This window comes from Oncorhynchus keta, chromosome 37 (assembly GCF_023373465.1).
Source record: "Oncorhynchus keta strain PuntledgeMale-10-30-2019 chromosome 37, Oket_V2, whole genome shotgun sequence".
Classification (NCBI taxonomy): Eukaryota; Metazoa; Chordata; class Actinopteri; order Salmoniformes; family Salmonidae; genus Oncorhynchus; species Oncorhynchus keta.
In genome coordinates this window covers 5,341,762-5,413,850 of record NC_068457.1, presented here as the reverse complement: position 1 = coordinate 5,413,850, position 72,089 = coordinate 5,341,762, and the positions used below count along the sequence as shown (strand labels likewise).

The 72,089-nt window shown below is 42.9% G+C and overlaps 2 protein-coding genes across 3 annotated transcripts; one reads left to right on the top strand and one right to left on the bottom strand.

The window, feature by feature from the left end:
- The first annotated feature begins 27,459 nt into the window (after nucleotides 1-27,459).
- On the top strand, nucleotides 27,460-59,316 carry LOC118369967 (integrin alpha-4-like). Of its 2 annotated transcripts, XM_052498969.1 has the most exons (29): nucleotides 27,472-27,529; nucleotides 27,682-27,769; nucleotides 27,912-28,027; nucleotides 29,081-29,184; nucleotides 31,727-31,856; nucleotides 32,105-32,172; nucleotides 32,288-32,414; nucleotides 32,690-32,775; nucleotides 33,454-33,516; nucleotides 35,575-35,712; nucleotides 35,958-36,066; nucleotides 36,286-36,380; nucleotides 36,894-36,984; nucleotides 37,193-37,238; nucleotides 37,406-37,560; nucleotides 37,858-38,018; nucleotides 39,063-39,215; nucleotides 40,162-40,238; nucleotides 40,838-40,988; nucleotides 41,262-41,360; nucleotides 42,471-42,547; nucleotides 42,845-42,934; nucleotides 43,043-43,124; nucleotides 43,307-43,414; nucleotides 51,335-51,667; nucleotides 51,870-51,995; nucleotides 52,086-52,181; nucleotides 54,304-54,423; nucleotides 54,784-59,316. In XM_052498969.1, exons 1-29 carry the CDS (start codon nucleotides 27,487-27,489, stop codon nucleotides 54,844-54,846), a joined length of 3,195 nt encoding a protein of 1,064 aa, XP_052354929.1. In that variant the 5' UTR covers nucleotides 27,472-27,486; the 3' UTR covers nucleotides 54,847-59,316. The 2 variants fall into 2 exon arrangements, with proteins under 2 accessions (XP_052354928.1, XP_052354929.1); XM_052498968.1 differs by having other exon boundaries at nucleotides 27,460-27,769.
- A 3,662-nt stretch (nucleotides 59,317-62,978) lies between these two features.
- LOC118370317 (neurogenic differentiation factor 1-like) lies at nucleotides 62,979-64,776 on the bottom strand. The gene has a single exon (XM_035755273.2). The coding sequence runs from the start codon at nucleotides 64,257-64,259 to the stop codon at nucleotides 63,264-63,266; it is 996 nt and encodes a 331-aa protein (XP_035611166.1). The 5' UTR covers nucleotides 64,260-64,776; the 3' UTR covers nucleotides 62,979-63,263.
- Nucleotides 64,777-72,089: the final 7,313 nt, after the last annotated feature.

The window sequence follows — 72,089 nt, the reverse complement described above, 5'->3', positions numbered from 1 at the left end:
CAATTCATAAAAATTCTGCAGTTTCCAGCTACAATAGTCATTTACAACATTAACAATGTCTACACTGTATTCCTGATCAATTTGATGTTATTTTAATGGACAAAATGTTTACTTTTCTTTCAAAAACAAGGACATTTCTAAGTGACCCCAACATTTTGAACGGTAGTGTATATATCACAGGAGGCTGCTGAGGGGAGAACAGCTGATAATGATGTCCGGAACGGCGCAAATGGAATGGCATCAAAGGCCTGGAAACCATGTGCAAATACCATTCCATAAAATTTGCTCCAGTCATAACCATGAGCCCGTTCTCCCCAATTGAGGTGCCAACAACCTCCGTTGAGATAAACCAGCACTGCTTACCATGGGGAAACAGAGAGAACTTTGAGAACAGGAGTTTCCTGATGCAGAATACACAGGGTTTAATTTGGGGTAAAATGTGTATAATTATGTTTTATTTATACAGGGCGCGTTTGTAAAAGACACCTACAGTTGAAGTCGGAGGTTTACATACACTTAGGTTGGAGTCATTAAAACTTGTTTTTCAACCACTCCACAAATTTCTTGTTAACTAACTATAGTTTTGGCAAGTTGGATAGGACATATACTTTGTGAATGATACAAGTAATTTTTCCAACAATTATTTACAGACAGATTATTTCACTGTATCACAATTCCTGGGTCAGAAGTTACATACACTGCTTTAAAACAGCTTGGAAAATTCCAGAAAATTATGTCATGGCTTTAGAAGCTTCTGATAGGCTAATTGACATAATTTGAGTAAATTGGAGGTGTACCCATGGATGTATTTCAAGGCCTACCTTCAAACTCAGTGCCTCTTTGCTTGACATCATGGGAAAATCAAAAGAAATCAGCCAAGACCTCAGAAAAAAAGGTGTAGACCTACACAAGTCTGGTTCATCCTTGAGAGAAATTTACAAACGCCTGAAGGCACTACTGTCATCTGTACAAACAATAGTACTCAATTATAAACACCATGGGACCACGCAGCAATCATACCGCTCAGGAAGGAGACTCGTTCTGTCCCTTAGAGATGAACGTACTTTGGTGCGAAAAGTGCAAATCAATCCCAGAACGATAGCAAAGGACCTTGTGAAGTTGCTGGAGGAAACAGGTACAAAAGTATCTATATCCACAGTAAAATGAGTCCTATATCGAGATAACTTGAAAGGCTGCTCAGCAAAGAAGAAGTCACTGCTCCAAAACCGCCACCAAAAAATCCAGACTACGGTTTTCAACTGCACATGGGGACAAAGATCACACTTTTTGGAGAAATGTCCTCTGGTCTGATGAAACCAAAATACAACTGTTAGGCCATAATGACCATTGTAATGTTTGGAGGAAAAAAATGGGGGAGGCATGCAAGCCGAAGAACACCATCCCAACCGTGAAACACAGGGGTGGCAGCATCATGCAGTTGGGGTGCTTTGCTGCAGGAGGGACTGGGGCACTCACAATATATATGGCATCATGAGGCGGGACAATGATGTAGCTATACTGAAGAAACATCTCAAGACATGAGTCAGGAAGTCAAAGCTTGGTCGCAAATGGGTCTTCCAAATGGACAATGACCCCAAGCGTACTTCCAAAGTTGTGGTAAAATGGCATAAGGACAACAAAGTCAAGGTATTGGAGTGGCCATCACAGCGCTCTGACCTCTATCCTGTAGAAAATCTGTGGACAGAATTGAAAGAGTGTGCGCGAGCAAGGAGGCCAACAAACCTCACTCAGTTACACCAGCTCTGTCAGGAGGAATGGGACAAAATTCACCCAACTTATTGTGGGAAGCTTGTGGAAGGCTACCCGAAACGTTTGACTCAAGTTAAACAATTTAAAGGCAATGCTACCAAATACTATTTGAGTGTATGTAAACTACTGATCCACTGGGAATGTGATGAAATAAATTACATCTGAAATATATCATTCTCTCTACCATTATTCTGACATTTCACATTCTTAAAATGAAGTGGTGATCCTAACTGACATAAGACAGGGAATTTTTACTAGGATTAAATGTCAGGAATTGTGAAAAACAGAGTTTAAATGTGTTGGCTAAGGTGTATGTAAACTTCCAAATTGTCTTAATTAACATGTCTTAATGTAAAGGTTAAAAAATAAAGTACATTCTTTTGTAAAACAAAATGCAAGCTAAGTGCAAATTGAATGATATCAGTCAATATGGGGAGGGAGAAACCCTGTGTAATCCTCACCAGGATTACACTCCTGTTCTCACAGTTCTCTCTGCTTTCGCACAGCAAGCGGTACTGGTGCATGAAGTCTGGCACTAACAGGCTCCTGAACAGGAGCCATAAAACTGCTTAATAGCTAACTAAATATCTAACAAATTGGATACACAGACTATTTGAGTCTCTATACACAGTCACAGGGCCCTACACACTCACACACACTGACACTCCAAAACCCATACCCACACACACACTTCATTATTTGCTCACACACATAATATGAACATACATTTACACCAACTCTAGACACACAGACACACACCCAATCACATACAATCATCATATACTTTGCTGCTGCTCTTTTTATCATATATCTTGGTGCTTAGTCACCATACAACCTATACAGGTCTACCTTCATCACTCCAGTATCCCTGCACATTGTAAATATGGTACTGGAACTGACTTACCCTGTATATGGTATGCTTACTTACCTTCTCATGTTCTTCTTATTTGTATTTCTTGTGTTTTTTTGTTCTACCTTATGTTATTTTTTGTATTACATTGCTATTTATTACTGCATTGTTGGGTTTAAAGCTTGCAAGAAAGACATTTCACTATACTTTTGCACGTGACATTAAAACTTTATACTTGACCACTCTGACATGTTTGCCAAGGTAGCCCCATTATCACCAGATAAAATGGCAATAGGCACATTATCTTTATTGGCTGGGAATGACAATGAAAGGTGAAAGGTGCACATTGTCATAGAAGCAGAACACTGCCTCTATGCTATTATGTAAAGAGTTGATTATTCTACATGGACCTGAAAATACATTTAAAAAAATCCAAAACACTTAGATGACAATATCTACATAAATTCATATTACTCTGTAGGCTACTGCTCTATTCAACGCTTTCTCTGGCATCTCACCATTTATCTGCCTGTAGTGATTGAGTGGGGGGAAACAGCTGTTGGCAAGGTTCTGAAAGATTATCCTAATTTGAAGCTGAAGAAGTTTCACTTCTCATAGGCTGGTAACTGTTTGACAAAGACAGCCCCTAAAAAGCAACGTCTTGTTTTGAAAATAGCTTATTCCAAGTCATCATATCATCTATATAGAGCTGCTGCTTCTACTTTCTGACAAAATCACTATTTTAGTAGTTCTGAAAAGTAAATAAGTCATAGTTTTATGACTGCTGAATACCAACTATCAATCACTTAGATCATGTATTTTCAGGTGAAGGTACCTCATAAAGAAACTGCTCTCTATGCTTCCTCTCTTGATCACGCATTATTTAGTCTCTTATGTAGCAGGAGTAAAAGAAACACAGACCTGAGAAGTTTAGCAGCACAATGGATTATGGTCATTGTAGTTAGTTTACCGCATAAAACATGATAATAAGGTAGAACATTGGCCTGTTGGAAACTACAACACCCTATTACTTCGCACTGTTGCGGCATATGAACTGATTTATCTCTAGAGAAACTGCAGAGCAATGTGAGCAAAAAATAAATATTGAGCAAAAAATAAATAATTGGATTTCAAATAGTTTAACCTTTAGTGGATTAATGGCGCTGAAAGATAGGGCAGCCGTGCTTTGTTTCGTTTTTTTTATGTGTCATTTGTTACATTATTAGCCCAGATTTTGGGGGTGTTATTAGATGCAACTGGAAAGAACATTTGGATATCAGAGCGGTGGTAACTCATCAGCATTACCAGCATTACGACCAGGAATACGACTTTCCTGAATTTGATCCTGAACCAAGGAGGAAAGGTATTCCTAGTCCACCACTTCTGAGTATATTACTCACTAATGTTCAGTCTCAGGATAAAGTTGATGAGCTCAGGGCTAGGATCTCCTTCCAGAGAGACATCAGGGATTGCAACATAACCATGTTTCCCTGAAACAAGAGTATCTCTGGAAATACTGTCTGAATCCGTACAACCAGTGGGGTTCTCAATTCATTAAACAGACAGGAATAAAGACCCCCGGAAAGAAGACGGGTGGGATGTATGTTTCATGATAACATACAGAAACTCAAGTTCTTTTGTTCACCCGACCTAGAATACCTCACAATCAAATGCCGACCATATTACCCCCCAAGAGAATTCTCTTTGGTTATAGTCACATCCATGTATATTCCCCCTCAAGACGATACTACGACGGCACTCAAAGAACTACACTGGACTTTATGCAAACTGGAAATCACATATCCTGAGGCCGCATTTATTGCAGCAGGGGATTTAAAAAAAGCTAATCTGAGGAAAACGCTACCGACGTTCTATCAACACATTGACTGTAGCACTCGCTCTGAGAAAACATTGGACTACTGCTACTCAACTCTTCGAAATGCCTACTAGGCCCTCTCCTGTCCTCCTTTCGGCAAGTCACGACTCCATTTTGGTCCCCTCTTCCTATAGGCAGAAACTCAAACAGGAAGTACCCATGCTAAGGACTATTCAACGCTGGTCTGACCAATTGGAATGCATGCCTCAATATTGTTTTGATTATGTGGACTGGGAAATGTTCTGGGTAGCCTCTGAGAATAATATTGATGAATGCACAGATATGGTGACTCAGTTTTTCAGGAAATGTATAGGAGATGTTGTACCCACTGTGACTATTAAAACCTACCCAAACTAGAAACCATAGATGGCTGCATTCGGGCAAAACTGAAAGCGCCAACCACCGCAAGGTGACTGGGAATATGGCTGAATACAAACAGTGTAGTTATTCCCTCTGTAATGACAAAAGACAAGCAAAACATCAGTACAGAGACAAAGTGGAGTCACAATTCAACGGCTCAGACACAAGACGTGTCATGTTCTGACCTTTATTTCCTTTGTTTTGTCGTTATTTAGTATGGTCAGGGCGTGAGTTGGGGTGGACAGTCTATGTTTGTTTTTCTATGATTTTGGGATTTCTATGTTTCGGCCAAGTATGGTTCTCAATCAGAGGCCGGTGTCATTAGTTGTAACTGATTGAGAATCATACTTAGGTAGCCTGGGTTTCACTGTTTGTTTCCGTGTCTGTGTTTTTCACCACTACTGTTTCGGTTTTGTCATTTCACGTATTTGTTTATTGTTTTTGTATTTCATAGTGTTCAGTGTTTTTGTTATTAAAAATGATATGGACACTTACCATGCCGCATCTTGGTCCGATCCATGCTACATCTTCAGACGAAGAGGAGGAAAACCATTACAAGACGCATCTGTCAGGGTCTACTAGCCACGTCGCGGACACTGACATCTTGCTTCCAGGTAAGCTAAACACCTTTCTCGCCTGCTTTGAGGATAACACAGTGCCACCGATGCTGCCAGCTATCAGGGAATGTGACCTCTCCTTCTCGGTGGCCAATGTGAGTAAGACATTTAAGCATGTTATCCCTCGCAGGGCTGCCGGCCCAAATGGCATCCCTAGCCTGTGCAGACCAGCTGGCTAGATTGTTTACGGACATATTCCATCTCCCTATCACAATCTGCTGTCCCCACATGCTTCCTTTACCCAAGAAACAAGGGTAACTGAACTAAATCACTCTCGCCCTGTAGCACTCACTTCTGTCATCATGAAGTGCTTTGAGAGACTAGTCAAGGATCATATAACTTCTACCTTACCTGACACCCTAGACCCACTTCAATTTATTTACCGCCCCAATAGATCCACAGATGATGCCATCGCCATCGCACCACACACTGCCCTATCCCGTCTGGACAATGAGGAGTGCCTAATGAAAGAATGCTGTTCTTTGACTATAGCTCAGCATTCAACACCCTTAGTACCCTCCAAGCTCAAAATTAAGGTTGGGGCCCTGGGTCTGAACCTCGCCCTGTGCAACTGGGTCCTGGACTTCCTGACGGGCCGCCCCCCAGGTGGGGAAGGTAGGAAACAACACCACCACTTTGCTGATCCTCAGCACAGGGGCCCCACAAGGGTGCGTGCTCAGCCCCCTCCTGTACTTCCTATTCACCCATGACTGCGTGGCCACGCACACCTCCAGCTCAATCATTAAGTTTGCAGACGACACAACAGTAGTAGGCCTGATTACCAACAACGACAAGACAGCCTACTGGGAGGTGGTGAGGGCCCTGGGAGTGTGGTGTCAACAAAACAAAGGAGCTGATCGTCGACTTCAGGCAACAACAGAGGGAGCACCCCCCTATTCCAATTGATGGGACCGCAGTGGAGAAGGTGGAAAGCTTCTAGTTCATCGGTGTACACATCACTGACAAACTGAAATTATCCACCCACACAAACATTGCGTGTGGAGGCTGAAGAAAATCTGATTGGCACCTAAAATCCTCACGAACTTTTACAGATGCAGAACTGAGAGCATCCTGTTGGGCTCTATCACTGCCTGGTATGGCAACTGCACCACACGCAACCCTGGGGCTTTCCAGAGGGTGGTGGTCTTCCCAATGCATCACGGGCAGACTACCTGCCCTCCAGGACACCTACATCACCCGACGTCACAAGAAGGTCTAGTCACTTTAATTATGTTTACATATTTTGCATTTCTCATATGTTTAAACTGTTATTTTTTTACTGTATTTTAGTCTATGCCACTCCGACATTGTTTGTCCAAATATTTATTTACCCTTAATTCAATTCCTTTACTTTAAATTTGTGTTTGTTGTGAATTGTTAGATATTACTGCACTGTTGGAGCTAGAAACACAAGCATTTCACGACACCGCAATAACATCTGCTAAACATGTGTATGTGACCAATAAAATGTACTTTGATTTCATTTAGATGTTTAAAAAAATGAAAAAAATGACAAACTTTGGTTTATCGCTGAGCACTACAGAATTGAAAGTTTAAATAGGATCATTTTGGTTATAAAGTCTGTCTCGTCCAAAACTAATATTTGTGAGATGATAGAAAAGAAGTGTCACGGAATGAATTGTACACTAACAGTTTTTGTTGGGTTTATTTCAATCATGCCCACATGCCCAAAGCTGACAGCACCCAAGTAATCATCAATGCCCATGGTCAATTTGGTTTGACATTTTGAAATCCCTATGAGGAGAGTTAGGGACCAAATTTCAATGACTTAAAAACCTCACACCAACTGTAAATTGTAGAATTCATATACAAATATTGAAGCATTTAAAGATGAGCAACATGAAAATATTGTCCAATTTACATTGTGTAATTTGACGGTCCCTAACTAGCCCCAGAGAAAGGCTATCCAATGTCAAACTAACGTGGCCACGGTCACATACCACCTGGCTTAAGCTAAATGGCGAAAGAAGTTGGCTAGCCTTGGCAACTTCAAGACACATGACCTGGTTAGACTGTTCGAAGTTATTTAGAAGAGTGACTGTTCAATGTTTTGGCAGAGTGAGTGTACAAACGCATGCCATGTGCGAACACAAAAGAGACACCCACATTAAATCATCCCCCCCAAGACAACTAATTTCACTTCAGTCATGGCTTTTGTCTGAACTTGGATATGAACAGACTTATTCCACAGTTCCTCCATACCAGTGGAGGCTGCCGAGGGGAGGACGGCTCATAATAATGGCTGGAATGGAGTCAATTAAATGGTATCAAAACACATCAAATGGGGTTTCAAAGTGGTGGATGCTATTCATTGACTGATTCCAGCCAATATTATGAGTCATCCTCCATTCATCAGCCTCCACTGCAGCATACATATTCCAAGGAAACTTAGAATCCCTCCACCACCCTCTCCCATCCTGTGACTTTAGACTAGAGTCTCCTCTTCCAGTGCTCCAGGCTTGTCATCATCCCTGGCCTGTGTCTCAGGCTGGGGTTGGCCCTTGCCTCTGGACAAGACAATTGTTGGAACCGAAGATTCTGCATACCCAGGATCAGGGTACTGCTGCCGATGGGGAGCACAGAGCATCATGCAAAATAAAATATGACAAAATCATAGCATTTGTGCTGTCCATTGGCCCCTGCTTTGTCTGAGTGAGGTCACAGTTCTCGTTCAACAGGAAACAGGATGAAGGGTGCATCCCATGTAAGGAACTGTCACACCACAGCCATGAAAGATTGTCTTGCCATTTCAAATAAAATCGTTCTGAGGCTGTTATAGTAAAAATATTGACACAACTTTAAAATTATCTTTTTCTTGTGTTCTCCTAAAATGACATACCCAAATCTAACTGCCTGTAGCTCAGGACCTGAAGCAAGGCTATGCATATTCCTGATACCATTTGAAAGGAAACACTTTGAAGTTTGTGGAAATGTGAAATTAATGTAGGATAATTTAACACATTAGATCTGGTAAAAGATAATACAAATAATTTTTTTTCCCATCTTTGAAATGCAAGATAAAGGCCATCGTATTATTCCAGGTTAGGTACAATTTAGATATCGACCATTAGATGGCAGCAGTCTATGTGCAACGTTTTAGACAAATGCAATGCTTCAAATCAAATTTTATTTGTCACATACGCATGGTGAGCAGATGTTAATGCGAGTGTAGCGAAATGCTTGTGCTTCTAGTTCCGACAATGCAGTAATAACCAACGAGTAATCTAACCTAACAATTCCACAACTACTACCTTATACACACAGGTATAAAGGGATAAAGAATATGTACATAAAGATATGAATGAATGACAGAACGGCATAGGCAAGATGCAGTAGATGGTATCGAGTACAGTATATACATGAGATGAGTAATGTAGGGTATGTAAACAAAGTCGCATAGTTTAAAGTGGCTAGTGGTACATGTATTTGTCAGGAGGATTCTACTACTCCTGTTCATATACCAATTCAATTAACTTATTGCGTCAAGCCAACCCGGATCCGGGATCATGACTACAGCCTCAAGCCCATTACCATAACGCAACGTTAACTATTCATGAAAATCGCAAATGAAATTAAATCAGTATGCTAGCGCTCATGCTTAGCCTTTTGTTAACAACACTGTCATCTCAGATTTTCAAAAATATGCTTCTCTACCATAGCAAAACTAGTATTTAGCATTTAGCGTTAGCATTTAGCATTAGCATTTAGCGTTAGCATCACCAGGCAACATTTTCACAAAAACCAGCAAAAACATTCAATAAATAATTTACCTTTGAAGAACTTTGGATGTTTTCAATGAGGAGACTCAGTTAGATAGCAAATGTTCAGTTTTCCTGAAAGATTATTTGTGCAGGAGAAATCGATCCGTTTTCTGCGTCATGTTTGGCTACCAAAAAAAAACAAATTCAGTTATTAAAAACGCCAAACTTTTTCCAAAATAACTCCATAATATTGACTGAAACATGGCAAACGTTGTTTAGAATCGATCCTCAAGGTGTTTTTCTACATATCTCTTCAATGATGTATCGTTCCTGGAAGTGTGCTTCTCCTTCTGTATCACATGGTAAAATGAGTGCCACTTACAATTGCGCACCAATTTAGACAAAGGACACCGGGCGGACACCTGGCAAATGTAGTCTCTTATGGCCAATCTTCCAATGATATGTCTACAAATATGTCACAATGCTGCAGACATCTTGGACGAACGGCAGAGAGCATAAGATCGTTCACAGCACATTCACAGCCATATAAGGAGACGATAGTAAAACAGAGCTTCAAAAATTCAGCTCATTTCCTGTTTGAGGTTACATCTTGGTTTCGCCTGTAGCATCATTTCTGGGGCACTCGCAGATAATATCTTTGCAGTTTTGGAAACGTCAGTGTTTTCTTTCCAAAGCTGCCAATTATAAGCATAGTCGAGCATCTTTTCATGACAAAATATTGCACTTAAAACGGGCACGTTTTTTTATCCAATAATGACATAGCGCCCCCATAGGTTGAAGAGGTTTTAAGTTACCCTTAGTCTGTTATATCAGGATTTGTAAGATACTGATAGAAAGGAGAACAGACTTGAGGCCCAGTCTACCAAAGTTAAATGTTTATTCACGGAACGTTCCCTTGTATACAGTACAGGACCTTCAATTTATAGTGACACACATACGTCCACACCAACCATCAAATCAGCCCGCCAATAGAACCTAGGGGAGTACGTGAGAATAGTGTCTTCCTACCCTCCCCTAAGATAGGGAGAGACCTGGGACCGGGAAATTCTCAGTGTCCCAGCCATAGTCTCCCTGGATCTGACTCAGACAGATAGTCTGTTCTCAAAACACTAGACACATTGTTTCCAAAACGTTGATTCTGACTGAAGCCACACACAGTATTATCAAATGAGTCTAAAACTTACACACGTTGTTACGGTTTTCTTCCGTCAAAGGAGAGTAGGACAAATGCAGCGTGGTTATTATTAAACATCTTTAATAAAGATGATAAAACCAATAACCGTAACGGTGAAAAACCGAAACAACCTTATCTTTTTTTTTTTAAATAAAAAATAATTTATTACCTTCAATACCATTCATTCATTACAACTCATAATTTTCATACATACTCCAATAATGGTATTTTAATTTAACTAAACAAAAACTCCAAACAAAACCTCAGGGGAGCATCTTCCCTACCCGTCACCCTACAAACTACCTTTCCCTATCTCCCCGTCCCTAATCTATCCCCTTAAATCATCTAAATTAACCCCAGCCCTAAACCCCCCTTCCACCTCCCCCGAGCAGCATGCTGCCCCCACTTCCTCTCCTCTTCATCCTCCCACTCAAATCTCCTTCCACCCTCCTCACTATCCCTTCCACCCCCCAATCTCTCCCTGTCTTCACCATGTTCTGCCTGGCTTCCCACAGCCCCCGTTTAAAGAGACTCATGAGAAGCCAGAGCAGAAACCTGTCCCTATCCGTCCCTCTTGCTCTCCCTACACCTCTCTCTAACCTGGCCCACGTCAATACAAAATCCCCCTTACCAAACCTAACAACACCTGTGCCCTAGCCCATACTACTCTGGCAAAGGCACAGTCCCAAAAGACATGGCGCACAGTCTCCTCCCTGCCACAAGAGGCTCTTGGACAGGTGGGGGATTGCAAACTATACCGGTACATGATGGAACGTACCGGCAAGCACTTATGGAGGCTCAACCAATTCAGATCCTTGAGCCTGTTGTCCAGACCCCGCGCCTGCACTCCCTCCCAGACCACTACAGGCGCCGGACTCCCTGCCTTTCTGACCTCCTCGTACAGGTGCCTGTGATCTAAACCTACTCGGGCAACTTCAATCTCAGGGTGCGCATGCAGCCACTTGGCCGCATGACCAAAGTGCCACGGCAGCTGTTCCGCCCGAGGACCCGTGTTAGACCACACCATTACGCTTCTCGCCTGATACGAGAAGAATACCCGCAGGAGGTAACCGGACGGGTGTATCACTGGATGAGCAAGCTCCGTTAACAAGAAACAAACAAAAATTGCATCCAGCTTGAGGGGGAAATGTGGTACCTCCCTCCCCGATGGGACAGAGCATGCGTGCCCTGGCGACCCACTCGCACCTGCCACTCCACATGAACTGAAACACAAGCCTCACTAGAGACAAGCCGGCAATGGGTAGATGTACGCCAAATACAAAAGAGATGGCAACACATCCACCTTTAGGACCAGGACTTTGCCCATAAAAGACATACCTAGCCTTCCACATTGCTAGCTTCCTCTGTACCACTGCGATACGCATGTTCCAGTTTAGCGTCGCTGAGCCGGAGGTATCAAAATGGACCCCGAGAATCCTCAGGGCCCCCTCACAGAGAGAGAGAACCCCCCGGGCACATCCGTTCTACCGCGCCATCTTCCGAAAAACTTGACGGAAGACTTTGCATGGTTCAGAACCGCTCCCGGCGCTCGGGTGAAATCCCCAAAGATGGCAAGGGACCTTGTCAGGCATGAGTCCTTGCACAGCAGCAAGGAAGTGTTGTCGGCGTACTGCATCATCTTAACACGCAGCCCACCACTTCCAGGGATCAACAAGCCTTCCACCGCTGTGTCTGCCCTAATGGCAACCCCCAGAGGCTCCATGTACAGAACGAAGAGGAGAGCCGAGAGTGGGCACCCCTGCCTGACCCCAGACGAGAGGTCAAAAACATCACCCAAGTGACTATTTACACTAACTCGGCACCCCGCTCCGACATATAATGTACGAATCCATCCTATGAACTTCTCCCCAAATCCTAATCGACCAAACACTCTGAATAAAAAGGATCTATTCACGCGATCAAAGGCTTTCACCTGATCTAGCGCTGCTACCATTAAAGGCAGTCCTCTATCTTCAACCCAAGCGATGGAGTCCCTGATCAACTGTAGGTTCCATCTAATAGAGCGGCCCTCTACCCCGCACGTCTGAACCTCATGGACGACGTAGGGAAGGGCTGTGCGCAACCGGTCTGCTAAAACCTTTGCAAGTAGCTTGTAATCTACACACAGCATGGTCAACGGCCTCCAGTTGCCAAGGTCTGTTGCTTCTCCTTTCTTACATAAATGTGACAGCACACCAACAGCCATTGATCCCCCCGGGACCCCCGTCTCAAGGATGGCCTTCAAGACTTCGAGGACCACTGGTCCAAGTACACCCCAAAACTTGAGATAAAACTCAGCCGGCAGCCCATCCATCCCAGGCACCTTCCCTTTTCCCATCCTCCTAAGAGCGCTCTCAACCTCTTCTAGTGAGATCTGGGCCTCCATCACTTCTAATGGCCTCCATCACTTCTAATGTCCTCCGGCAACCGCCTGGACAAGTGTTCAAAAAACACATTTCCCTGCTCTACATCTATTTCCCTTTCCTTAAATAAACCTTGGACATGATCAGTTGTCACCCTGACCATATCCTCTGGTTCTCTAACTATACTACCATTTTCTTCCCTAACGCCATGCATTACCTTCCTACTCTGTCTGGCCCTAACCGACTTAAAGAACATAGCAGAACAAGTCTCATTATGTTCTAGAAAGCCACTATGCGCACGCCCCAGGAAAGCTTGAGCCTTCCGCTCCTGCAACTCCCTGAGCAGCGCCTTTAGGGTTGCGGATCTCTCCCAGTCAAACGACCCGCCGAGGTTGCCTGCCTCGTATTCGAGTTCAATTAACCTTTGGATACGATCCACCTCCCTCCTCTCCTCCCTTTTTTCCTCTTGCAATACCCTATTATAAAAGCCCTAATCCTCACCTTAACTAATTCCCACCACTCTAACACCCCCTCGGACATGGACCGGAGGACTTCAAGCCTCCAAAAGAAACCATAAAACCCATCAACAAAAGCCTGCTCCTCCAGCACATCCCGATCTAACTTCCAGTACCCCCTACCAAAGAGGCAGTCTGGCGACCCCACCTACAGGAGCACCCCGTCGTGATCCGAAAAGAAAACAGGCAACAGCCGCCCAGACAACTTACCCAAAGACCTGGGTACAAAAATAGAGTCGAGCCTCCGCTCAACCCCCCTGGAGTTGCGCCATGTAGGACTGGCCATTGTCGGAGTAGTGTGCAGACCACCATCTACCAGACCATGGCAAGCCATTAGCCCGACAATGGCGCCTGCACTGCTATCCCCCCCTATTCCTAAATCTGTATTAAAATCCCCCCTATCACTAATTTCCTATTTGTGACACACAGGGGCGTCACACAGTCCACCATCTCCCTCCTGTCTGCCACCACCTGTGGCCCATACACCACCACTAATCTAAATTTACAATCCCTTATCGTGACATCCACCCCTATAACCCTCACCTGCATTACCACAAAAGAATCCTCCACTTTTACCTCCCTGTACCCACACAAAATCCCTACCCCCGATGAGTGCACCCCCCCAATACCCCAAACCGACTCCCCCTTGTCCCACTCCCTCTTAAACCTACTAACATCCCCTCCATCCCTCAGGTGAACCTCCTGTAAAAAACAAAAATCAAACCCCACACCCTCCAAATAACTAAAAACCGCCCTCCTCTTAACAAAATCCCTTAAACCCCTTACATTTAAACAAACAAAAGTAAAATTAGACCCCATTAAAAAAATAAATGGCATATATTATTATTATTATTATTATTATAAAAACATGTAATACACTCAAATTCTACACCCAGACAGAAAAAAAACCCCAGGAGACTGACCCGTTGCTCCCCTGCTCCATATCTACCGGTGAGAACACCATCCGTACTCCCTACATCCCCCCCCTCTTCCTCCATCTCACCAACCCAGGATGCAGGAATAGTGTTTGGCTCCGGAGTGCCCTGCACCCTGGGTCTACCCCCACACTCCTCCCCCTCCCCAGTGCTGCAGCTGGTTTGGAAAAAAATCGGGGAGGCTGAGTTCCCAAAAAAAAACTCCCCACCTCCTCCTGTACCCAGTCCTGAGTCTTGTTAGGTGTGTCCCCACTCAACAGAAGTTGAGGGCCTGGGGAAACCAGCAGCAACCCAGAGGTTTCTCCCACCCCCATCACTCTCTTGGCCATCCCCTCCCTCTCACTGTCGGCCAATCGCACCCTCCTCTTCATTCTCTTCTTTGGTGATGGCGGCAGTGGAGAGATACCACCCCCCCCCGCCAGCTCCTCCACCATACCCCTCATCTCTTCCACCAGGACACTTTCCCCCCAGTCCACTTGCTCTTCCACCGTCTCCTTCTCCACCACTCCTCCCTTGCTTTCTTCTCTCTCATGCTCCTCCACTCGGTTGCCTTCTTCCGCCGCTTTTCCTGGTTCTCCTACTCCCGTGCCGTCCGTTTCCTTCCCTCTGCCATCCGCCGCTTCTTGCTCCTCCTCCTTCCTTGCAGCCTTCCCCTCTGGACCTGTACTCTGGTCATGAGGCGTGCTTCCTTCCCCTCTGCTTCCCCATCCCCCGCTCCTGCCCCCCCCCGCCGCATACGCATATGACCTCTGACGGGCCGGGCACCCCCGCCACAGGTGTGCTGACGAGCCACACCCATGGCACGTCTTAGGCTTGTCACAATCCCTCGCCTCGTGTTCCTCAGATCCACAAAATCTGCATTTTCTTGTGCTGCACGAGGCGAATATGTGTCCGTAGGCCATACAGCGCCTGCAAAATGGGGTCTGACGTGCATAAAACAACGTCCCCCTGTCAGCCCCTAGGGAGAACATAGCAGGAGGATGGAGGTAGCCACCATGTCCCTTTGGGTCCTCTCTGAGGAGGGCCTGGAAGCCTCTCCTCCCATTCCAAAACCCAAGGGAGTCTTTGAGGTGCCTTGCTGAGGAGACGTTATCCATGTATCTCCCCAGAAAAGCCCTCACCTCTTCGTCCTTAACGTAAGGGTTGTAAATGTTGACAGTTACAACCCTAAAGTTATTCTTCGCCAGGCTTGTTATTTCATAGTGGCATAGTGGCTCATCGGCCTCTCACCTCCCACTGCTCTTGCCCTTCTCGTGTTTCTCCTCTGTATATAGTGCCACGTCGTATGCTCCCTCCAACGAGTTGTCTTGGAAACAAAACACGTCCTTCACCGTCAGCTTTAGAATCCCCATCAATATTATCCTTCCAAAAGTTTCCCGTCCTAAAGGCTCCAACTCCTTTTCCTTCCAAGCAAACCGAATCGTGTTGGCCAGCCCAATCCCAGGGACCGACCGTGTTGATGTATTTAGCACCATCTCCGCAAGGAGAATGGCGCTCGTTCTCTTCTCTTCCAAAACAAGGAAAAAATAAAAACCAAAGTGACTGAGCCTATCTGGTGCAAACTAACACAGAGACAGGAACAATCACCCACGACACACTCAAAGAATATGGCTGCCTAAATATGGTTCCCAATCCGAGACAACGATAAACACCTGCCTCTGATTGAGAACCACTCCAGGCAACCATAGACTTCTAGACAACCCCACTAACCACAATCCCATAACCTACAAAAACCCCTAGACAAAACACACCACAATAAATAACCACACCTGGCCTGACCAAAATAATAAAGAAAACACAAAATACTAAGACCAGGGCGTGACACATGTATTATAATACTCCAGTGGTGGGCCATCAGGGCCAGCAAGGCCTTCTCTGCTGGCCTAAACATCATCAGAATATAAAAATAAATACAAAATATTTTCCCACAAATATGTATTAAATTATTCCCCAGAGTAAGAGTTATACTCTTCATTTAGTTGGCTTTCCTCTTGGTTGCACTGCTTCCAGCCCCAGGTTGAGATTTGGAGGGCTGGTCTTTATGTTAGATCTTTTATCCAATCATATTTGCCATCATGTGTTGCCAGGGGTCTAAAATCTGCCTTCAGAATCAACAGTGCGGGCGCTTGTAGCTTAAAGTGAATGGAAATTAAAATTTAGTGTCAACCAATCAGCTTTAGAGTTGGCTATTGTACGCCTGCTGGCTGGCTCCAGTTTTACACAGGAGCCAGCTAGCAGGCGTAGTGCGTGCATGTCTTTTGATTGGATTACCAATATTGAGAGGCAGGTCCTATATGGGCAGGTCTATGCAAACCTCAGAACTAGGAAACTGAATTTGATAAACTAATTAATTTGCGTACTACTAAGCTGTTTTTTTTAACCCACAATGACGGAAGGAGGAGAAGATATCGATTTGGTCGAGGATGTAATTATAACGGCATTCTCAAGACAAACTTTTCAAGAAAAGTTAGACATTGTCAGGAGAGGTCGCCCGACGCCGACGCTACAAAGCCTTTCACAGGTGGGAAAGGGGTTCGTTTGCCACTTTCAAAGTTCCAACTACGAGCGCTATCAATGGCTCACAGGCTCCGAGAAGCACTGCAAACTGTACTGCTGGGAATGCCTATTATTTGCAAGTGATAGATTTGGTATTTGGAGCAAAACTGGCTTTGCAAACTTGAGTTGTTTAACCAAGGCAGCAATGAGACACGGCTGGGCACTTACAAGCAATGGTGCTTTTGATAAATTTTGGGGACACCCGAGTGGATCTACAGCTCAACGAACAAGCGCGCAGGGCAACGGGAGCTGCATAATGAAAAGGTATTGTACTCTTCCCCTGCAATTCTATGAATAAAAATGTCAATTTCAAGGTGACGCAACACCTGGTTTTATACTGTGTTTCTGTCTAAATGTTTAGTGTCTAGAGCCATGGCATCACAATGATGGTAATAAGAGGTGGATTAATTTGGGTGGGACTGTGTAGGACCTCACTGAAGGCCCAGCCCCAAGGCCCACGGCACGCTACTGTAATACTCGCATGATTCAAATTAATTTGATACAATGACATGGCATCAGACCTATGGTTTCAGGACTGTAACATTCTAATAATTTATTAAAACACATTTCCTTATCAGTATTACATAAAGATGCAGTAGATGATAGAGATGACAGAGTACAGTACATATACATATGAGATGAGTAATGTAAGGTATGTAAACATTATATTAAGTGTCATTGTTAAAAGTGGCAAGTGAAACATTATTTACACCAATTTCCATTATTAAAGTGAGTTGGAGTTGAGTCAGTATGTTGGCAGCAGCCACTCAATGTTAGTGGTGGCTGTTTAACAGTCTGATGGCCTTGAGATAGAATATGTTTTTCAGTCTCTCGGTCCCAGCTTTGATACACCAGTACTGACCTCGCCTTCTGGATGATAGCGGGGCGAACAGGCAGTGGCTCGGGTGGTTGTTGTCCTTGATGATCTTTATGGCCTTCCTGTGACATCGGGTGGTGTAGGTGTCCTGGAGGGCAGGTAGTTTGCCCTCAGTGATGCATTGTGCAGACCTCACCACCCTCTGGAGAGCCTTATGGTTGCTGAATCTATCTCTGTGTGTGTGTGTGTGTGTGTGTGTGTGTGTGTGTGTGTGTGTGTGTGTGTGTGTGTGTGTGTGTGTGTGTGTGTGTGTGTGTGTGTGTGTGTGTGTGTGTGTGTGTGTGTGTGTGTGTGTGTGTGTGTGTGTGTACAGAAAATCACAGAGCTCTGAAACCCGCCTTAAAGGATTCGCCTTAACACGCCGCAACTGGGTCTATAACTTTTTGGGGAGAAAAAAACACATGTATTTAACCATCACCAAATGGACGTTGTACGATACCTCATAAATTACAATAGATAAATGGCTGGTTCTATGACATGAAGCAGTTGAATTCGTGCTGTATTACCGTTGTTGACCTTTATCCCAGAAAATGGCCATTAAAATGGGCATTAACTCACGTTGAGGCCTCAATGCCATCTTGTTTCTGGGCTAAAAGTACATTTGGCCAAACCTGTGCACATCACATTTTGTCTTCGAAGTCTTTTCCATTCACGAGAAATGTCCATGTCCGTTTGTTGATGTTTTGTCCATTTGCAATAAGCAGCCAGACTCCATCTTGTGGAATTGTTCAAAATGTCCACAATTGTAACGCGGATACCAAATGTCAGAGATACTTTATTTGATGACTTCCCTGAAGACAGAGCCCTGGAGGACGACCTAAGGTCATCGGCCTATTTTAATAACAACGTCTAGTAAGTAGTTTCCAAGTCTTAGTTAGTGTGCTCCGACTGGCCGTTGGACTGGGAGTGGAACACAGAGGACAGGCTGGCTGATGAACAAATGAGTGTGCAGAACGCCTTCCAGAAGGAGAACTGAGGACCCCGGTCAGAGACCATGTCCATCGGGAGTTCATGGATCCGGAAAACGTGCAGTACCATGAACTGGGCCGTCTCTTTGGCAGAGGGTAGCTTAGGGAGAGGAATGAAGTGGGTGGCTTTGGAAAACCGGTCCACTACAGTCAGGATGGCTGTAGTGTTGCCATCAGACGGTGGAAGACCCGTGACGACGCTTAGGGATATGTGAGACCAGGCACAGAGAGGGACAAGCAGTGGTTGAAGAACACCAGCCGGAGCTTGGCCGGGGGTCTTGTTCTGCGTACAGACCGTGCAGGCTGCGACAAACGTGGAGACATCCGGGACCATGGTACGCCACCATAAGGGTTGTCGCACAAAAGCCAGGGTCGAACAGTGGAAGCCAAGCCTGGAGGAGTGGGCCCACTCCAGGACCGAAGAGCGGACAGCGTCAGGTACAAACATCAGGTTATATGGGGACACCCCCGGGGTTCGGCTGAGAACGCTGTGCCTCACGGACCTGCATCCTTATTCCCCAGCTGAGTGTCGTCGCCAGACACGAGGACATCCGAGACTGTAACGTTCTTTGTTTCATGGAAACATGGCTCACTCGAGACACGCTATCTGAGTCAGTACAGCCACCTGGTTTCTTCACACATAGCGTCGAACAAAACAAGCATCTCCCTGGTAAGAAGGGCAGGGGTGTATGCCTTATGATTAACGAGACGTGGTGTGATCATAACAACATACAGGAACGCAAGTCCTTTTGTTCACCTGACTTAGAATTCCTCACAATCAGATAATGCAGTCCGCATTATCTACCAAGAGAATTATCTTCGATCATAATCAGTCTTGTATATTTCCCCCCAAGCAGACACATCAACAGCCCTAAAATAACTTCATTGGACTCTATGTAAACTGGAAACCACATATCCTGAGGCTGCATGTATTGTAGCCGGGGATTTTAACAAGGCTAATCTGAAAACAAGGCTCCCCAAATTCTATCAGCATATCGATTGTGCTACCAGAGCTGGAAAAACCCTAGACCATTGTTATTCTAACTTCCGCGACGCATATAAGGCCATCCCCACCCTCCCTTCCGAAAGGCTGACCACGACTCCATTTTGATGCTCCCAGCCTATAGACAGAAACTAAAACAGGAAGCACCCGCATTTCTATTCACCCATGACTGCGTGGCTATGCACGCCTCCAACTCAATCGTCAAGTTTGCAGACGACACTAGAGTGGTAGGCTTGATTACAACGATACGATGGCCTACAAGGAGGAGGTGAGGGCCCCCGGAGTGTGGTGTCAGGAAAATAACCTCACACTCAATGTCAACAAAACAAAGGAGATGATTGTGGACTTCATGAAACAGCAGAAGGATCACTGACCCACTGGAATTGTGATACAGTGAATTATAAGTGAAATAATCTGTCTGTAAACAATTGTTGGAAAAATTACTTGTGTCATGCACAAAGTAGACATCCTAACCGACTTGACAAAACTATAGTTTGTTAACAAGAAATTTGTGGAGTGGTTGAGAAACGAGTTTTAATGACTCCAACCTAAGTGTATGTAAACTTCCGACTTCAACTGTATTTTGGGACATTACAATTTTTGCATGCTGGCTAAAAATACTGCCCCCAAAAAGGCAGCATCCTTATTATCGCCAGCTGATGTCTCATTAGACCACCAATACGAGCTAAATTCACCCTCACAGCTGATATCTATTGCAATCATTATTGGTCACCTCATTATTTGTCACGACTTCCACCAAAGTAATTTCCTCTCCTTGTTCGGGTGGTGTTCAGCGGTCGGCATCACTGCACTTTTGGCCATCCACTTTAATTTTCCATTTGTATTGTCTTGTTTTCCTACACATGGTTTCCAAATTCCTCATTAAGTGTTGTGTATTTAACCCTCTGTTCCCCCCATGTCCTTGTGTGGAATTGTTTGTTTGTAAGTGCTTGTGCACTATGTTACTGGTGCGCATCAGGTTTTGTACCCATGTAGGTTATTTTTTTATTGCCGTTGGTTTTGAAATTAAACTGCTCCGGCTGTTACCTATTTCTGCTCTCCTGCGTCTGACTTCACTGCTACCAGTTCCGCAACCTTTACAGAATTCTACAACCCCCCATTTGGAGTCAGCAGGAGCAGGTGCCCCTGGTATAAGGGTTGAGGAGCGCGTCCTGGAGCAAGAGGCGATGATCCACCATCTAGGCGCTGCAATGGACCGCGTTGTCCAAACCATGGATCGCTGGGAGAGACAGGGAGTTCCTCCAGTGCCTCCCCTACTCACTTCCCCTGCACTCGGTTCCAGTGGGATTCGCCTCACCCTGCCCGGGTAGTACGATGGGACGGCTGCCCGCTGCCAGGGTTTCCTGCTGCGGTTGGAGTTATACCTGGCAACCGTCCACCTGACGACCTTCGGGCCGTGAGAGCGTGTCCACCCTCGTCTCTTGTATCTCGGGAAAAGCCCTGAAGTGGGCCAATGCCATATGAGTGGAAGGAGATGCGGTGCTGGACCATTTTGAAGTGTTCACCCGTCGGTTCCAGGCAGTCTTCGACCACCCGCCCAAGGGCAGAGCGGCGGGTGAACGTCTTTTCCACCTACGGCAGGGGACGAGGTGCGCACAGGAGTTCGCTTTGGACTTTCGGACACTAGCCTCCGGAGCGGGATGGAACGACAAGGCCCTCCCTGATTGACCACTATCGCTGAAGTTTGGGCGAGGACGTCCTTTGAGAGTTGGCCTGCAGGGACACCACCCTCACCTTCGACCAGCTGTCCATTCGGGATAACCTGATGGCTACTCGCGGACGTACAGATCGCAGTCTGTTGATTCCATCCCCAGCATCACTGCTCCGATGCCCATGGAGTTGGGAGGTACTGCGCACAGGAAGACTGGAGGAGATCCGTTTCGTGCACCATCTGTGGCCGCAGAGGTCACACTGCCGGTCGGTGCCGGGTTGGTTCCTCTGGGGGGTTGAGGCAGCAGGCAGGGCACTCTGGCATCACCCCAGGTGAGAAGGCACCATTCTCACCCAGGGCCTTCTGTTGCACACATGTTTTTGTTCGTTAATTTTCCTGTGTTTTCCACGCATTCCCAGCATAAGGCCCTCATCGATTTTATTGACAGATCATTTGCCCATAGTTTAGGGATCACCATAGTTCCTGTGGCTATGCCCTTCCCAGTCCACGCCTTAGATAGTCAACCATTAGGATCAGGGTTGATTAGGGAGGCCACCGCTCCTTTGGGCATGGTGACGCAGGGGGGTCACACGGAGAGAATCAGTGTCTTTCTCATTGACTCTCCTGCATTTCCCGTGGTGCTAGGCCTACCCTGGTTAGCTTGCCATGACCCCACTGTTTCATGGCAATGGAGGGCTCTCCGGGGTGGTCATGAGAATGCTCGGGTAGGTGTTTAGGGGTTTCCGTGCTACTACGGTGGAAAGTCGAGACCAGGTCTCCACTGTGCGCATTCCCCCAAATATGCCGAAAAGGCTCCGCCTTCTACAAAAAGAAGGCGACTCAATTACCATCCCATCGACGGGGGGATTGTGCAATAATTCTCCTGGTAGACGTCGCACTTCCCAGGAGTCCTGTATCCTCTGTCACAGGCGGAGACAGTGGCTATGGAAACATACTTCTGCGAATCCCTGCGTCAGGGGTACATTCGGTCCTCCACTTCCCTCGCCTCCTCGAGTTTCTTTTTTGTGAAGAAGAAGGTGGTAGGTCTGCACCCGTGAACTGACTATCGAGTCTTTAATCAGATAACTGTGAGGTACAGTTACCTGCTACCTCTTATCGCCACAGCGATTGAGTCAATGCATGGGGCGCGCTTCTTCACCAAACTTGATCTCAGGAGTGCTTACAACCTGGTGCGTATTCGGAAAGGAGACGAATGGAAGACGGCGTTCAGTACGACCTCAGGGCACTATGAGTACCTCGTCATGCCGTATGGGTATGAATACTCCATCAGTCTTCCAGAGCCTTTGTAGACAAGATTTTCAGGGACCTTCACGGGCAGTGTGTAGTGGTGTTTTTTGATGACATTCTGATATATTCTGAGAAATGTCTGTTCTTTCAACATTCCGTCTCCTTCCTAGAGTACCGCATTTCCACCTCAGGGGTGGAGATGGAGAGTGAACGCATCACAGCCGTGCGTAATTGGCCGACTCCCACCACGGTAAAGGAGGTGCAGTGGTTACTAGTGTTTGCCAATTACGACCGGAGGTTTATCCAGGGTTCTGGTCAGGTAATGGCTCCCATTACCTCACTGCTGAAGGGGGGGACCGGTACATTTGCAGTGGTCGGCTGAGGTGGACAGGGCCTTTGGTCACCTGAAGGCTCTGTTTACCTCGCCTCCCATGCTGGCCCATCCGGATCCCTCTTTGGCATCCAGAGTGGAGGTGGACACATCCGAGGCTGGGATAGGAGCCGTGCTCTCTCAGAGCTCAGGTACACCACCGAAGCTCCGCCCCTGTGCCTTCTTCTCGATGAAGATCAGCCCGGCGGAGTGAAACTATGACGTGGGGGACCGGGAGCTGTTGGCTGTCATCAAGGCTTTGAAGGTGTGGAGACATTTGCTTTAGGGGGGTAAACACCCTTTTCTCATCTGGACTGACCACCGCAATCTGGAGTACATCCAGGCGACAAGGAGACTGAACCCTCGCCAGGCAGGGTGGGCCATGTTTTTCACCCGTTTTGTTTTCACTCTTTCTTCCAGACCAGGTTCCCAGAACGCGAAGGCAGATGCACTGTCCCGGCTGTATGATAAAGAGGAGCGGCCCACGGATCCCACCCCAATACTCCCGGCCTCCTGCCTGGTGGCGCCGGTAGTGTGGGAGCTGGATGCGGACATTGAGCAGGCATTGCGTACAGAGCCCGCTACCCTCCAGTGTCCCGCTGGGCGTCTGTACGTTCCGTCTGCTGTTCGTGACCGGCTGATCTATTGGGCCCACACCTCTGGTCATCCAGGCATCGGTCGGACAGTGCGCTGTCTGAGTGGGAAGTGCTGGTGGCCAACTTTGGCCAGAGACGTGAGGGTTTACGTTTCCTCCTGCTCGGTGTGCACCCAGTGTAAGGCTCCTAGGCATCTGCCCAGAGGTAAGCTACACCCCTTACCCGTTCCACAGCGGCCATGGTCACAACTGTTGATCGATTTCCTGAACGATCTCCCCATCACAGGGAAACACCACGATCCTGGTCGTTGTGGATCGTTTCTCTAAGTCCTGCTGTCTCCTCCCGCTGCCCGGTCTCCCTATCCCCCAGACTGTGGAGGCCTTGTTTACACACGTCTTCCGGCACTACGGGGTGCCTGAGGACATAGTGTATGATCAGGGTCCCCAGTTCACTTCAAGGGTCTGGAGGGCGTTCATGGATTGTATGCGGGTCTCGCCTCGGGTTTTCACCCTGAGAGTAACGGGCAGGTGGAGAGCGTGAACCAGGATGTGGGTAGGTTTCTGAGGTCTTATTTCCAGGACCGGCCGGGGGAGTGGGCAGAGTTCGTGCCCTGGGCAGAGATGGCACAAAACTCACTCCACCACTCCTCCACTAACCTCTCCCCCTTCCAGTGGGTACTGGTGGCTTCTTGGCATCAGAGTCAAACCGAGGCTCCTGCGGTGGTTGACTGGTTCCGGCGCGTGGAGGAAACATGGGACACCACCCATGTTCACCTTCAGTGCTGCGCCAGAAAGCCGGCACAGAACGTCACCGCAGTGAGGCACCGTTGTTTGCACCGGGGGATAAGGTCTGGCTCTCGACCCGAAACCTTCCCCTCCGCCTGCCCAGATGGAAGCTGGGTCTGCGGTTTGTGGAGCCATTTAAAGTCCTTAAAGACCGAGGTGAGTTACAGGTTACAACTTCCCCCCGATTACCGTATTAACCGCTCGTTCCGTGTGTCTCTCCTCAGGCCGGTGGTGGCTGGCCCGCTCCAGGAGTCTGAGGTGTGGGAGGTTCCTCCGCCCCCTCGAAATTGAGGGGGCCCTAGTGTACTCCGTTCGATCCATACTGGATTCGAGACGTCGGGCGAGGGACCTTCAGTACCTTGTGGACTGGGAGGGGTACGGTCCTGAGGAGAGATGCTGGGTTCCGGTGGAGGACGTGTTGGACCCTTCAATGCTGCGGGAGTTTCACTGTCTCCATCGGATCATCCTGCACCTCGCCCTCCGAGTTGTCCCCGAGGCTGGGTTCGGAGCGCTGCTGTAGCTGTGCATCAAGGGGGGGAACTGTCACGACTTCCACCGAAGTAATTTCCTCTCCTTGTTCGGGCGGTGGTCGGCGTCACCTGTCTTCTAGCCATCGTCGATCCACTTTTAATTTTCCATTTGTTTTGTCTTGTTTTATTACACACTGGTTTCTATTTCCCTCATTAACCTGTTGCGACAAGCAATCCCGTATCCGGGAGCGTAATTATAGCCTCAAGCTCATTACCATAACGCAACGTTAACTATTCATGAAAATCGCAAATGAAATGAAATATATATATTGGCTCACAAGCTTAGCCTTTTGTTAACAACACTGTCATCTCAGATTTTCAAAAAATGCTTTTCAACCATAGCTACACAAGCATTTGTGTAAGAGTATTGATAGCTAGCATAGCATTAAGCCTAACATTCAGCAGGCAACATTTTCACAAAAACAAGAAAAGCATTCAAATAAAATAATTTATCTTTGAAGAACTTCTGATGTTTTCAATGAGGAGACTCTCAGTTAGATAACAAATGTTCAGTTTTTACAAAAATATTATTTGTGTAGGAGAAATCGCTCTGTTTTGTTCATCACGTTTGGCTGAGAAAAAAACCCGAAAATTCAGTCATTACAACGCAAACTTTTTTCCAAATTAACTCCATAATATCGACAGAAACATGGCAAACATTGTTTAGAATCAATCCTCAAGGTGTTTTTCACATATCTATTCAATGATAAATCACTTGTTGCAGTTTGGTTTCTCCTCTGTTCAAAATTGAAACATGCACGCACCTGGAGATTACGCAATAGTTTCGACAGAGGACACCGAGCGGACACCTGGTAAATGTAGTCTCTTATGGTAAATTTTCCAATGATATGCCTACAAATACGTCACAATGCTGCAAACACCTTTGGGAAACGACCGAAAGTGTAGGCTCTCTCCTTCCGCATTCACAGCCATATAAGGAGACATTGGAACACAGCGCCTCAAAAATCTGGCTCACTTCCTGTATGAAATTTCATCTTGGTTTCGCTTGTAGCATTAGTTCTGTGGCACTCACAGACAATATCTTTGCAGTCTTGGAAACGTCAGTGTTTTATTTCCAAAGCTGTCAATTATATGCATAGTCAAGCATCTTTTCGTGACAAAATATCTTCTTTAAAACGGGAACGTTTTTCATCCAAAAATGAAATACTGCCCCCAGAGGTTCAAGAAGTTAAGTGTTGTGTATTTAACCCTCTGTTCCCCCCATGTCCTTGTGTGGAATTGTTTGTTTGTAAGTGCTTGTGCACTATGTTACTGGTGCACGTCTGGTTTTGTACCCATGTAGGTTATTTTCTTATTGCCGTTGGTTTTGAAATTTAACGGCTTCGGCTATTACCTATTTCTGCTCTCCTGTGTCTGACTTCACTGCCACCAGTTCCGCAACCCATACATTATTGCTCCCTAAAAGATGCCTGCAACCAACGTCTTTCAAAATATGTTTGCCTTGTGGTTGGCACTGTCATTGCAACAACTTAGTCATTTTTTTATAGGCAAAGGACGATTTATCTCATTGACAAGCATTTAGTACAATGGAAATAAATTCAATAAATTTCCTTGGTTACCACAGCAAATCTACTATGGCAATTGATCCCTCACTTTGTATGAATGGAAACTAATGTTGGTGTAGCCTACTGACTGTTCTTATTTGTTTCCTATTTAGTTCCTAAGATCAGGAGTAAATTAAACCTGGACAATACATATATGAAATGTGTAACGACATCAACTCAATCGGGTATTGAGTTATTTGTGCCAGAAGTGCATGGGCCAGAATCGAACCCCAAAACGCAAGACCTATATGTGCGGGCTGAAGGCAGTGACCCTAACCATTAGAACACCCCAGTTCACAAATTAACTCATTTGTTTTGTTAATTTGTAACCTTAGGGTACACTGACTAGTATGTCTTAGCCTAGTGGAGATCAATATATATGTTGTGTTATTAAGCTATATAAAACAACAGTTTTTGGTGTGTACGAATGTATTTCAGGCCTTGCGTTTGAGCGAGCGAGAGAGGATATAATTTTATTAGCAAGCCCTGCTCTGCATAGAGAGAAAGAACAATTCTTTGCGACAAAAGAGTGAACAAGTTAAGATCCGGGCTGTATTGTGGACAATTTCTGTGTTTTTGCCTTTGACCTGATTTAAATAAGGATTTTTGTGAGAATAGTTCTGTCCAGATACCTGATCCGGATGTCATCGAAATCATATGAATAGCAATTAAACAGGATGCTGGTGTATCAAACACGCAATTAATTTCGTCACTTCCAGGGAGAAATGACAGAGACATTGCAATTCACATATTTTTAATTTGCCTTCTCATTTCCAAACAAGCTCATGTACTCAAACAAAACATACTTATTTCAGTGACAGCGTAATGTTGCCCTGTTTCAGGCTAAGTCACAAAATGAATTAACATTTTTTACAATTGTGTCGTTTGAGATAAAAAATAAAAATAATAATAAAAGCTGTGCGGGTTCAAATTAATGGAGACTTACAAATTAACCATAGTAGCGCATTGACAGGCTATTGTTATAATGTACCAGCACGCCAAGTTGGGGAAGTGAGGGTGGCCTCTGTGTTGTGATGACTCCACCTTACTTTCTGTCAAAGTTTCTGCCTACTAAATTTTGTTAGGACATCCTCCTCATACCGCACTATTACCATGTATCCGAAGATGGAGCAGCAGGGGACGAAAGCCCCCACAGGTGTTTGAGCAAGATAACATTCGGTTAATTTTTGATCTTTGGAACGCTGCTACATTTATCAAAAATGACTACATACGGGCTAGGCTTACACAGCATAGGGCTAAACGTGTTGTTTTGCTTTCTCTTACGTCATGCCGATTTGTACAATTTAGACATACCGCACGCTATTCCACTCAGTGGTCCGAATGGGACATTTTTTGGATATTCTGTGTTGCTACACAAGCATCAGCAACAGACATGGTGCGTGTTGAAATTTGTATGCGATTCAAATGTAAATTATTGAGTGAGCAACAGAAGGGAATGTTTATGTTAGTCTGAAATTGTTTTTAATCTTCCCATTATGTTCTACACATTTATGACTGTCAAATTCTGTCTGTTTTAGGGTAATAGTTGGCGCACCAGTTGCAAATTCAAGGTTCAACCAGGCTGTCAGGAATCCTGGAGCAATCTACAAGTGCAAAATTACAGACAAGAAGGACTGTGAACAGATTCAACTCGGTTAGTATATTAATCAATTATTAACTGTCGTTATACTGAATCCATGTTATTGTAGATTTACTGCATCAACAATCTTTACATACCTCATGTACAGCTTTTTCATCATTCATCTCACATTTTAGGGACAGCCTTATTGGGAGTCAAACCCTGGGATCTTCTTCTGTCAGTCAACCTCTTTATGCGGTTATTACTGTAGGTGTTGTACTAAGATCTCCACAATATCAACAGCTTCAGTGTCACCCCCCACACACAGTGTCCTTTTGCACCAGAGATGTGAAACTCATTGTTTGTTAGTGATTGTTAGTAAGCTGGACAGAGTGAAAAAACTATATAAATGTAGGACCATTTACATTTTTACCCTATTTTTCTTATTTGGTTTTAGTCATTTCAATCTAGATTGAGGAAAATAGATTCTGCTAAAATATTGTAGCAACCATAACCCAACACCTAGTGGCCTCATCGAGATGTTCGAACCTCTTGACGTAAAGGTTAAGGTGTTGGCTTGACAGTTGCTGGACCCGAGTTTGAGTCACGGTCAGGGCTAACCTCCAAATTTGCTACATTGGTGTCAGAAGTGGGATTGCACCCGTGAGGCCATTGGCATGTACACGTGAGCATGGGAACATGATCTCTGGAAGGAAGGGTTAATGTAGTGACCTAAACCCAACACCTAGTGACCTCGTCAAGAGGTTTGGATCTTTTGGTGTTAAGATCATCATGATCAAAGTTAAGTCTGAGATGTAGCCCAACATAATGTAATAAACTACATTTGTAAACTAAATAGCATTTGTTTGTGTTTGTTTGGCTCTTTTCATGCTTTGAGATTCTTTCTGTAATAAAAAGGCTAAGCAAATGTAATACTTTATTATTTATTCGTAACACCCAGTCTGCACTCGAAGCAGTCTTCAGATACTTAAATACTCAGGGTTTCCCCTCTAACTACCTAATTTGCAGTTGCCAGGAGCTAGTTTGTTGCATGGTTGATTTCCTAATAAACTCATGCCCGTCCTGGGTTGATGACACGTGTTGCTGTTGTTTAATTTCTCCATGTAGGTGTAATGCTTGACATGCCCTGTGGCAGACACTGTTCTGCTGAGGTTGAAAACCAGTGGCTTGGTGTGAGCCTCTCCAGGCGGCAGCAGGATGGACTCGTGTTGGTATGTGTAGTGTGTGTGTGTGTGTGTGTGTGTGTGTGTGTGTGTGTGTGTGTGTGTGTGTGTGTGTGTGTGTGTGTGTGTGTGTGTGTGTGTGTGTGTGTGTGTGTGTGTGTGTGTGTGTGTTCGAAACAGAGAGAGAGAACGAGAGAGAGAGATTCAATCAATCAATCAATCAAATTTTATTTATATAGCCCTTCGTACATCAGCTGATATCTCAAAGTGCTGTACAGAAACCCAGCCTAAAACCCCAAACAGCAAGCAATGCAGGTGTAGAAGCACGGTGGCTAGGAAAAACTCCCTAGAAAGGCCAAAACCTAGGAAGAAACCTAGAGAGGAACCAGGCTATGTGGGGTGGCCAGTCCTCTTCTGGCTGTGCCGGGTGGAGATTATAACAGAACATGGCCAAGATGTTCAAATGTTCATAAATGACCAGCATGGTCGAATAATAACAAGGCAGAACAGTTGAAACTGGAGCAGCAGCACAGTCAGGTGGACTGGGGACAGCAAGGAGTCATCATGTCAGGTCGTCCAGGGGCACGGTCCTTGGGCTCAGGTCCTCAGAGAGAGAGAGAGAAAGAAAGAGAGAATTAGAGAGAGCATATGTGGGGTGGCCAGTCCTCTTCTGGCTGTGCCGGGTGGAGATTATAACAGTACATGGCCAAGATGTTCAAATGTTCATAAATGACCAGCATGGTCAAATAATAGTAAGGCAGAACAGTTGAAACTGGAGCAGCAGCATGGCCAGGTGGACTGGGGACAGCGAGGAGCCATCATGTCAGGTAGTCCTGTGGCATGGTCCTAGGGCTCAGGTCCTCCGAGAGAGAAAGAAAGAAGGAGAGAATTAGAGAACGCACACTTAGATTCACACAGGACACCGAATACATTTACATTTACATTTAAGTCATTTAGCAGACGCTCTTATCCAGAGCGACTTACAAATTGGTGCATACACCTTAAGACAACCAGTGGAACAGCCACTTGCATCTAAATCTTGTTGGGGGAGAAAGGGGGTGAGAAGGATTACTTACCCTTACTTACCCTATCCTAGGTATTCCTTGAAGAGGTGGGGTTTCAGGTGTCTCCGGAAGGTGGTGATTGACTCCGCTGTCCTGGCGTCGTGAGGAGTTTGTTCCACCATTGGGGGCCAGAGCAGCGAACAGTTTTGACTGGGCTGAGCGGGAACTGTACTTCCTCAGTGGTAGGGAGGCGAGCAGGCCAGAGGTGGATGAACGCAGTGCCCTTGTTTGGGTGTAGGGCCTGATCAGAGCCTGGAGGTACTGAGGTGCCGTTCCCCTCACAGCTCCGTAGGCGAGCACCATGGTCTTGTAGCGGATGCGAGCTTCAACTGGAAGCCAGTGGAGAGAGCGGAGGAGCGGGGTGACGTGAGAGAACTTGGGAAGGTTGAACACCAGACGGGCTGCGGCGTTCTGGATGAGTTGTAGGGGTTTAATGGCACAGGCAGGAGCCCAGCCAACAGCGAGTTGCAGTAATCAAGACGGGAGATGACAAGTGCCTGGATTAGGACCTGCGCCGCTTCCTGTGTGAGGCAGGGTCGTACTCTGCGGATGTTGTAGAGCATGAACCTACAGGAACGGGACACCGCCTTGATGTTAGTTGAGAACGTCAGGGTGTTGTCCAGGATCACGCCAAGGTTCTTAGCGCTCTGGGAGGAGGACACAATGGAGTTGTCAACCGTGATGGCGAGATCATGGAACGGGCAGTCCTTCCCGGGAGGAAGAGGAGCTCCGTCTTGCTGAGGTTCAGCTTGAGGTGGTGATCCGTCATCCACACTGATATGTCTGCCAGACATGCAGAGATGCGATTCGCCACCTGGTCATCAGAAGGGGGAAAGGAGAAGATTAATTGTGTGTCGTCTGCATAGCAATGATAGGAGAGACCATGTGAGGTTATGACAGAGCCAAGTGACTTGGTGTATAGCGAGAATAAGAGAGGGCCTAGAACAGAGCCCTGGGGGACACCAGTGGTGAGAGCGCGTGGTGAGGAGACAGATTCTCGCCACGCCACCTGGTAGGAGCGACCTGTCAGGTAGGACGCAATCCAAGCGTGGGCCGCGCCGGAGATGCCCAACTCGGAGAGGGTGGAGAGGAGGATCTGATGGTTCACAGTATCGAAGGCAGCCGATAGGTCTAGAAGGATGAGAGCAGAGGAGAGAATAGGACAGGAGAAGTACTCCAGATATAACAAACTGACCCTAGCCCCCCCGACACAAACTACTGCAGCATAAATACTGGAGGCTGAGACAGGAGGGTTCAGGAGACACTGTGGCCCCATTCGAGGACACCCCCGGACAGGGCCAAACAGGAAGGATATAACCCCACCCACTTTGCCAAAGCACAGCCCGCACACCACTAGATTCCTTTTTGATGTGTACCATTTAAACTTTTGCACAGTTTCAGTCTCTTGTCTGTTGGGGTTCATTTCAGTCTTAACTAGACTTGTTACATTGAGTAAAGACACACCTCGGTATTGACATTTAAACCAACATTAAATGTTAATTTGAGTATTTCATTTGACATTTCAGGCCTGTGGACATCGTTGGAAAAATGTCTACTTCACCAAAAAAGAAGATCTAAATAAGTTGCCACATGGCATATGCTACAAATTGGAGTCTGACTTGAATCAATCAAGTCCTTTGATTCCATGCTACAGAGGTATGGCCATATTGCATCACTCAACATGACTGTCCAGGAATATTGTCTTCCTGAATGAATGAATGAATGAATGAATGAATGAATGAATTAATTAATTAATTAATTAAAGAACATGGTTTAGTAATTTTGCATTGCCTTGTTAAATGTTGCTGAGCTTATATACCATCTCTAGTGTTTTTTTATCCTCCACTATTAATAGTTTGTATGAACCATTGTTGTCCTTACACATTTATTTTGTTTTTAAATAGATCACGAACATACGTTTGGCAATGACTTTGCATCATGTCAAGCAGGGATTTCAAATGTCCTTATTGGGGTATGCTTGAAATATGTTTGCTCTCAGAGAATTCTAACTTATTGCAAATGCTCACTCTAATATTGCACGTTAAATTGAGATTAGTTACATTGGTGTGTGCTGTTATGCTTAACAGGACCTCATAGTAATGGGAGCCCCTGGAACCTTGTTTTGGACTGGGTCTGTTTTTGTCCACAACATATCCAGTCAGGTCACTTCTGCCTACTTGGATGATAACGTTGTCCTCTATGGAAGTTATTTGGGTAAGTGAATTAGGGAAGTGAACATACATTAATTACCTTTACAATAGTTATATTCATATCTTGGCTTTCTATCATCTCAAAGTGACTGACTTTCAATACATGTACAGTGTACGGTGACCATACTGTCCTTTCTGTCTCTCTCTCCTAGTCCTAGCCCTAAACTCCCCTGCTCTTTTCTTTCACATGAACATCACACTCATCTCCTGACAGGTTAGAAGAATCCATTGTGTATGTATGTAAGCAGTGAAACTGATGCAGTGTCTCTCTTGTTTTAGGGTACTCAGTCGGCGCTGGCCACTTCCTGCACCCAAACTCCACTGAGGTAGTGGGTGGAGCCCCCCAGTACGGGCAGACTGGAAGAGTAAGAGTTAACACTGCATCCCTTTCCAACCCATTGTCATCTACAGAAATACAGAGATACACTCAGGTCCTTAAAATGCATTCTTCCTTCCTTCCTCCCATCCTTGAAGTAATCACTGACCAGAGATGACTGCCCAACCCACCTCTGTGGAGATCTATTGTCCTGTGGGTTCAGTCCAACCCTAATTTAACACACCTGATTATACTAATTAGCTGATCAACAAGACCCAAACTAGCTGAATCAGATATGCTAAATTAGGGTTGGACTGAAAACCTACAGGACAGTAGATCTCACGGAATAGGGTTGGGCAGCCCCGTGCTATTGCATATCCTTCTCTAAATTTGTCATGTCAGATCAGTGATTAAGGAACAGAGAAGTGAAAGATGTCTTATAATCGTTTTCAGACAGGGTAATGTGTGATTTCTGAGGGTGTTTTGTTATAGCTCAGTGTCTGATCATTCAAATGATTTTTTTCTCAAGAACTTTCCTACAGGACATGCTCACAAATCATAAATGGGCCTTTTGGCCAAAAGTTATTGAACCCTGATCTTGAGGGCCACATAACCATTGCTATAAGAATGGACAAAAAAACAATCCCTTTCTTATACATTCATTCATGCCTCAGCATCAGTGCAGTCTCCAAATGTAATTGACCGTCCCTCTCCATCTCTTCCCCAGGCCTACATCTTTAGCATAGAGTCCAGCACACTGAGCATCATCTCTGAGGTTAAAGGTCAACAGGTGAGGGAGGGTCATTACCATGTTTTGTCTACAGTTGAAGTCGGAAGTTTACATATACCTTAGCCAAATACATTTAAACTCAGTTTTTCACAATTCCTGACATTTAATCCTAGAAAAATGCCCTGTGTTAGGATCACCACTTTATTTCAAGAATGTGAAATGTCAGAATAATAGTAGATAATGATTTATTTCAGCTTTTATTTCTTTCATCACATTCTCAGTGAGTCAGAGGTTTACATTCACTCAATTAGTATTTGGTAACATTGCCATTAAATTGTTTAATTTGGGTCAAACATTTTGGGTAGCCTTCCACAAGCTTCCCACAATAAGTTTGGCCCAATCCTCCTGACAGAGCTGGTGTAACTGAGTCAGGTTTGTAGGCCTCCTTGCTCGCACGCTTTTTCAGTTCTGCCCTCGCATTTTCTATAGGATTGAGGTCAGGGCTTTGTGATGACCACTCCAATACCTTGACTTTGTTGTCCTTATGCCATTTTGCCACAACTTTGGAAGTATGCTTGGGGTCATTGTCCATTTGGAAGACCCATTTGCAACCAAGCTTAAACTTTCTGACTGATGTCTTGAGATGTTGCTTCAATATATCCACATAATTTTCCATCCTCATGATGCCATCTATTTTGTGAAGTGCACCAGTCCCTCCTGCAGCAAAGTACCCCCACAACATGATGCTGCCACCCTCGTGCGTCACGGTTGGGACGGTGCTCTTCGACTTGCAAGCCTCTCCCTTTTTCCTCCAAACATAACGATGGTCATTATGGCCAAACAGTTCTATTTTTGTTTCATCAGACCAGACCCTCTTTGTCCCCATGTGCATTTGCAAGCCGTAGTCTGGCTTTTTATTATGGCAGTTTTGGAGCAGTGGCTTCTTCCTTGCTGGTCGGCCTTTGAGGTTATGTCGATATAGGACTCATTTTACTATGGATATAGATACGTTTCTACCTGATTCCTCCAGCATCTTCACAAAGTCCTTTGCTGTTGTTCTGGAATTGATTTCACCAAAGTACGTTCATCTCCAGGAGACATAACGCGTCTCCTTCCTGAGCGTTTAGACCGTTTCGTGGTCCCATGGTGTTTATATTTGCGTACTATTGTTTGTACAGATGAACGTGGTACCTTCAGGCATTTGGAAATTGCTCCCAATGTGAACCAAACTTGTGGTTGTCTACAATATTTTCTTATGAGGTCTTGGCTGATTTCTTTTGATTTTCCCATGATGCCAAGCAAAGAGGCACTGAGTTTAAGGTAGGCCTTGAAATAAATCCACAGGTAAACCTCCAATTGACTCAAGTGATGTTAATTATCCTATCAGAAGCTTCTAAAGCCATTACATAATTTTCAGGAATTTTCCAAGCTGTTTAAAGGCACACTCGACTTAGTGTATGTAAACTTCTGAACCACTGGAATTTTAATACTGTGAATTCTAAGTGAAATAACCTGTCTGTAAACAATTGTTGGGAAAATGACTTGTGTCATGCTCAAAGTAGATAGAAGTCCTAACTGACTTGCCAAAACTATAATTTGTTAACAAGACATTTGTGGAGTGGTTGAAAATGAGTTTTAATGACTCCAACCTAAGTGTACGTAAACTTCCGACTTCAACTGTACATTGGGTGATTATGTTTTGTCATGTTATGGCTACGCTGGATTATATTTTGTCTATATTTTGGTGATCTTATGTTTTCCTTGAAATGGTCCGTCTCAACGCATTTGATCATTTTCTGAAGGGGAATTTTTTGCCATCAGTCACAACATTGACATTATCCAATGGATCCTCTCTGATGTGCAGAGCGTATTGAAGTACCATTGGGTTACCTTATCCAATCATAAGGCTTTAAAGACTTCATACCTTCCATACATCTTTGGGTTTGTTACACAAGGGTGCAGTTTCCCAGACACAGATTAGGACTAGTGCTGGACTAAAAATCACTTCCATTCGAGAGTCTCCATTATAAAATGTTTTTTAGTCTTAATACAGGCTTCATCTCTTTCTTGGAAAACGGCCCAAGATATGTTTTTTTTTCTTTTGCATCCTTTTCACAGCTGGGTTCCTATTTTGGGGCCACTGTGTGTGCGGTGGACCTGAACACTGATGGCCTGTCTGACCTGCTGGTGGGAGCTCCAATGTTCAGCGCTGTGAGGGAGGAGGGCCGTGTGTACATCTACATGAACCAGGGACAGGTGAGCAAATTGTCATCCCCTCGACAAGTTTACTGTATGGTGGAGGGCTGGTAGATCTAATTTACACCTTTGTACTTTCTCACAGCAATTGTGTTTAAAAATTCTGGTAATTTTCCCTAAATTCTCAGGTTTTCCAGAAATCCTGGTTGGAGGATTGCGGTTTTCCTACAATTTCCAATTTGTATCTAGACACAATGCTGTTGAAATGTCCATTTCCAAAAAGCTATTTCTACCCCCTTCCTCAGGCTAACATGAAGGAGATGGAGTTTACATTAGCAGGAAGAGATTCATATGCAGCCCGGTTTGGGGAAAGTATCACAAGTCTTGGAGATATTGATGATGATGGCTATCCAGGTAAATGTATATATGTAATTTGGGTCCAAAAAGGGATTAACCATTGAATGGTTTTCAATGAGTATGGAAAATTGTACCTCTTATTAATCAAAATATAATATTAACACAGCTGCAGAGTGAAACACAAAAGTCAAATTATTAGGCTAGTTTGGCCAGTGACAGAATCTCAACATTTGAGAATAGATTCAAATGAATAGAGACTGCCTAACTGCTTTGCAGATGTTGCAGTTGGGGCACCACAAGAGGATGACCTACATGGTGCTATTTATATCTACAATGGGAGGAAGACGGGACTTGAACAATACTTTTCTCAAGTATGTCCCGAAATGGTGTTAGTGCGTGTGCATGGTAATGAGTGTGTATGTTTGTTTGTGCGTGCGCCTGTCCCCACACACTTTTTTTTTTAAACGGTGCTATCTGGAACCTAAAATGGTTCCATCGGCTGTCCTCGCAGGAGAACCCTTTGAAGGACCCTTTTGGTTCCAGGTAGAACTCTTTTCACAGAGGGTTCTACATGGAATCCCAAATAGTTCTACCTGGAACCAAAAAGGGTTCCCGTATGGGGACAGCCGAATAACGCTTTTTTCTAAGAGGAGTTGAACTGCTGGAAATATCAGTTCTGACTGAATTCCCTAAAACATTTTTTTTAAACTCCGCTTGTGTGTTACAGTACAACTGTGAAGCTTGTTGGTTTGTTCAATCACACATCCAGTATGAGTACACCACTATTGGTGACGAGACAATGTATAATGGAGGAAACAATGATAATGGTGCTTAGATATTTCCAACTCACAAGAATATGGTATTCATTCTTCCCATTTAAACAGAGGATTGCTGGGTCTGCCTTGGGTAGTGCTTTCAAGATGTTTGGCCAGTCTGTGTCTGGGGGCATTGATGTTGATGGAAACGGTTACCCAGGTAAGAAACTCCGATCCCCCAACAACCCCTTCCTTCCTTCCTCTGTCTATCTCTCTTTAAGCTATTCATTCATATTAATATAGCCTACATTTTTCTTCTGTCAAACAAACCATGTTACTTTTTAATTCAGATGTAATATTCATATACTGTTAAAGATTAGTGAAACTGGTAGTAAGGTAACATTACCTTTCCCAATATCTGTCCACAGATGTGGCCGTGGGAGCCTTTCTGTCCGACTCTGCTGTTGTTCTGAGGTACAGTAACAGAGACAGAAGACACAGTTAAACAATCTGGACCTGAGAGTCTGAAGGATATAATATTTTTTTTAGATTCACCTTCATTTTGTGTGTGTGTGCATACGTGTATGCATTTTGTGTGCGTATGTGTGTTTGTGTTATATCTTTCCGTCTTTGGGTGGTAGGACACGGGCGGTTGTTGTGGTGGAGGCGATGATACTTCTTCCTCCTAGTGTGAACCGCACCCATGCCGTGTGTACAGAGAACGGCCAGCCTGCCGTTTGCCTCAAAACCTCTGTGTGCTTCCAGTTGCACGCGAAACGTGTCTCTGGGCTCATCGGTTAGCCACCACACCCCACTCCACCCTGACACACCACACCACATCACACAGTAGCCTTTTTCATAGCTAATTTGTGCCATGTTGTTCAAACAATGCTGCATGGCACTGTTTTCTATTGATTTAGAATATCTCTGTCATACAAATGTGGTTTATTGGTTTTGTAGCTTATTGTTTGTTTAGCATTTCTTAAAAACAATTGTAAAAATATTTTATATCACATATATATGTAATGTAACTGTTATCGAACTCTCAGTGGTGCTCTGAAAGGATTATCCCATATCTGTGTCCCACATGCAGAAATACTGTACAACCTGACGGCTGATGTCGAGCACATAGAGGGGCTCCAGTCCAGATTCTTCTTCAACACCAACGGCACAGAGTTATCAAATGCCACAGCAGGCAGCATCAAGACCAGGCATGGCCACATGACCTGTGTTAACCACCTGGCCTTTCTGAGGGTGAGGGGACTGGAGGATCGAGGGGACAAGGGAAGGGAATGTGGGGAGAGAGTTATATGGAAATGGGTAGTCAGATGATCTCTGCCCCAGAGAGGTTCTCAAATCAAATTGTATTGGTCATCTACACATGGTTAGCAGATGTTATTGCGAGTGTAGCAAAATGCTTTCGCTTCTAGTTCCGACGCTGCAGCAATATCTAACAGGTAATATCTAACAATTCCAAAACAAATACCTAATACACACAAATCTAAGTAAAGGAATGGAATAAGAATATATACATATATGGATGAGCAATGTCAGAGCGCATAGGCTAAGATAGATAGAACCTGTTTTACCTATTGATGTTCTACTTCAGTAGATGTGATTTTGTCAAAGATGCAAGCTATTGATATCAAGTATGTGTGAAAGTATTTTATTTTAAGTGAAGTAGGCCTACATCTGCTAGTCAGAATGTGTGTGTGTGTGTGTGTGTGGTGTGTCTGTAGAATTGGAGGTGATGTTGACAACATGTGGTGTATAACATATAGTATGTTAAGGATGTTGAAAGGTTGATGCAAAACGAGACCAAAACAGGTTCTCCTAAAAGAGGCTTCTGGAGGTCTCTGTGCATCGGAGGGGTCATGATACTCAGGCCTTGAACATACCACAGCTTCCTTCTTGAAAACCAACATTTGAAAAATGAACCAGCACAGTGAAACCATGTGCAATGAACTTTCACCCATAGTATGCACGTGTCAAATAATATCAATACAATTTCAAATAGAAGGGAAGGCATATTATTTGATGCAAGTTCCAAATACTGTAACTCACATTTGTATTGTGTGCATCCATGTATGTCACATTATTACAATGTTAAATAAATGTTTCAAGTTAGTTTTATAGTATTTTAGGCATCTGTAATTTTTTACATGAGAAAAAATGTTGCTCCATAGTATGCCAAAGAGAATAAGCAGTTTACCCATTACTTAACTGCAATCCAACTGAAAATAGTGGTGAATTTTGCTACAGTACAGTCTTCTTTCTTCCCCTTCCTCCCCTTTCCAGAGAGACATTCGGGACATCTTCACCCCCATCCACTTTGAGCTGCAGTATGAGCTGGGAGAGCACAATGTGGTGAGGGGTAACTTCAAGAGCTTTCCCCCTCTCAGGCCTATGCTCCAGAGGGGAGAGGAGTACAGCAACTTGCTGACCAACAAGGTAGGTTGAGGTGGAGATCAAAGACTGGGGCCCTGTTCAAAAACTTTGAAATCCACCATTCCTTTATTCTGTTTCCTTGACATAATCGAAGATAATACGTGATTGGATAGGGGAAAGCACGATTGTCACCCAATTGACCCAAGATTGTGGGTGAATTGAGTAGTTTTCTCCATTGGTTTGAAAGGGAAATGGGTTTTCCTGTGAAAATGTTGTCCTGGTTACAACAGTAGGTAAGGAGAGCGAGACTTGACAATGGGTCAATTTAGATAAGGACTATTCTTAAAGGATGGGAGAAGGAATGCATTTTCTAAATATTCAAACAGGGCCATCCAGTGGTATGCTATATTATTGTACAGTGCTGTATGTAGTTAATGCATGGTATATCGTTTAGTATCCTGATAGTTCCAAGTTGGACATGATATGGCACTGGTACAGCATATTTGGGTGGGTTTTCAGGTTTCTCTACCGGAAATTTCAAACAAGATTAACATATTCCATTGGCAGTTCTAACATGTTCCATAGTATGTGGAACATTAGGGCGGCAGGTAGCCTAGTGGTTAAGAGTGTTGGGCCAGTGATCTAACGGTTGCTGGATCAAAAATCCCCAAGCTGACAAGGTAAAAATCTGTTGTTCTGCCCCTGAACAAGGTAGTTAACCCACTCTTCTCCAGTAGACCATCAATGTAAATAAGAATTTGTTCTTAACTGACTTGCCTAGTTAAATAAAGGTTCAATGTGAAATGACTTGATAACCTGTTTCCAATAGACTGTAAATGTATATAGGAATGAAAAAGGCACTCCTCACAAAAATTGTGTGATTATTTTATTTTAAACACATTTATAACATGTACATTTCTGGCATTTTTTAGTAGTGTTTCTTGCATTGTGCTTTGCACCTGAAAAGGAAGTAGGTAATTAACTCACTAAAGGTAACAGCCTCCCACAGACTGTATTCACCAGGTACTGTGCCTGGGCCAACTGTTCCACCAATCTGCAAGTGTCTGCACAGCTGCTGTTACCGAGGTGAACTCCTTCTCCCTCAGATCATCTATCTTAAACTTTACTCTTGAATTTACTTGTTTCATTTCACTCTGTGAATTAAATCTGAAGAGCACGATTGGAAGTCATTTCATGCTGTGAATACAGGGAAATGGGGGCTACCTATTGATAATGAGTGCATGAAAATGGTAGTAGGTTATATATTATGTTATATATGTTATATATGTGTGCGTGTGTATCACTCTCCTTTCCTCTTCTCCCATCTCTGCCTTGCATCTTTCAATCAGAGTCATGAGGTTTGTCACCCTCTACATGTATTGATGGCTCTTTACTGTATGTGCTAGTAACTGTTACTCATTCAGACAAAACCACAGCTGGACTCTGAGGTCTACTTGTAACAACTTTGACTATATTTATTTTTTATCTCACTTTATAACTCTCTCTTTCTCTCTCTTTATCTCTCTTTCTCTCTCTTTCTCTCTCTTTCTCTCTCTTTCTCTCTCTCTCTCTCACTCACTCACTCACTCACTCACTCACTCACTCACTCACTCACTCACTCACTCACTCACTCACTCACTCACTCACTCACTCACTCACTCACTCACTCACTCACTCCTTCTCAGGACACATAGAGACATGCCATATGTTGCCCTGGGGGAGGGGAAGACCATTCTACTGAATGTTACGCTGTCCAATGCTGGCGACGCTGCCTTCCTCCCCATGCTTCACCTGAGATACCCCAGCAATCTCTACTTCATCAAAGTGTTGGACGCTGTAGGAGCACGGCTAGTTGCTAACACACCTACCTCAGATGTTTTATCTACTGTCAAACTTAGTATTTTGTTCATTAGTACACTATTGATACAAACCCTAAAATTGTGTATGTCAGCAGTCAAGATTTTAAGATCCCTTTCAGTACAGAGCAAAATGATGATGGTGATGATGTGTTTTGAACTATCCCTTTGATACAAACAGCTCTTGACTCATGCACATGGGGCATATTGCAAACTGAATGGGTCTAACCGGATGTTGCACATGTGGTTGCAGGAGGAGAAATACGTGAGCTGTAAAATTGCTGAGGAAGAGAAGACAAGTGTCGGGCTAGATTGCAGCGTGGGAAATTTGTTTTTCAACACATTAGCCAAAGTATATACTTAAAGGGCAACTCCTCCACTTCACTTTCATTATCTGTGTTAACATATGTGAAAACAGCGCATTTCAAAAAAAAAAATGTACAGTTAAAAAATTCTGCCCGGTGACATCATCAAATGTTTAAACATTCTAAAAACAGTGATTTTCAAAAATGACTCGCGGCGATGAAGGGAGCAAGAACATCTCCTCCCTTGAGCTAAAAACTTGCTGCAGGTTTTGAAAATGTATGTTTTTTACTTTTAATCCTACCCTGTGATGTCACAGAGAAGCATTTTTTTAGGACCTTCCTTCTTATTTTTTTTAACCACAAATCATAGAAACGTGCTGTTTTCACATATGTAGACAGTGGTTCTGTGCTTGACATTATGAATATGAGGTTGAAAAGTAGCAGAATTATTCATTGCAGTCGTTTTATCTCAATATCGAATAATTTCTTACTGTGATTGCTTTAAAATAGTCAAAAAGAAACAAAAATAGCTTCTTATCAAAGAGCAATTTCTCTAGCTATAATTTTGCCAGGACTGTCTGGGAGTAGGGAGTGGAAAACTAGATTTTATTGCAGAGAGGTTTAAAACTCCCTTTCTTATTGGTAATATCACCAGGCAGGCCAAAACTCCATCCCACCAAAACAGCCTGAAACGTCATGCAGCCTTTTCAAACAGCTCTTACACTAAAACGGAATTATCATAATTTTTATAATTTCACAGTATTATTCCAACCTCATAGTGTGGAAATATCTATAAAAAATAGGACAATCATGTTGACCGCACTGGGCCTTTAAGTACTTGCACAGAAAGTACACAAAGAGTTAAGCCCTCTTCTGCAAGGTTGTTCAGTTCATTTACTTTTAATTCCCTTGTGCATATTTTATGATCATAATACACTTCTTGGGTCATCGAAAGTGGTCCTGGGTCGTGTTAATTAGAGCATACTTAAGAAAACATTGTAGTATCTCCTCATTTACCAGTAGTATCTCCTCATTTCACTACATTTTCTTCTCTTTTGTGCCTACCCTGATGTATTTTTGTGAACTAAAGTCATTATCTGACGGGACATATTTAGAATTTCTCATGACATCATTGTCTCTATATCTTTCCCTCTAAGGTTAATATCAGCTTTCTGCTGGATGTCAGTGCTGACAGTGAACCAGGTGACCTGAACATCATAATCAATGCAACCCGGTAAACATTTACTATCAATTTTCCTTTTTGACACTGTCCTGTTTTTCACTTGCTTTCCCACTTGATAATGAAAGAAATCAACAAAGGTCGCTGTGTTGAATCTTAAACCATTTTTTGTTGCTGTGTTATTTACTTATTTTGGTGTACAAAACACAAGTAACACCTTCTGAATATTGAGTTCCAAAGAGCAGGTGTTCTTAATGTTTTGTACACTCATTGTATACATATATATCATTTATATTGAATAAATCAGTCCCTCCTAAAACATTACACCTGAACATGTCTCTCTCTATACAGGGAGAATTTAGAAAATGAAGATCTTCTCCATGACAATATTGTTAATCTGACTCTGCTATTGAGATATGGAGTGAATCTAAACATCCACGGGTAAGACACTCTATTATGTACAATATTCTAGCATACTACTTTATAAACACTGAAAAAAACGTTGATTTATCAATGCATTTGTAATTGTCTATATCCCTTTGGCTGTAGTTTTGTATCCCGAACAGAGTTTGTGTTTGGGGACTTTGAGGAGCCACACTGCTCTGCTGAGAGGTTCAAATATACTTTCAAGGTATTGTTGTTAAATGTGTTTCTATAATAACATCACAGCCTGGTGAGAATTCCGTTTGTTAACAGGATTGTTAGAAACATGTAATTGCCATGAATTCTGGCAAGGGCTCTAATGTAAAGTTTCGGGGGCTTTATGGTATTATTATTCATACCTAGACATCTATCTTTTAATATCGCACTCAGGTTGTCAATGTTGGTCCAAGCATATCTCACGGCACAAGAGTGGAAATTGATATCCCCAAAGCTTTAGCACCGTATCCATACAGACTGCTCAACATTTTGGACATACAGGTATGTGCTTGCGTTGCTCAGTTAATGTTATGGAACACTGAATCAGAACATAATTGCACAGATGAAGACAGTCATATGGAAGACCTGGCGCCAGGATAAAGTGACTAAGGGGGCAGTTGAAATTGCCGAGGCGGCAACATTTTTGGGGGTTCTTGCATTGGAATTACATTGAATTCTGTTTATATAAAAACGCTATACCATAATAAACATAAAGTTAAAATGCAGAGACTCCGTGCTTTTCAAATCTGTAGAATATCTCTGCTGCGCTGGATCCGAACAATGGACAGACCCTTCAGCAATGCTATTTAGATGAGCAATTACCCTATTGCAAACAGCCTATGTGAATGCAGCCGTACACACAGCTGTCTTACCAAAATAATGCAAACTAAATGCTGAAGGTAGTAGCCTAGTTATTCATGCATACAAACAAAAACACTGAATAGCAGTATTGGCTTAGAATACGGACACAACTGCGAATGTGAACGAATGTGAACAGAATAAAACCGAGGTACCAAGTAGGCCTAGTAAACAAAATATCTGATCGACGAAGGCATGACACAATCTATATTGAGGCTCGAATGAGGATCCAAATACTCAAAACAGCCCAACAGACTACTACGTTATGATGCAGCCATGCACAGCTGTATTGCCAAATAAATAGGCCTATACAGGCTCGCTTCAAACATTGAAAAGCATGCAGTTCGCTCACGAGTTCAGCAACACGTTGTGATATGGCACAATACACTTTTGTGAATCAAATTTGACCCATGTAATCCCATTAAGCGATTTCAGCCTACCATAAAAATGTGTCCAATACGTACAGTTCCATTTACAGTAATGACAATCAATAGGCTACCAAGAAATCCATAATAGAATGATGGAACATACCAATATGTAGCTATTGGGTTCTTGCATTGGAATTATATTGAATTCCTCATATATCACACTATACAACAATACACATTAAAAATATTCCTTTAGCCTTGAAATGACAGGTTCAAAGGCACAAAATATTATTGCTCTGTCTGCACCATCGACAGGCCCTACACACTAAAGCAAGATTTTGATTTTTTTTAAATACAACCAGGTGGATTGTTTCAATCTTACATTTTCAAAAGAGTTGCAATTCTTTGGATCGTCCTGAGTAATCGATCATTCCATTCTCCCTGAAATCTTCTTGTAAGATTTACGTCTAGTCTATGAGACCAGGCTGCCTACATACACACAACAGCGGCCCCTGTCCATGGTGCTGACACAGTGCAGCTGAGAGATACAGATTTTTGGGCGCCAAACTGTCACAATCATTTGAACTTTTTTGAAGAATTTTCATATTGGGACATAAAAACTAAAACTGAGGGGGATAACGTTTGAATTGAGGGGGCTAAGCCCACTTTTAGCCCCCTTGTAGCTCCGGGACGTCCTATGGTCTGTCATTCATAAGAAACAAATTCGTAGCAAAAATATACAGTATAATACAAATATTTTATGATGCTGTAAAATAATAACTTCTACCCAACCTAGTCTTCTTTTTACATAAATAACCTTTCATTGGATTACTTCAGTAAATACTGAATTTGTGTGATAGGCTCCCTATCAGATTGATATGGCTATAATGCTGTTTAAGGTGCTTAAGACACCAAACAGTAAAAACAAACGTAAACAGGGAAGGACTACTTGGATTTGTCTGACAAGAAACACACAGGCATGAAGGCATCATTTTCAATTGCAAAATGTTTTTAAACGTTTTTTGTTGTTTATCCCAGTGATATTAAACCCGGGGCCTCTTATGCAACCCCCCCCCCCCCAAAAAAAATATATTCTCACTAAACCAAATGACATTGAAAATACATCTACAATACACATTTTCCAGATGTTCGATTTAAGTTCTGAATGAAAGGTGAAAATGCTTTTTTTTCCAGAAGTTGAAATCAGGTCAATTTTCAGTTTTGAAGGAAAGTTGAGAATACCTCATAGATTCATAGATATTTATGTTTAGGCCAAATCAAGGCTGGTCCAGACTAGACCAAATCCGAACCAAACATAGAAGTCTATGATTGGTTCAGATTTGGTCTGGACTGGACCAAAAACCGATATCCGTGGACTTCGAACTCAAGGTTGGTCCGGACTGCAGCAAAAAAAAAAGACATCCAGTCCAGACAGGACCAAAGAAAGACATCCAAAAAGGCATCGGCATCGGTCCGTGCTTACTGGGGTATAGCCTACAGTGTTGCCTGAAATTTAATTTTAGGAATGCCCATCTAAACTTCAATAAGCACTTCTCAACGGCTGGCCATGCCTTCCGCCTGGCTACTCCAACCTCGGCCAACAGCTCCGCCCCCCCCCGTAGTTCCTCACCCAAGCCTCTCCAGGTTCTCCTTTACCCAAATCCAGATAGCAGATGTTCTGAAAGAGCTGCAAAACCTGGACCCGTACAAATCAGCTGGGTTTGACAATCTGGACCCGCTATTTCTGAAACTATCTGCCGCCATTGTCGCAACCCCTATTACCAGCCTGTTCAACCTCTCTTTCATATCGTCTGAGATCCCCAAGGATTGGAAAGCTGCCGCAGTCATCCCCCTCTTCAAAGGGGGAGACACCCTGGACCCAAACTGCTATAGACCTATATCCATCCTGCCCTGCCTATCTAAGGTCTTCGAAAGCCAAGTCAACAAACAGGTCACTGACCATCTCGAATCCCACCGTACCTTCTCCGCTGTGCAATCTGGTTTCCGAGCCGGTCACAGGTGCACCTCAGCCACACTCAAGGTACTAAACGATATCATAACCGCCATCGATAAAACACAGTACTGTGCAGCCGTCTCCATCGACCTCGCCAAGGCTTTCGACTCTGTCAATCACCATATTCTTATCGGCAGACTCAACAGCCTCGGTTTTTCGGATGACTGCCTTGCCTGGTTCACCAATTACTTTGCAGACAGAGTTCAGTGTGTCAAATCGGAGGGCATGCTGTCCGGTCCTCTGGCAGTCTCTATGGGGTGCCACAGGGTTCAATTCTCGGGCCGACTCTTTTCTCTGTATATATCAATGATGTTGCTCTTGCTGCGGGCGATTCCCTGATCCACCTCTACGCAGACGACACCATTCTATATACTTTCGGCCCGTCATTGGACACTGTGCTATCAAACCTCCAAACGAGCTTCAATGCCATACAGCACTCCTTCCGTGGCCTCCAACTGCTCTTAAACGCGAGTAAAACCAAATGCATGCTTTTCAACCAATCGCTGCCTGCACCCGCACGCCCGACTAGCATCACCACCCTGGATGGTTCCGACCTTGAATATGTGGACATCTATAAGTACCTAGGTGTCTGGCTAGACTGCAAACTCTCCTTCCAGACTCACATCAAACATCTCCAATCAAAAATCAAATCAAGAGTCGGCTTTCTATTCCGCAACAAAGCCTCCTTCACTCACGCTGCCAAGCTTACCCTAGTAAAACTGACTATCCTACCGATCCTCGACTTCGGCGATGTCATCTACAAAATGGCTTCCAACACTCTACTCAGCAAACTGGATGCAGTCTATCACAGTGCCATCCGTTTTGTCACTAAAGCACCTTATACCACCCACCACTGCGACTTGTATGCTCTAGTCGGCTGGCCCTCACTACATATTCGTCGCCAGACCCACTGGCTCCAGGTCATCTACAAGTCCATGCTAGGTAAAGCTCCGCCTTATCTCAGTTCACTGGTCACGATGGCAACACCCATCCATAGCACGCGCTCCAGCAGGTGTATCTCACTGATCATCCCTAAAGCCAACACCTCATTTGGCCGCCTTTCGTTCCAGTACTCTGCTGCCTGTGACTGGAACGAATTGCAAAAATCGCTGAAGTTGGAGACTTTTATCTCCCTCACCAACTTCAAACATCAGCTATCCGAGCAGCTAACCGATCGCTGCAGCTGTACATAGTCTATAGGTAAATAGCTCACCCATTTTCACCTACCTCATTCCCATACTGTTTTTATACTGTTTTTATTTATTTACTTTTCTGCTCTTTTGCACACCAATATCTCTACCTGTACATGACCATTTGATCATTTATCACTCCAGTGTTAATCTGCAAAATTGTATTATTCGCCTACCTCCTCATGCCTTTTGCACACATTGTATATAGACTGCCCATTTTTTCTACTGTGTTATTGACTTGCTAATTGTTTACTCCATGTGTAACTCTGTGTTGTCTGTTCACACTGCTATGCTTTATCTTGGCCAGGTCGCAGTTGCAAATGAGAACTTGTTCTCAACTAGCCTACCTGGTTAAATAAAGGTGTTCTCAACTAGCCTACCTGGTTAAATAAAGGTGTTCTCAACTAGCCTACCTGGTTAAATAAAGGTGTTCTCAACTAGCCTACCTGGTTAAATAAAGGTGAAATAAAAATAAAATAAAAAAGGTTTACCGCTTGTAAATAACACTGAAAAGAGACGACCAGTCTGGACAAAAAGACGTCCAAAAGACGTCGGCGTTGGTCCGTTCAGCCTTCCATGTCAGAGCACAATGGAATTTTATGAACGCCGATCCATGTGGTAGGCCAACCATTTGTAAAACAGACCATTGTAATTGGCTTTATTAGTCCTGATTCCTGTAACTAATCAATTTGGCTATTTAAGCTCTGAATATCAGCAACCTGGATAAGAGCGTCTGCTAAATGACTTAAATGTAAATGTAAATGTACCCAACTTTATCGGGCGGAGTTATCCAGAGCCTATTTTCAATGTGTTTACACAGCGGGAAATGCAGAAGTATTTTCGTTTTGTCTATGATCCGTTCGTAAAACATTGACGGTTACAAACTTGAAAACCACTGATCATGTCATTTTCGACCAAGGGATGAAACTCCTGAACAGTAGTTGTGAGTAGCCTGATTGTCCAATTTTCATTGACCTGTCCTTTTTTTTACGATAAGTTGTTTGTTGACATGTCAGTGCATTATGTATTAGATTGGGCACTATATAGGTTAGGCTATTTCATTAAAAAACCTGCATGATGTGAAATGTTTCCATCTCATCACATTGTCACACATTTTAAATCCAGCCTGTAGGCTATAGAAAAGGCCACATAACCGTTCTATCATATGCTATATCGGCCACATGATTTGTGTTCACATTTTATTTTCCTAAAGTCAGGGGGCCACTTTGGTTTTAGAAGTGGGTGGGAATTAAAGGTAGGCTATATCCTAAAGGCCTATTCAAAACGTAGCAAGTGTTGCTGTCATCATTCTTGGTGCTTCGAGTTCAGTAGCCAGGTGCGCGCGTGTGGTCTCAATTAAACAGAGTAAGCTTTAGCCTATGTGTGGGCAGAGAAGCACGGGGCAGTTATCCTTCCAAGGAAATGTACTTCCTAAATAGGCCCATGATTAGGCTATAGTTTACTGCCTAGAAATTCCTAAATATTGATCACCCATATTTCTCTGTCTGAAAATCTTCCCACTCCTAAAAGGTAGGCTATAAACATATCTCAAGAGAAAGTGAAAGTCTCTCCAACTCTGCTCTCTTCAAACTACATCTAGCATATTGGCTGATCTAGCCCAGTAACAAAGATTGGCCTCATATTAGGCTCTGAGAGAATCTCAGGTAATGTTATTTTTGCACATTTCATATTGCCGGGACCATGGCTGGCAAGTGAGCTGTGTCACATAAGCCTAAAATAACACTACTGGAATGCAGTTGGGTTTGGGACCAGTTCTTGCGGTAGCGGGCGGGAGTCTTACAGAAAGCCAGCTGGTGCTGGCAGGGTGTGGTATGAAAAACTGCAGGTGCAGAGAGGAGCAGGATAAAGAAATCGGTCTGGCGCAGACCTCAACTGTGCACCATGACAGTGTAGCCTGAAATATTAGAGTTGTTTATTACTTTGTCAGTGTAAAGTATTTTAATTATCTAGGGAAACTGACAGATCAATAAAAGTGGTGTGTGCATATGTATTCACCCCTTTGCTATTGTAACGGATGTGAAACGGCTAGCTTAGTTAACGGTGGTACGCGCTAAATAGCGTTTCAATCTGTGACGTCACTTGCTCTGAGACCTTCCCCTTGCTTTGCAAGGGCCGCGGCTTTTGTGGAGCGATGGGTAACGATGCTTCGAGGGTGACTGTTGAAGCCCCTAAAGCCCCTAAATAAGATCTGGTGCAACCAATTATCTTCAGAAGTCATTTAAATAAAGTCCACCTGTGTGCAATCTAAGTGTCACATGATCTCAGTATATGTGCACCTGTTCTTAAAGGCCCCAGAGTCGCCAACAGAACTATGCAAGGGGCACCACCAAGCAAGCGGCACCATGAATACCAAGGAGCTCTCCAAACAGGTCAGGGACAAATTTGTGGAAAAGTTCAGATCAGGGTTAGGTTATAAAAAAAATATCTGAAACTTTGAACATCCCACTGAGCACCATTAAATCCATTATTAAAAAATGGAAAGAAAATGGCATCACAACATACCTGCCAAGAGAGGGCCGCTCACAGACCAGGCAAGGAGGGCATTAATCAGAGAGGCAACAAAGAGACAAAAGATAACCCTGAAGAAGCTGTGGAGTATCTGTCCATAGGACCACTTTAAGCCGTACACTACACAGAGCTGGGCTTTACAAAAGAGTGGAGAGAAAAAAGCCATTGCTTAAAGATAAAAATAAGCAAACATGTCTGGTGTTTGCCAAAGGACATATGGAAGAAGGTAGTCTGGTCCGATGAGACTCAAATTGAGCTTTTTGGACATCGAGGAAAACGCAATGTCTGGCACAAACCCAACACCTCTCATCACCCCAAGAATAGCATCCCCACAGTGAACCATGGTGGTGGCAGCATCATGCTGTGGGATGTTTTCCATCGTCAAGGACTGGGAAACTGGTCAGAATTGAAGGAATGATCATGGTGCTAAATACAGGGAAATTCTTCCAGAGATTTGAGACTGGGACGGAGGTTCACCTTTCAGCAGGACAATGACCCCAGGCATACTGCTAAAGCAACACTTGAGTGGTTTAAGGGGAACATTTAAATGTCTTGGAATGGCCTAGTCAAAGCCCAGGCGTCAATGACTTAAAGATTGCTGTACACCAGCGGAACCTATCCAACTTGAAGGAGCTGGAGCAGGTTTGCCTTGAAGAATGGGCAACAATCCCAGTGGCTAGATGTGCCAAGCTTATAGAAACATACCCCAAGAGACTTGCAGCTGTAATTGCTGCAAAAGGGGCTCTACAAAGTATTGACTTTGGGGGGGTGAATAGTTATGCATGCTCACTTTAAATAAAAAATTAAAAATATCCAGGTTGTGAGGCAACAAAATAGGAAAAATGCCAAGGGGGTGAAAACTTTCGCAATCCACTTTCGCAAGCACCTGCTTAGTACAGTGGGCACTGCTTATCACAGGCCAACATCAGCGCTCGCCTAAAAAGCCCATATGCCAATGGTTGAGCTAAATATTTTTGGGGTGGCAGGGTAGCCTAGTGGTTAGAGCGTTGGACTAGTAACCGGAAGGTTGCAAGTTTAAAATCCCCGAGCTGACGAGGTACAAATCTGTCGTTCTGCCCCTGAACAGGCAGTTAACCCACTGTTCCTAGGCAGTCATTGAAAATAAGAATTTGTTCTTAACTGACTTGCCTAGTTAAATAAAGGTAAAATAAAAAAGAAAACAAAAAATGTGATGTTTACTGTGTTGTGTAGGTGCGTTTTGGCCAGTGGAACTCAAACTGCCACACGAGTCAATCTGCCACCATAGGCAGTTGCCTAATTCTGCCTAATGAGCGGGTCGGCACTGTGTAGGGAGGTCATAATAATGAAAAACTGTCTACCAAATCAATTCATTTTTAAATACTTATCCTTGCCAGTATCATTCACCTGAACATGATCCATGTCTCTTATGTATAGACTTGACGTATCCTGGTGTTCACATTACTTTGTCTCTCACATACAGTCATCTTCTGGGTGGTGTTACATTCGAAACTCCACTGATGGGACCAGCAGTACACATGGCACCATGTATGGAAGCCAGAGAGCCAGTACCATTGACAGTGTTTGGTTAAATGTGACAACTACCACTGACAGCTATTGGACGAATAGGTCCAGCACCACACACCCTTATTGGACTAATATTTCCAGTACCACTGACACCAATTGGACAAATATATCCTATTGGGCCAATGTGAGAAACTGGACCACTGTTATTGAGGATGAGTGTGATCTGCCTGACTCCAATCCCTTGAATGATTTCTTCTTCTTCTTCTCGAAAAGCAGTAGAAGACATATGGTAAGTACGTTTGTTACAATGCTTTGCTTGGAAGCCACTTTGTGACCAGAATGCTGAAACTCAAACATATAGTATGTTGAAAACATCTATTCATGTCAATGGGACAAATGTGGATTTTAACTGTGTACATATTTCAAATCAGAGCTGGGCCATTGATGAGCAAAACTATGAACAATTGTAAGGATATTGTCTTTTTGTCCAGTATTGTATGAAAGAGGATGCTCTGTGTCTGTACGCGGTGTGTGAGCTTGGAGACATGGGCATTGGGAAAGATGTCACCATTGAAATGGAGGTCGAAATGAATTCGGGAGTTTTAGACATCTCACCGGTAAGGACTGTGCAGTGTATAGTAATTGTATAGGTTTTTACATAAATTAATAAGTATTGTGGTGACATTTCCCCGTGTTCTCTCTCCAAGGGAAGACATAGTGTCATGCTGTTAGAGACCACTGCTGTCATATCACCCAAGAAGGACCCATTTATTTGGTTCTTAAAAGAAGACCCCATCACAGTGGTAAGTCAAACACTTCATACTTTTCATGAGAATCCCCAACTCTACTGAGTAAATGGCAACTGTGAAATGTCCCTTGTGGGTGTCAAACCCAGGTCTCCCAGACCATAGGCAAACTTGCTAACCACTGCTCCAATAGGGTAAACCCAATTGCAGGAGATCGGAAGCGTCGCTAGGCTAGGGTTGCTACAGTACAATACTGTACATAGATTAGCCTGTTATCTTCAAGGTATTTTGGACGTTCTACCAATTTGGTGCCTTTTGAAATGTGTGACTTGGTAAAAAAAAAAGAGTTCACCTGATTTTAGCATTCTGTCATAAAGAGCACATGTTTAACATGTTTTCCAATCTCAAGAGGTTAAAATGAGGGACAGGTTGTTTTTTTACCTTAAAATTAATCACTAATCACATGAAATTAATAATAACAATCTTCAGAAATACAATGATGGTGACAATTTGGAGAAATGTTGGGATTAATTGTGTAACAATCTGCCTGGAAGTCACAGAGGGTGCTCAGAGGGACATCTCAGAATACTTCATTTTGCCACTAGCAATTCTTTCCTCATATTAAAAAATCTGATTAATTGAACTCTCCATGTGGTCTATATTAAAGGGCACATTATTGAATATTACAGTATTTTAATTCAATATACCGTGGATTGCGAAAGTATTCACCCCCCTTTGCATTGTTCCTATTTTGTTGCCTTACACCCTGGAATTAAAATAGATTTTTGGGGGTTTGTACCATTTGATTTACTGAACATGTCTACCACTGAAGATGCAAATATTTTTTATTGCGAAACAAACAAGAAATAAGACAAAAAAAACAGAAAACTTGAGTGTGCATAACTATTCACCCCTCTACCCCCAAGTCAATACTTTGTAGAAACACCTTTTGCAGAATTTACAGCGGCAAGTCTCTTGACGTACGTTTCTATAAGCTTGGCACATCTAGCTCCTTCTAGTTGGATGGGTTCCGCTGGTGTACAGCAATATTTAAGTCATACTGTCACGGCCGTTGAAAGAAGTAGACCAAAGTGCAGCGTGGTGAGCATACATTTGCCTTTAATTTAAAATGTCGCCAACAAAACAACAAACGAAGAAAACACCTTGGAGCTTACTGTGCTATAGCGTCACTAACAAAAGTCAACTACCCACACTGAAAGGAGGGAAAAAGGGCTACCTAAGTATGATTCCCAATCAGAGACAACGATAGACAGCTGTCCCTAATTGAGAACCATACCCGGCCAAAACATAGAAATAAAGAAACATAGAAAACAAAACAGAATGCCCACCCCACATCACACCCTGACCGAACCAAATAGAGAAATAAAATGTCTCTCTAAGGTCAGGGCGTGACACATACCACAGATTCTCAATTGGATTGAGGTCTGGGCTTTGACTAGGCCATTTCAAAACATTTCAATGTTTCCCCTTAAACCACTCAAGTGTTGCTTTAGCAGTATGCTTAGGGTCATTGTCCTGCTGGAAGGTGAACCTCCGTCCCAGTCTCAAACTGAAACAGTTTTATCTCAAGAATTTCCCTGTATTTAACCCCATCCATCATTCCTTCAATTCTGACGAGTTTCCCAGTCCCAGCCGATGAAAAACATCGGGGATGGTATTCTCGGGGTGATGAGTGGTGTTGGGTTTGTGCCAGACATAGCGTTTTATCATCATAGCGTTTATCAGAGCGTTTTATCAGAGCATGTGACACTGAGATTGCACACAGGTGGACTTTTTTTTAAAGAAATCATGTGTCTTCTGAAGGTAATTGGTTGCACCAGATCTTGTTTAGAGCTTCATAGCACCACTTTTCCATTTACTTTTTTAAAACTTTTTTGAAACAAGTCATTTTTTTTCATTTCACTTAACCACTTTGGACTATTGTGTATGTCCATTACTTGAAATCCAAATTAAAATCCATTTAAATTGCATGTTGTAATGCAACAAAATAGGAAAAATGCCAAGGGGGTGAATACCTTTGCAAGGCACTGTACATTTAACTTACATTTCTACTTAAAATAGACACGAATTTCAAAAAGCACTAATTTCATGGAACACTAGGAATAACATCCACGGCATTGTTGTTTATCACTTACATAATTGGATCAATGTTCTCCAGGTTGTCCTGGAGGCCCATCATAGCCACAAACTGAAACGAGTCATTGAGCTGTCCATCATCGTGGCCAGTCTCTTACTAGGCTTCTTCATCCTTGCCTTGCTGGTCATCTGCATGTGGAAGGTACATATCCTAGTTCTTAGTAACTAGTTGATTTCATGGTTCTTACTGGTTCATTTTCTGGGTCTTACTGGTTCTTTATGTAATTGCTAAGCATCTTGTGAATGTGTTTTATGTTAGACTAAGCGACTGCTGCTTTTCATCTACGGTCTTTATGACTATACAACATAAATGTTCCTAGGCCGTCATTGTAAATAAGAATTTGTTCTTAACTGACTTGCCTAGTTAAATAAAGGTAACATTTAAATAAAAAAAATATCAGTATATTTTAACTAAGTAACATTCAACAAGTGTTAATTGTTAACAATTAGAACTGTGCATGTCTATTTTAATTGTGTACTAAATCAAGGACTTTGTTCACAGAGTGGCTTCTTTAAGCGTGAGGACAAGATGGAGAATATACAAAGGCTCAGCTGGGACTACTGAGGACGGACATTGATTCATTTCAAATATATGACACAATATCATAGTTAAACTGTTGCGACGAGCAATCCCGTATCCAGGAGCGTAATTATAGCCTCAAGCTCATTACCATAACGCAACGTTAACTATTCATGAAAATCGCAAATGAAATTAAATATATATATTGGCTCACAAACTTAGCCTTTTGTTAACAACACTGTCATCTCAGATTTTCAAAAAATGCTTTTCAACCATAGCTACACAAGCATTTGTGTAAGAGTATTGATAGCTAGCATAGCATTAAGACTAGCATTCAGCAGGCAACATTTTCACAAAAACAAGAAAAGCATTCAAATAAAATAATTTACCTTTGAAGAACTTTGGATGTGTTCCATGAGGAGACTCAGTTAGATAGCAAATGTTCAGTTTTTCCAAAAATATTATTTGTGTAGGAGAAATCGCTCCGTTTTGTTCATCACTTTTTTCCAAATTAATATCGACAGAAACATGGCAAACGTTGTTTAGAATCAATCCTCAAGGTGTTTTTCACATATCTATTCGATGATAAATTACTCGTTGCAGTTTGGTTTCTCCTCTGTTCAAAATGAAAAAAATGCACGCACCTGGAGATTACGTAATAGTTTCGACGGAGGACACCGAGCGGACACCTGGTAAATGTAGTCTCTTATGGTCAATTTTCCAATGATATGCCTACAAATACGCCACAATGCTGCAAACACCTTGGGGAAACGACCGAAAGTGTAGGCTCATTCCTTGCGCATTCACAGCCATATAAGGAGACATTGGAACACAGCGCCTCAGAAATCTGGCTCACTTCTTGTATGAAATTCCATCTTGGTTTCGCCTGTAGCATTTGTTCTGTGGCACTCACAGACAATATCTTTGCAGTTTTAGAAACGTCGGTGTTTTCTTTCCAAAGCTGTCAATTATATGCATAGTCAAGCATCTTTTCATGACAAAAAAATCTTGTTTGAAACGGGAACGTTTTTCATCAAAAAATGAAATACTGCCCCCAGAGGTTCAAGAGGTTAAAGGGGAAATTCAGTACAACATAATGTTAGATGGTTCCTCAACCTGAAAGTAGTCTAATCATCTAAAATGAATGAGATTTTCTGACACCCTGCAGTCACATTTTGGCACCAGTAGACTAACTAACTAGCTAGCTAGCTATGTAAACCACACCCTTCTGCGAACACGCCTTCTGCAATGATGGCTACAAGGCAGTACATATTTAAATTAGGTAAGAGTATAAGATATTACCATTGGTGTATAAAAATGACCGGCTTTATGGGGTGTCACACAAAGCCTTAGCTTTGTGGGGGTTTGCAATTTTGCAATTTTTTATCATAGGTACAATTCAACTGTGAGAGACGGAATCTGAAACAAAAATCCAGAAAATCACATTGTATGATTAAGTAATTAATTAGCATTTTATTGCATGACATAAGTATTTGATACATCAGAAAAGCAGAACTTAATATTTGGTACAGAAACATTTGTTTGCAATTACAGAGATAATACAGTTCCTGTAGTTCTTGGCCAGGTTTGCACACACTGCAGCAGGGATTTTGGCCCACTCCTCCATACAGACCTTCTCCAGATCCTTCAGGTTTCGGGGCTGTCGCTGGGCAATATGGACTTTCAGCTCCCTCCAAAGATTTTCTATTGCTTTCAGGTCTGGAGACTGGCTAGGCCACTCCAGGACCTTGAGATGCTTCTTACGGAGCAGTTGAAGTGTACCTATGATAAAAAATTACAGACCTCTACATGCTTTGTAAGTAGGAAAATCTGCAAAATCAGCAGTGTATCAAATACTTGTTCTCCCCACTGTATGTATTCACCCACTTTGTTATGAAGCCCCTAAATAAGATCTGGTGCAACCAATTACCTTCAGAAGTCACATAATTAGTTAAAAAAGTCCACCTGTGTGCAATCTAAGTGTCACATGATCTCAGTACATACACACCTGTTCTGAAAGGCCCCAGAGTCTGCCATCACTAAGCAAGGGGCACCACCAAGCAAGCTGCACTATGAATACCAAGGAGCTTGCCAAACAGGTCAGGGACACATTTGTGGAGAAGTACAGATCAGGGTTGGGTTATAAAAAAAATCGGAATCTTTGAACATCCCACGGAGCACCATTAACTTTGTCGGGATCAGTGTCCCTTCCACGGGACGGTTGAGCTAACGTAGGCTAATGCGATAAGCATGAGGTTGTAAGTAACACAAAAATTTCCCAGGTCATAGACATATCTGATATGGGCAGAAAGCTTAGATTCTTGTTAATCTAGCTGCACTGTCCAATTTACAGTAGCTATTATAGTGAAAGAATACCATGCTATTGTTTGAGGAGAGTGCACAATTTTTTAACATGAGGTTATAAATCAGTTAGGTACATTTGGGCAGTCTTGACACACAATTTTTAACAGAAATACAATGGTTCATTGGACCAGTCTAAAACTTTGCACATTCACTGCTGCCATCTTTTGGCCATAATCTAAGTTACACCTGGGCTGGAATGATACATTATGGCATTTCTCTGTATATTCTCCTACATTCCTTTCACATTTCCACAAACTTCAAAGTGTTTCCTTTGAAATGGTACCATGAATATAGGATGTGAATAGTTATGCACGCTCAAGTTCAGTTTTTTAGTCTTATTTCTTGTTTGTTTAAAAATAAACAAATATTTTGCATCTTCAAAGTGGTAGGCATGTTGTGTAAATCAAATGACACAAATCCCAGAAAAATCGATTTTAATTCCAGGGTGTAAGGCAACAGAATAGGAAAAATGCTAAGCGGGGTGAATACTTTCACAAGCCACTGTATTGGGGGTGGCAGGTAGCCTAGTGGTTAGAGCGGTGTGCAAGTAACTGAAAGGTTGCAGGATTGAATCCCCAAACCTACAAGGTCAAAATCTGCCATTATCCCACTGTTCCCTGGTAGGCCGTCACTGTAAATAAGAATGTGTTCTTAGCTGACTTGCCTAGTTAAATATTATAATAATAATAATGAAGTCGTAGGAGAAACTGGCAAATAGACACACTTAAAATATTATTTTTTTATGTGGATTTATAGGAATTCAGGGAGGGAAATTACAAAATGCACTTTATATTTGACAAGAGACATCTTGAGATTAACCTACATGAACAAAAGCAAACAATTTGATATAGGAACTAGAAAAATGCTCAGCTTTTGAAAGGCAATTATGTTTTCTATGCAACTGAAGTTTTTGAAATGTCTCAAATGTTATTCTCAATTTCAATAGACTACATGCCATCTAAATTGCAGTATTGTTTTTGTAAAAAAAAAATAATAATTGTACCATGCTGTAAATTATTAGTTATTCCTGTACAGGGAGACATGGTGTTGTCATTTTGTAGGCCGAGTCTGACTGCCTGGTTCTAATCAAATTTCACCCATGTTTTCACAGTGATTATTTTAGATAGCTACAATAAGGTCTGTGTCGCTTGTAGGTGTACTGACTAGCTATTGTTCTGAGAAGGTGATGTCAATCAATGTTTGACTAAAAAGAAAGACTAAAAACCTCTTAAAGATATTAATTTGGTTAAAAAACGTATTGTAATTAGTTGGCCTAAGTCTTACACGGACCTATTTATCTCTATAAAAAATCTATCTTGTGGGAAAATGGATGGGGGCAAATGGCAGCAAATCACTTCTTTGCTTTGTGTACTACAAAATGACACCGGCACACCTCAGCACTCTATTGCACTGAAATGTGGTTTGTTTTATTTTCTTAACTTTTAAAAAGACAGGTTGACACCCTCAGTTATTTTGGAAATGCACAACCTCTGTTTGTCACTTCCACTAAATGGTACTTGTCTTTAGGATGTTACCAATCACCTGAAGTTGAACCGATTTCAAGTAAGGAAGGTGCTTATTCTAGAAACCACTGGTTTGAATGCATTTACAACTCTTCAAGGCGCCATATGTTGACATTGGTTAACACCATTACATGCCTTACCAGTACCATACTTGACCCAAAATTAACCCACATACTACAGGTGTCATCTGTACTATAATCATCATTTCATTTAATAAACATTTTCATTGCCATCCATTATGAATGTTGATCATTACATATCTTCTTACTGAAATGTCCAAGCAGTGTGTTTGTATTTCCGAAGTCTGATTGTCACGCCCTGACCTTAGAGATCCTGTTTATGTCTTTATTTTGGTTTGGTCAGGGTGTGAGTTGGGGTGGGTATTCTATATTCTATTATTTGTATTTCTATGTTTTTGCCGGGTAGGGTTCTCAATCAGGGACAGCTGTCTAGCGTTGTCTCTGATTGAGAACCATACTTAGGTAGCCCTTTTTTCCACCTGTCTTTTTTGGGAAGTTGACTTTTGTTTAGCCTTAGCCTTTAGCGTCATGTTTTTTTTGTGTAGTGTTTGTTGTTTTTGTTCTTGTTCTGTGTCTTTTTTCCAAATAAAGAGAAAATGTATGCACAACACGCTGCACCTTGGTCCACTTCCTTCAACAGCTGTGACACTGATGTTATTTCAAATCAAATGTTATATGTCACATGCACAGAATACAACAGGTGTAGGTAGACCTTACCATGAAATGTTTACTTACAAGGACTTAATTAACCAACAATGCAGTTCAATAAATAGAGTTAAGTAAATATTTATATTTGTTTCACTTTTTTAAAATTTGTTATCAAAAAATCTAAAAGGAAATTACACAACAATAATGAGGCTATACACAGGAAGCACCAGTACCGAGTCAATGTGCAGGGGTACAGGTTATTTGAGCTCATTTTTAAAGTAACTATGCATAGATGATAAACAGCAAGTAGCAGCAGTGTAAAAACAAAGGGAGAAGGGGGGGGGGGTTAATGTAAATAGGGCCGGGTGGCACTTTGATTAACTGTTCAGCAGTCTTATGGCTTGGGGGTAGAAGCTGTTAAGGAGCCTTTTGGTCATAGACTTGGTGCTCTGGTACTCAAATCAAATCAAATGTATTCATATAGCCCTTCGTACATCAGCTGATATCTCAAAGTGCTGTACAGAAACCCAGCCTAAAACCCCAAACAGCAAGCAATGCAGGTGTAGAAGCACGGTGGCTAGGAAAAACTCCCAAGAAAGGCCAAAACCTAGGAAGAAACCTAGAGAGGAACCAGGCTATGTGGGGTGGCCAGTCCTCTTCTGGCTGTGCCGGGTGGAGATTATAACAGAACATGGCCAAGATGTTCAAATGTTCATAAATGACCAGCATGGTCCAATAATAATAAGGCAGAACAGTTGAAACTGGAGCAGCAGCATGGCCAGGTGGACTGGGGACAGCAAGGAGTCATCATGTCAGGTAGTCCTGAGGCATGGTCCTAGGGCTCAGGTCCTCCGAGAGAGAGAAAGAAAGAGAGAAAGAGAGAATTAGAGAGAGCACACTTAAATTCACACAGGACACCGAATAGGACAGGAGAAGTACTCCAGATAAAGCCCCCGACACATAAACTACTGCAGCATAAATACTGGAGGCTGAGACAGGAGGGGTCAGGAGACACTGTGGCCCCATCCGAGGACACCCCCGGACAGGAACAAACAGGAAGGATAGCAGAGAGAACAGTTTATGACTAGGGTGGATGGAAATTTTGACAATTCATTTGAAATGTATCCACCGTATGTCATCTACAGTATAGGAGGTCAGTGAATTGAAGTCTGAACGCATAGATCGGCTTGGTCCATGGCAACACTTTTTGTTTATTTTGTATGTACATAGATTGTAGGTCAGTTAACAAACAAGGGTGTCCTCACTGGTCTTAATGCTCAAGGAAGACATGACATGCTTGTCTCAAATAGGCTAATCTGTATTAGTCTGACAATCTTAACTGACATCACGGGCTAAATTTGGACTGGAAAGTAAATCCCTAGAACGTAACTGGGATTCTGGGCACACTGCTCCTGTTTGGTTCCTTTATGTACCTTGACCATCTGATGCAGTGACTTTTTCCAAGCCCCAGGATTACCCTCCTTAATCGGGGTTAAATGAGCACCCATGAACGCACCCCACCCGAGCATAGGCTCATTCTCAGAAGTGGTTAATCCAATCTTTAGAGCTGACCCTAAAGTAGATCACTGAGAGACACACTAACTGGCAACATGCACACAGACACACACAGATGGGCTGTATTTATTTGACATGTATTTGAAAAGAGAGCTCGGAGAGATGACCAATCAAGTTAAATTTAGTTTCATATCCACTTTAAAATCCACTGTCAAAACATGCTCTACCAGCCTGTTGAGGGTTAATTTGGTTATAGTCTTTATTTAGTCCGGTAATAAGTCATGGAGTGGAACATTTACTAAAAAATTTTTATTGGCAGACATATTTTTTGGGAACAAATTGACAGAATATTTTGGAGATATTACATTTTCATGTAGGGGTCGTGACAGAGTTTGTATCACTGGAGTCATGCAGCCCCCTCCACTCTGGCATTCCTTGTTCGATCCCTCTTTCTTTCCATATTATCATAGTATTCAATATAAGATAACATTATACGATATTGCTTAAACATTCCGATATTATGTAACTTTCTCGGTGTATCGGTGTTACAGCAGTCTGTCTAATGGGTGTGGGGGTTGCAGCAATATGGGCAGGATCTCATTCACATGATGGTGTTGCCCTCTTTACACACAACGACTTAGTTTTGAAGTTAAAATAGTCTTGAAGTTGTTTTCCGGTCAAGAGTCTTCTCCTCATTTAATCCCATGACACCTAAATCTGTTGGTCCTTAATACTTAGCTAGCCTTGTCAAGCTTGGCTTTGTATCGTGAAGGTGAACCAACGCACAAATAGGTTGTCACTGTTCATGTTTACATTGTAATGTGTATATACTGTATGTGGTGTGAATTTTATATATTTTTTTATGAGGTACCTGATCATTTCAAATCAAAAGCACAGTATAGGCTACTTACTACCTTGTGTATTGTGGAAATAATGTGGACAACAAGGATGTCACCTTATTAACCATGGAGACTAAAGAGTGTCATTTCTAATGCAGAGGTGGATGAAGGACTCAATGATCTCATAAAATGGCTGTATCAATCTATTTGTCCTCGGTTCAGGTCTAATAGTGTTTCACACATTCATAATATAAGGCTGCAGAGTTTATAGTGTACTCATATGGTGTACTATATATTACTATACTGTATAGTAGTGTGTAATATTTGTATTTATTAAGTATCCAAATTAGCTGCTACATGGGGTCCAGCAACATTAAGGCAGTTATATACAATTTAATATATTAGATGACATTACATTTCATAACACTTTTACAAAGACATTGTAGAGTAGTGTGCCCTTAGGCCACTACTCTACTACATATCTACAATACAAAAAGTTTGGCAGCAGTTTGTGCTGATTGTTTTAGGTTGAGTAGTACTTTAATAGTACTAATAATTTGGGTTCAAATAGTATTTTCTTTAAAAAAAATACTTTGTTATAATTGAACCTGCCTGGATTGCCAGATGGGTGGGGTTTTGGCACTATTGCATTGATTCCATTATGCCTGGCATGCTCAAACAAGCGCAGCTAAAGTATCTGTAAAAAAAAAATATATATATATATATATATTTGAATCCATGATATGATGTCTACTGACACTGTCTGAAGCTTGAATGGTGGCGGAAGGCCACATGTTGCGTCTTTTTGTGTTCAGTATCCTGTTGTGTTTTGACTACGAGAAATTGATAGGCAAACATCAGTGGCTAATGACAAATGAAATAACTGTATTATTGACTAATCATAATATGTATGAGAATCCAACAACTACAGAGCAGGTAGAGTATTGACCCATTGAAAGGAGAAGGACATGATGATGACTTGACATCTTTTTTTCCCCCTTTGAACAGTGCAGTCAGTGCAGTTAGTCTATGTTTGCTAATTTTGTACCAGTACAAAGCTGGATGTCCATTATCGTTAGTTAGCCTACATTATTCGATGTTCTAATTTAAGCACTGGACAGCACATACATTGTTCTTGTTAGCAGGTTAATGCTTGGGTAAAATAGCGATTAGCCTAATTAATAGCATTCATTGATAGCACAATCATTACAAAGAGGGGTAAGAAATACACAAACAAAATACGAAATACACAAACAAAGTCATTCATATAGAAATGTTTTTATTTCCATTATTGTTTGTTGTAACAATTATTTGATGAATGCAAACTATTGGTCTTGGTATACGATTGGGTTGGGCAATACAGACTCATTTGATCTTTCTATCAAGAAGTTTGCAGAGAAAAATGAAACAGTATAATTGTATGTCATACTAACATTAGTAACGGATACATTAAATACATACATAATTTACAAGTGCATTCACTGTCCATGTGTAATCAAACAAAATGTTAGACTTTTCAGGTGTTTAATGTTTTCTGGCAATATGGCATTGAGCTAAGCGTTCAGCTTCCTCTCGTGATGAGTCTCAAACGACATCATGTTGTCCATGAGAATATCAAAGTGCTTTGATGAGCTTGCATAAAAAGGATGAAGACATTGTACTCCCGCCAGACCTTGAGTTGCATATTGTATCGAAAGCGCATAGTTCTTGTCGAACTCTGCCGTTGACTCGTGCTTGTAGGAAAAGTTCCCATTCACGCTCAACGGTGGACTTAGGGGTCCCTCGAACCGGGGGCTGGTGCTGGTACAGTCTGTGAATGTAGTTTCAAAGAACGGCTCAAGCGCATTGTCGACAGTGTGGGGCTTGGAGTGGTGGATATGGGAGCTGTCCATTGTACCATATGGCGGGCTAGGGTAAGGGTAGGAGGGGTGCAAAGAGAAGGACGCAGTCGATGTTTGGTGCACCTGAGACGGGATGTCCTGGACCTGCTCCGGTAAAAACGTCCTGGGGTTGAGCTGCAAACATCCTGCCACTAGATTGGTGGTGGGCTGGGACAGTCCATGGCATAGAGCCTGCACGAACAACATCAAATCTGGACTTTCATCCGATTGCAAGGTCTCAGAGAGAGCCCATATGTAATTTTTTGCCAACCTCAATGTATCTATTTTGGAGAGTTTCTGAGTATTCGAGTAGCAAGGTACAACTTTACGCAAACTCTCAAGCGCGTCATTGAGCCCGTGCATACGGTTTCTCTCGCGCGCGTTGGCCTTCATGCGCCGGACCTTAAACCTCTGTCGGGTTTTTGTAATTTTCTTCATCTTGGTCCCAATCCTCTTTGGGCTATCGTCAAGGCTCTCTTCTTCCCCCGACCCTCCTTCTTCCCCCTGCTCCTCATCGTCGTTACGCTCTTCCATTCTGTTGAATCCATCCTCGTCGTCATTGTCGCCGTCCTTACTCATGGTTTTGTGCACACCATTTACTGTTTCCATGTTCTGAGTGGTGCGGCATCCCTCAGTCCATTTGGAAACATACTGCTGTGACACTGGCATGGTGCTGTCCTCTGTTGGGGCAGAGGACGAGAGTTACATCCACAGTTCAAAACTGCTGATACAAAGACACCTGCGGTAAATGTGTGTGGCACTGTGAAATCCTAACGCCCATGTATGATTGTGTAACTGAATGATCTGAGCTTAGACAGATTAAACTATTAATACCTGCCAAATAGCCATGCAGGCAATGAATCATGTTCTGAGGCATAGTAGGCTGAATGAGGCACTGGTACTTTACAGCATTGTCATCCTTATACATCAACCCTGTGCTTAATGAAGTGCCTTTACAATTGTTTTCATAAATAGGCCCATATATGACAAGTTTACCTAAACACCCACATGTTGAATAGCCCTATAACCCCTTCTCAGTAGGATGTACTACTAAGTGAAGAATATAGGCAATACAAATCCAGTTACAACATCAAAAAACACCAGCAGAGTAATGTTTGAACCGAACACAAATAGCAGTCTACAGACAAGAAAAAGTTAAGACTAGAGACATTCTTAATTGAAACCATAAATAATTACCTTTTAATGCAGAGTATGTTGTTATAAGAGTTCCATATCCTTTGAAAAGTCCTGATTCAATCTGTCTGCAAACCTCAGATGCTGCAGTTTTATAGTATTGTTGCTGAGGCTGACTGATGGTGTAGTGCACCAATGGATGCACTTTATAAAATCCATGCATGGACAACGGTGGGATCATAGCCCGCCCCTTTCTCCGACACATGCAATGTTGCGGGCATAAGGCCTCAAGCTTCACGTGACGTTTCCAATTTAGATTCACTGGGCCTCTGGGAGCCTCCCCTATCGTGGCTGAAAATAAAACAACCATCTGTCACCAGTCAGACTGCACGGACCTGTTTACACCCGCACCCGATAAATTAACTCTTCCAATTAGCAGGTGTATGCCATGAAAGAAGCTTCCTCACATGCACCCTAACCCATTTCAGCCAGCAGCATAGGCCTACATTTTATTTGGCAGAGAGATTAGGTTGGTTATAGCCCTACAGTTACGTTTAGTGTGACAGTGTGCATTTATTCTGGGAAAATGTTGGATTTGATGGTTGGATTAGCCCAAAAGCCTAAGCAATTGATATAGGCCTATTATTTTTATTAGACATTTCAGGTAGTAGAATACCTTTACATTTTCATCAACACCTGTAGCCTATTCTAGTCTATGGGAAAACACTTGTAGCCCTAAAGAGTGCCCTTCACAAGAAAGTTTGAGGCCTAAATGCACAGAGAGGTAGGCCAGTGGGTCAGACAACTCTAAACATGGATTTAATTGGGTTTTTCAATTCTAACCGTGTGTGCCTTGGCTGGTGGCTTGAGAGACGGTAGATGCCAGGTCTGGGCCAATAGTCCTTCTCAACCAGGGTTGGGCACTCGAGCCGCACACGCAATAACAATATAGCAGTGTTTCCCGCTTCACTAACTTGGTCAGAATGGTCTTAGAGCTGTGTGTAAAAATGTGACATGATGGGAGAATATAACACTGTCTGTATATATAACACTGTCAATTCGGTTACACCCCCTCTCATCTGTATCTCAATTGGTATGAATTAACAGGAACCCGTGTTACCTCCGTGAATGCCTGGTCATGATATGAGCAACCCTGTTGATGATAGGCTGTAACTGGTTAAGACTGGTCTTATTGCAATGATGTAGGGTGGACAGCCACACTGTGGCACAGTAGTCCAGGTGAGTTTTATCATGGGTGCTAAATTGTCAGAATAATGGCCTTGGAGACGAAGTCCCTTGCCCTTTTTAGAGTGTCAAGCCAGACAGTAGTTTCCCTGTGACCAGGCTGGCGCGTTCAGTCCAGTGTTAGGTGTAGGCCCAACTACATCCCCAGGTACTTTATGGTGTTTACTTCTTCATAAGTGTTTTGTCCGTCTGTTATTGTGATACGTGTGCCTGTGTATCTCAGATTTTGTGGGTTGCCAAACAGCATTGCCATGGTCTTCTGAGGGTGTAAGGAGAGCTTGTTGTCAGCAAACCAAGCTGCTACCCTCTTGATGTCTTTTGAGACTGACTCCTCACGCTCTCTGGTGGTATAAACTGAATAGAACAGGACTGTGTCATCTACATATACTGTATATGTGACCTGTTTCAGGAAACTAGGTGTGTGTCGTGGGTCACTACTTCGTTGGAGAGCCGTTTGAACGTAAACCTTTTTTAAAATAAAAATATGGGATCATTTCAAGTTAGTGTACTGTTAGCTAGCTAACTTTAGGTGTCTGGCCCGGTAGCTAATGAATGTGCTTGAGCCGTTCTTTGAAACTACATTCAAAGACTGCACCAGCTTGAGAGAGCCTGGAGGAACATAACAAAGGCATCAGTGTTCCTAATCCTGGCATCTGGGAAACAACACCAGAGGCAGATGACCACAGGATGAACCCAAAGTGGCTTATGGTGCCCCCAATCTATATGGGATTCTCCTTCCTCATGAAGCCATCTATTTTGTGAAGTGCACCAGTCCCTCCTGCAGCAAAGCACCCCCACAACATGAAGCTGCCACCCTCGTGCTTCAAGGTTGGGATGGTGTTCTTCGGCTTGCAAGCGAGGTCTTGGCTGATTTTCTTTTGATTTTCCCATGATGTCCAGCAAAGAGGCACTGAGATTGAAGGTAGGCCTTCCAATATATCCACAGGTACACCTCCAATTGACTCAAATTATGTATTTTATCCCATTAGAAGTTTCTAAAGCCATGACATCATTGTCTGGAACTTTCCAAGCTGTTTAATGGCACAGTCAACTTAGATTATGTAACTTCTGACCAACTGAAATTGTGATACAGTGAATTCTAAATGAAATAATCTGTCTGTAAACAATTGTTGGAAAATTTAGATGCCCTAACCGACGAGTTTTACTGACTCCAACCCAAGTATATGTAAACTTCAGACTTCAACTGTGTATATAAAAATATATATATATATATATATATTTTTTTTTCTTCAGAACATTTACCATGTATGTTCTCTTGTAATGTTATGTAGTTTCAACCCAATGATTCGTCTGACAAACACAAATGTGCGTTCTGCAGACCCAGGCATGGATCAAAGCTGGCGAGAGTATTTGTATCATTATTTTTTTAGCGAAAGCATACAGATGTTGATGAAGAATCACATTTACCTCAGGATCAATCCCAGTTGTTATTCTGTGAAACCATAATTTGTATTTATTTATTTGTGGCATGGTTGTGTGCTCTACAAAAACACATTCACGTTTTTAGTACACAATTATCAATTTTATTACACAGTATGCCTACACATTGATAGGCTGTAGAAAAAAAATCTTTATCCATTGTTTGATAAATTCACAGCCTGCTACGCTTGTTTTCTCTCCCTGTTTTAGAGGGTGGGAAACCAAAAACCTACCGCCTGTCCGGCCAAACCCAGGAGGGGCAATTGTGAACCAGCAACTGTAGTAATGCAGTTTGCACAAAATGTTTCATATTACAGTGTTTCTATTCCAAGAAAAACAAAAAGTGTTCTACCGAATTCAGTCTGATCACAGAAGGCTGTGATGAAACAAAAGCTTGCGTTCCCTGCATGTTTGGATAGCTCTAAACCGCGAAGGTTTAAATCAAACGACCCCCGCTGAGAGTGAACATTAAATGGGGATGGCCAGTGTCCAGCGGTTATGTACTACCAGGTCTCAGGTTCGCCTGAGTACGGGACTCTACACGTCACGGTGGGAGCTCTCTTCCACGCTCCTCAGAGTGGAGTGGCATGTGACTAACCAGCAGCAGGCACTACTAGGTCTCAGGCTTGCCTGAGTGCGGGACCAAACACATTGTAGTGTGTTTGTGTGTTTGTCTCCCCTACGTTCGAGACTCGAGGCGGAGACAACCCATAGGCCCCACGGCGATAGGGCACTGCACGAAGGCTCATGTCCTATGTGGTTCAGGTAATATCTAAGGGACATTTTTCGTTAGGGCGAATCTGGAAAATGACATGCACAAGAGACTGTGGTAATATTTTTTCTTTTAGAGACTATAATACATGGTATCCAGGTAATTTTTGTTTCTCTTAGAATAAAAACCTTATGTAACAACAGTTTTAGTAAGTAATACACTACAGTCCAGTTACAGCTTGTTCTGACCAAGGAGAAACAAAAAACAAACAACAAAAAAATGTGGGTGTGCGTGCAGGACAGAGGAACAGCAATTCTTACACTATTGTTTAGGAGGAACGTAAAATTGCGTGTCAATTCATAAACCACGTGACATCGAAATCTCTTCCCACTTATTTTGCAATCTATATGGCTCTCCGCCAATAATTACATTTAGAGGATTAGAGGATTCTAAATTAATATCTAAGGGGCATTTTTCATTCGGGCAAATCTGGAGAATGACATGCGCAAGACAGTGGTAATATTTTTCATTTTAGAGACTATAATACATGGTGTCCAGCTCAGGATAACCAAAACATTTATTTTATTGAAACTATGAGAAAGAATGTTGTTACTTATTTATTTTGATCCAAAGCCATGAATGAGTGAGTCACTCAGCTTTATGTAGGTGCCGAGGGTATATGACTGTGCCATCAACTTGATTATTTAGCATCACTTGCTTATATTCAGTCAACACATATATTTTAAGAATATCACGGAATATAATTGAACATTTTCGTTTCACTCCAATGAAAACCCTTGTGTAAAAAAAGTTTTAGAAAGTAATACTGACTAGTAGAAACAAAACAAATAAGTGTGTTTTTCCAAGTGTGTGCGTGCAGGACAGAGGAAAAGCAATTCTTACACTATTGTTCTAAATTAAATCACCTTCATCCTCATCATTCAGTTAATTGAAATCAATGTGCAATTATCAGTTTCTATTTGGTTTGTCACCCATTCATTGTCAGTTAGAGACACATTAGTGCCTTGGGACCCAAAAGCACACTCCAACTCCGTGTTGCGCTGCTCTGTAGCAATGAAGCAGTGACACAGGGCACCGTATTATACCACAAATGACCTCTAAATCCCGCAGCATAATCTCGAAACCTTTAGCTGAGAAACCACTGTATATACAGTATATATACACTGCCATTAAAAAGTTTGGAGTCAAAGACAAATGTCTTTGTTTTTGGAAGAAAAGCACATTTTTGTTCCATTTAAAATAACATCAAATTGATCAGAAATAAATAGTTAATTAATGTTTTAAATGACTATTGTAGCTGGAAACGGCAGATTTTATTTCTATGGAATATCTGCATAGGCGTACTGAGGCCCATGATCAACAACCATCACTCCTGTGTTCCAATGGCACATTGTGTTAGCTAATCCAAGTTTATCATTTTAAAAGGCTAATTGATCATTAGAAAACCCTTTTGCAATTATGTTAGCACAGCTGAAAACTGTTCTGATTAAAGAAGCAATAAAACTGGCTGCCTTTAGTCTAGTTGAGTGTCTGGAGCATCAGCATTTGTGGGTTCGATTACAGGCTCAAAATGGCCAGAAATGAAGCCCTTTCTTCACAAACTCATCAGTCTATTCTTGTTCTGAGAAATTAAGGCTATTCCATGCGAGAAATTGCCAAGAAACTGACGATCTCATGCAACGCTGTGTACTACTCCCTTTACAGAACAGCAAACAGCAAACTGAATCCAACCAGAATAGAGAGAGGAGTGGGAGGCCCTGGTGCACAACTGAGCAAGAGGACAAGTACATTAGAGTGTCTAGTTTGAGAAACAGACGCCTTACAAGTCCTCAACTGGCAGCTTCATTAAATAGTAACCGCAAAACAATCAACTGTGAAGAGGCGACTCCGGGATGCTGGCCTTCTAGGCAGAGTTGCAAAGAAAAAGCCATATCTCAGACTGGCCAATTAAGAAGGGCAAAAGAACACTGACAATGGACAGAGGGAAATTGGAAAAAAAGTGTTATGGACAAACAAATCTAAGTTTGTGTCATGTTCTGACCATAGTTCTGTTCTTTTATTCTTTGTTTTAGTATATGACAGGGCGTGAGTTGGGGTGGGCAGTCTGTTTGTTTTTCTATGTTGGTTTTTGTGTTCGGCCTAGTATGGTTCTCAATCAGAGGCAGGTGTCGTTAGTTGTCTCTGATTGAGAATCATACTTAGGTAGCCTTGGTTTCACTTTTGGTTTGTGGGTGTTTGTTTCCGTGTGAGTGTTTATTGCCACACGCTACTGTTTCGGTTTTCGTTTTGTTCACATCGTTTATTGTTTTGTATTTCAGTGTTCAGTTCGGTTCAATTAAAAACTCATCATGAACACTTACCACTCTGCGCATTGGTCCTCAGATCCTTCTCACTTCTCCTCCTCAGAAGAGGAGGAGGAATGCCGTTACAGTTTGAGGTGTGCTGATCACAAAGAAGAACATTCGTGAGACTCAGAAAAATGAAGATATGCTGGAGGAGTGCTTGACGCCATCTGTCAAGCATGGTGGAGGCAATGTGGTGTTCTGGGGTTGTTTTGGTGGTGGTAAAGTGGGAGATTTGTACAGGATAAAAGGGATCTTGAAGAAGGAATGCTATCACTACATTTTGCAACGCCATGCCATACCCTGTGGACGGTGCTTAATTGGAGACAATTTCCTCCTACGACAGGACAATGACCCAAAACACCGCTCCAAACTATGCAATAACTATTTAGGGAAGAAGCAGTCAGCTGGTATTCTGTCTATAATGGAGTGGCCAGCACAGTCACAGGATCTCAATCCTATTGAGCTGTTTTGGGAGCAGCTTGACGTAAAAAGTGCCCATCAAGCCAATCCAACTTGTGGGAGGTGCTTCAGGAAGCATTGGGTGAAATCTCTTCAGATTACCTCAACGAATTGACAACGAGAATGCCAAAGGTCTGCAAGGCTGTAATTGCTGCCATGGAGGAATCTTTTACGAAACCATTGTTTGAAGGACACTATTTCAATTCAAAATCATTATTTATCACCTTGTCAACGTCTTGACTACATTTCCTATTAATTTGGCAACTAATTTCATATACAGTTGAAGTTGAAAGTTTACATACACCTTAGACAAATACATTTAAACTCAGTCTTTCACATTTCCTGACATTTAATCAAAGTAAAAAAAATCCAAGTCTTAGGTCAGTTAGGATCACTACTGTATTTTAAGAATGTGGAAAGTTAGCACAATAGTAGAGAATTAATTATTTCAGCTTTTATTTCATTCATCACATTCCCAGTGGGTCAGAAGTTCACATACACTCAATTAGTATTTGGTACCATTGCCTTTAAAATGTTTCACTTGGGTCAAACGTTTCGGGTTGCCTTCCACAAGCTTCCCACAATAAGTTGGGTGAATTTTGGCCCATTCCTACAGACAGAGGTGGTGTAACTGAATCAGGTTTGAAGGCCTTTTTGCTCTCTGCACCAGTCCCTCCTGCAGCAAAGCACCCCCACAACATGATGCTGCCACCCCCGTGCTTCACGGTTGGGATGGTGTTCTTTGGCTTACAAGCCTCCCCATTTTTCCTCCAAACATAATTGTCATTATGGCCAAACAGTTCTATTTTTGTTTCATCAGCCCAGAGGACATTTCTCCAAAAAGTATGATCTTTGTCTCCATGTGCAGCTTCAAACTGTAGTCTGGCTTTTTTATGGTGGTTTTGGAGCAGTGGCTTCTTCCTTGCTGAGCAGCCTTTCAGGTTATGTCGATATAGGACTCGTTTTACTGTAGACATAGATACTTTTGTACCTGTTTCTTCCAGGATCTTCACAAGGTCCTTTGCTGTTATTCTGGGATTGATTTGCACTTTTCTCACCAAAGTACGTTCATTTCTAGGAGACAGAATGTGTCTCCCTCCTGAGTAGTATGACGGCTGCGTGGTCCCATGGTGTTATGGGAAC

What these genes read in the sequence shown, in the direction of transcription:
- LOC118369967 (XM_052498968.1), top strand. Translation starts at nt 27,594, where the DNA reads ATGACTACATACGGGCTAGGCTTACACAGCATAGGGCTAAACGTGTTG. An exon ending in TGATGGAAACGGTTACCCAG is followed by an intron (nt 36,985 to 37,192) that starts GTAAGAAACTCC and finishes ATCTGTCCACAG; the next exon opens with ATGTGGCCGTGGGAGCCTTT. An exon ending in ACGTGTCTCTGGGCTCATCG is followed by an intron (nt 37,561 to 37,857) that starts GTTAGCCACCAC and finishes TCCCACATGCAG; the next exon opens with AAATACTGTACAACCTGACG.
- LOC118370317 (XM_035755273.2), bottom strand. Translation starts at nt 64,259, where the DNA reads ATGCCAGTGTCACAGCAGTATGTTTCCAAATGGACTGAGGGATGCCGC.